A 71830-nucleotide genomic window follows, 5' to 3' on the forward strand; every position below is an offset into this window, starting at 1 on the left:
ATATGCTGAGTGCCGCCCGCCCGGTTTGTTAATACAGTCGGAAGCCTGACGCTGGCGTGTGCGGGTCCGCGTGCGAGAGCCGAGCTACCGAGGGTAGCAGCGAACAGAATATCAGCTATTACCACATACATATGATCATATTCATGGTCCTCTTATGATTTGATAGGCAGATACCTATTCCTTTGCATCAATGCCTTGTATGACGTGTGTTCGGGCCTTGGCAAAATTATACAAATGGGAAGTATTCGAATGCGACATTGTCGGATCCGAATGCGAATTACACGTATGCATTTGCGACACATACAGTGCATAAATCAGGACCATTTGGCCTCAAATCGCCAAATGCAGCACTGTAGTTTAGATGAACTACCACGAAGCCACCCATTTTATGCTGACACTACCCTCAAGATGATTAAATGGGTCGAACTTATTCCAACTTCCATGGCCATATACTTAATTAGCACTGACGCCGCCCCTCACGAAATGCCATTGGACGAGCGAGCGGCGGCGCGGCCCGGTGGAACGGTGTTTGTGGCCTCACCGGTGGGTTTTGTGTATGTAGGGCCAGACTCGGCCTGCATGGCATCTCATCCCGTCTCTGTCCCGTCTCCGTCCCGTCTCCGTCCCGTCTCCGTCCCGTCTCCGTCCCGTCTCCGTCCCGTCTCCGTCCCGTCCCAGTCCCGTCCCAGTCCCGTCCCTGTCCGTCTCCCTCCCACCCCCTTTCCATCCCATCCCGTCTCCGTCCCGTCTCCGTCCCGTATCCATCCCACCTCTTTTCCCATTTCGTCTCCGTCCCGTCTCCGTCCCGTCTCCGTCCTGTCTCTATCCCTTTACCGTCTCCGTCCCGTCCCGTCTCTGTCTGACTTCGCCTCGCCTCCGTCCCGTCCCCATCCCACCTCCTTTCCATCCCATTTCGTTTCCGTCCCATCTCCGTCCCGTCTCCGTCCCACCCCATTTCGTCTCCGTCCCGTCTCCGTCCCGTATCCGTCCCTTCTCCCTCCCGTCTCCGTCCCGTCTCCGTCCCGTCTCCATCCCACCCCTGACGCCGCGCTGACTCGGCTATAGGCGCGTCTCCGATGGTCAGTGCCGCCGGAACTGGCGATATATGACCGAGACCGGCGTGACAGCCTAATGACGTGTCGTAATGGGCGGCGGCGCCGGCCCCGCGGCGGTCACTGATTGATGCGTGTCAATGGGCGCCGGCGGCTGTGATACCGTGGACACCGCGGACAGGGCGAGGGGGAGGGAGGGAGGGGAGAGAGAGGGAGAGACGTGCACGCATGCACGCTGATGCAGTCTGTATATGACCGTCTTACACGATCAAAACCAAGCGCACATGTGGATGCACGTCCATCCGTCATCGCTCTTATTACATTGTGAACGTCACTCATTCAGAAAATGCCTTCCCTGATCCCTGTTACACTTCTTGAGTAGGTATCCTATTTCGTCATCCTATTTTGTTTCGTCATTGAGTGTTTCGTGAGATTTTTTTTTTAATTTAGTCCGAACCTTTTGATAGGAAGGATTCACAAGGACAGAGCCACCGCTAAGCGAAGCGATCGCGCAATTCCAGTTCTATGGCAGAATTTAGAGTCCAAAGTTTAACGTGCGCACATAGCCGCGCACGGCCGGTCCCCTCACTGACTTCGCCTGGCTACGGCCTGCCACCAACCGCAGCCATACCTGTCAGGAGGCCCATAAATGTCGAGCGCCCGTCGCGCTTCGAACCTGGACTGTTATAACCGGGAACGCGTGCTCTCACCACGCGGAGTCCAACGCTTTACCAACTGAGCTACGGGAGATTTGGTCTGAACGTTGGTCTCGTCAGATCAGCCTGTCCGCTGGTTCTGTGAAATCGTCAGTTATGTGGTGACTGTGTTAGCTTCGAGGGGGGGGGGGAGAGGCGGAGATCGGTGATCCGCCCCGTCCCCTCCCCTCCCTCTTTCCCCTCTGTCGTAAAGACTCCGACAACAAGAACTCATAATTCGGATCAGGTTTCCTACACCGGACGGGGCAGTGTGGCTTGGTGTCAGACCCGCCCACTCGCTGCCAGAGCGAAGAACGGCGAAAGGGAAGGAGAGAGAGAGAGAGAGAGAGAGAGAGAGAGAGAGAGAGAGAGAGAGAGAGAGAGAGAGAGAGAGAGAGAGAGAGAGAGAGAGAGGGAGAGAGAGAGAGGGAGGGAGAGGGAGAGGGAGAGAGGGGGAGGGAGCTGGGGAAATGATGAGAGAAATAGTTATTGATCAGCATTTATAAAGCAGAGACAGTGACGCGCAGGGATGAAGGAAACTATCAGACTAACAGACGGATATACCTTAAAAGATTATTTGCAGAACAGAGCGCAATCTGCGCATTGTAATCCGCAACGTAGGCCGTGGATCTATTCAGTCGTTATGGTAAAGGCGATACAAATGCCCAACAAGAATAGGGGGTTAATACCAGGACAGGATCTGTCATCTCTGGTATCTCAGCAACGTACAACGTACTCGTACACTGTACAGCCAAAGAAAAGCCGCTCAAACTAGACTGCAAGAGGGCTGGTAATATGCCGTAAGTAATGGGTATCCTTCGTCAATAGCTTCGCTCAGTATATTTCCATACATTACTCACATCCTGCAGATAAGCATGAGATGAAGTATAGGTCAAACCATGGATAAGCGATTCTAGTTACTTACCAAAGCATGTAAAGCACATCACATTGGTATCTAAGGGCGCATGGCCTTACGGTACAGTCAGCAGTTAAAGCTCTAGTTGCGAGAGTTCAGCTGTAACATCGATTCGACATCCATTGATATAAAGCACTGTTAGCCAAAATATACACTTTTCACATCAGTAAACGTACTATACCCCTGACATCAAACATACACGTAAAGCACATGCACATCGAGCTTTACTGGCCGCGCGCATTCATATAAACCACCCTGAATATTGCACCCACCCCCCCCCCCATTTAAAATACAACAGTCTGACTAGCTATTTGTCAGAAAATATTATCTCCTACCTATGAAACATCTGCGTTTGTGGACTCCACTGCCAAATACAATTTATTTTGGTTGCACTACATCACCTTCCTTGCGCCCCTTTATTCTGTTCACCATAGTCAACCCCGCGCGCCTAGACGCGCAGATGTTCACATTCGCGTAGAATTACGCGCATATGCATTATGCAGTGGCATCGGAAGCCGAAGAGAGGTACGCAGGTGCTATCATACGGAGCTCTGCAGTGCAGCCCCTGCTATGGCGCGCACAGGGGGTGTCGGGACGTGTAAGCTACCTAAAGGGTGAGCGAGTGTAGTGTGCACTGTGATAGCTGCGCGCTATATGTGTTACTGAAAACACCCCCGCACATGGAGCAAATGTTGACGTGCCTCTGTTGGATACCGGTACGGGATATTTACGGATTCGTATGCGACTGTTTTGATCTGTCTTTATGGAAACCACTGACCACTGGTAAAAACTGTAACTTTCATGAGAGGATCGCACTGTTGGCTATTTTCAAATAGTTATTGTTAGGTTAGCCGACCCGCAGTATGAGTGATGTATACCCATAAGTAATAAGTGGTAATGCCCACGTTAGTGTGTGCTTTCATATTAATCTCGTTGCAGACGTTATTCCCCGTGTCATCATTTGTGAAAAGTAAATAAAAAGCGGCGATTATGTATGCTGCCAATTGCCGCTTCTGGCAAAAGCTTCGCCGGTAAGTATCTGATATCTCACAATTCTTCCCATCCGTTGTCATTATCAGTTATCACCGCCAGTGGGTACATTCCTATACTGCCGCGGAGCGTTCTGAAATCAGACACTGTAGCCCGTACACGGCTCACTGAGCCGCCAGTAGGTACAGCCGACTACCATTTACATTCTACAACACCGACCGGCACACGAAAACGTACAGCCCAGCTGACTAGAAAACGGTCATCAGTCGCCGGCTGTAGGCAGCCGCCGCCGCCGCCCGTCTAATGTGGCGTCTGTCTACGGCGGGCTGCCTGTCAGCAGCGACTCTGAGTTCAAACCGAGGTCAACTTGCACGACTCGCATCGTGTTTGACGCCCCTGCCTCACTTGTGAGAGTCCAAAATCGGTAGCCATTTAAAAATCCTCCGGTAAAAGTCCTCCGCATTTGATCGTGTCTCAACCCTCAGGTGATTTCATTGTCCAATGTCCCGTCTCGTGCGGATGGCGATCACGCTACGGCTGTCATCAGCTGGCACTGCTCGTCGGTGACGTCACGGCCACGTGACCCGGTGTGCGCGGGCTCCTCCTCCTCCTCCTCCTCCTCCTCCTCTGCCTCGGACTCCTGCAGCAGCAGCTGGGAGTAGGTCAGGCAGACCGACTCGTCTATTGGCGGAGACAGCGGCCCGCCAGACGGCGCTGATTGGTGCGCCGCGCGCGGCGAGGCCGCTGATTGGCCGCCGGCCCGGTCGATGGGCGGGGCCGCGGGTCGCGGGGCGGGTTTATCGCTCGGCGCCAGATATGAACTCTCGAGGAGGTGCATGTTGCCGTAATCCACCGAGCCATCCGTGTCGTCTGAAAACGAAACGAAAATCATCAGCCATTAGCCAATATTACTCTGCCGCTGTCAACCTTACCTTCGCTTCTACCCCTTACAACTCCGTCAATTAATCTCTCCTTCTCTATTCTTCTTTCTCTTTTTCTTTCCCTTTCACCCTCACTGGCCTAGAAACGTGTATCATTTCCTCCTTTCCGCTTTTAAACAGTGCAGTATCTACTCATAGCTCAGCACCCTTCCTCAGCAGGTCAGACAACTCGCCATCTTCTCCCAGCAGGTCAAAGTACTCCGTTTGACTCAGCGCGCACCTCCCTCGCCGAGCAGGTCAAAGTACTCCCCTCCCTTCCCTCAGGAGGTCAAAGTACACCCTGATTGGCTCAGTACCCACCTTCCTCCCCGAGGAGGTCGAATGACTCCCTGTTTGACTCAGTACTCACCTCCCTCGCCGAGCAGGTCAAAGTACTCCCCTCCCTTCCCTTAGGAGGTCGAAGGACTCCCTGTTTGACTCAGTACCCACCTCCCTCCTCGAGGAGGTCGAATGATTCCCTGTTTGACTCAGTGCTCACCTCCTTCTCCGAGCAGGTCAAAGTACTCCGTTTGACTCAGTACTCACCTCCTTCTCCCAGCAGGTCAAAGTACTCCGTTTGACTCGGCGCGCACCTCCCTCGCCGAGCAGGTCAAAGTACTCCCCTCCCTTCCCTCAGGAGGTCAAAGTACACCCTGATTGGCTCAGTACCCACCTCCCTCTCCGAGCAGGTCAAAGTACTCCGTTTGACTCAGTAGTCAGTACTCACCTCCTTCTCCGAGCAGGTCAAAGTACTCCCTATTGATGACCACGGGCGTGCTGAGGTCGAGGTACTCGGAGCCCGACTGGAGCATCTTGTCGAACCACATGGTGAGCTCGGAGAATGTCGGCCTCGAGGAGGGCAGCTCCTCCCAGCACTGGCGCATGATGCTGTACCTGGACACACGGAGTGTGGGAAGGCGGGTCAGGGCCTGGTGGGACCAGTTTGTCAGAGACTCAGAGCCTGGTGGGACCAGTGGGAAGGGACTCAGAGCCTGAGTGGGACCAGCGGGACGGGAGTGGGACTCAGGGTCTGAGTGTGACCAGCGGGACGGGACTCAGGGTCTGAGTGGGACCAGCGGGAAGGGACTCAGAGCCTGAGTGGGACCAGCAGGACAGGACTCATGTCCTGAGTGGGACCCGCGGGACAGGACTCAGGGTCTCCGTGGGACCAACGGGACGGGATGGCTCACAAGACTGCTCACAGAGACAGGTGATTTTACAAAGTTTTTATTTTACGAGGGTTACAGAGGTTTAGGCATGGGACCAGCGCGGCCGATCTTAGACGAATTCTTGAGTTCCGTTAAACAGGCAGTGCAGGCTGTGCAGCCTTTTCAAGCACCCATCACTGCTGCTATCCTGCCGTGCCGGCATAACGTTATGAAGAGTCTGACTGCCCCTCCAGTGCCGTCCCCGTCAGTTCCTCACATGTCCTGTGTACAGCTGGGCGGTCGGTCCATCCTGTATCCGGACTTCAGCAGGTGGCAGAGCCGCTCCGGCGTCACGCCGGGATACGGGGTGGCTCCTGCAGACAGAGAGGGAGGGACACTTACACTCACACCAGGGTACGGGGTGGCTCCTAAAGGCAGAGAGGGGAATTTATAATCACACCGGGGTACGGGGTGGCTCCTAGAGGCCCACACGGGCATACATCAGTATACGAGGGGGTATCGAAAAGTTCTGATCATCACCATGAATTAGATGTGATAGAAATTTGATTTTTTTACATGATGTTCATTACTCCTTTACAAGTCACCACACACGACCGCAAACTTATTGCATCGTTTCTTGAGATGCCTCAGGCGGTCATTGTAGGACCTTCGCCTTGTCCCGTAAATCACTGCTCCACCTCATCAATGACGTCATTTCTGGGCCTTTAATCACCGGCCATATTGTGGATTCTTCATCTCCTGTAACAATCAAGAGTCAGTTAATACCCGGTCAGGTGAATTTCTTAGATGCGGTAGGATTTAATGTCCACATCATGTTGATTCTTAAATCGCAGCTCAGGACGAATGGGCGGGGGCGCTGTCGGTGCGGATAAAACATCTTTCTTGGGCTTTTTTTGCGGCGATTCTGCTTGAGGCCATCTCGCAACTTCTTCAAAAGTGTGCAGTAGTGCTTGCTTATCATTATCCGACCATCATCAAGACAGTCGGTAATGACTATCCTACGCCAGATCCAGAACACTGATAGCATTGACCTTCCATATCGGCTTCTGCATCTTCGCCTTTTATGAAGAACAGATGTGCCGTGCTTAAACTTCTTGATCATCTTTTTGTCTCTGGATCATACACATAGACCCAGCATTCGTCACAAGTCATTAAATGATCGAAGATGTCTTCAATTTCCTAAAAAAAAACCTAGTTTTCATTCCGAAAGGCCAAGACGCATTTTTCTCTTGAACAAAGTAGACACACGAACTTCTAAGCGGGCTGACTCCTTTATCGTCTGTCGTTCTTCGCCGATAATATTTTCAGGCACTGCCAGCATTGAGACCTTTCTGTTGCACAATCATTTGAAAGGTCACACGACGATCTGTAAGGATGAGGTCCTCCACTTCCTTCACAGTCACCACCTTGTCAGTCACTGGTAATCACTCACTTCTTGACTCCCCTGCAAGGGTCATGCAACCAAGTTGAAAATTATTTCTTCATTTTCGGTAAGTGCATTAGATGGGCTTTCCTAGCTATGAACTAATTTCACGTTCTTGATGTATTTTCTCAGTGTGATACCGTTTCAAATGCATTAGTTGGATGACGGTTCGGTCCTCAATGGGCCCAATACTCATCTTTTTTACTTCAAAGTCTCTCCTACATAAGATAAAACCACTTCTCAGGATTCTCTTTGCGGGAACATTGTTCTTAAGAACCAAATATAATACCAACCAAAAATCATCAAAATCGGTCTAAATCTTCTATGTGATGATCAGAACTTTTCGATACCCCCTCGTACATAGTCAGTACACTCTACATACAGGGTGTCCCATAAGTTCGTTCTCACATTATATTTGCATGTGAAACAGAGTACATTGCGTTTTGATATACTTGTGACCCCTCAATGTGCTCCCCATTTAATAGGCAAACACATGAACACATGCTGCGGCATGCCAGCCGGCATGTTTGGCTACATAGCAGGCTTAAAGTTAACCCAGACTGACTTGACATGCGCCGTGAGCTCCTCGAGGCTGGAACAGCGCTACGCTTCGACGAGCCTAATTTTCAGCATAACCAACAAATTTTTATGAAATTTTGATCCGATGAGGTGCCTGGCATGTGGTCTTGCCACAAACGCCTGTCACAGTCTCCTTGCACCGCTTTTAAGCTTGGCTTGACCTGTGCACTGATGCACTGTCTTGCCTGAAGATGGGCCTACGACCTCTCGGATGCCATTTTCTCCTCTATAAATGTGTTCATACTCGCGGTTCGAGTTCAGCTTGAGGGTTGAAACTCCTCCTAGATGTTCTTGGAAAAACATTATGCTTCCCAAAGCTGTTTCTGGGACATCATCATCATCATCATTCTTTATTATGCACCGCTTTTACAGCGACAAATACAAATATATACATGTTTGTGGTCACAAATGATGGGAGCCTGAAAAGCTGGTATCTCAGGTATAGGTGCTCAATGTGAGCACGTGAGGAGCCTCAATAGGCGCCTGGAGGCCTCACATGTTCCTTGAAGGACCAGCCGAATGCTATCCGCCAAGCCGTCCTCCAACCGCGGAGCCCGCACACGGTCAGGGTCCACCGGCCCACCAGCCGCCAGCTCCATTACTGCTCGAAAGTCCCTGTTGTACATTTCAAACACTTGTAGGAGGAATGAGCCCTCAAGTTCTCTGGGGCACATGGCCAGCTTCGCTAGGGAGGTGATCATGGTCTGTTTTAAGCGGTGCTCCGCTACCATCGCTGACCTGAGAGCAGAGAATATTGCGCCTCTCAACAACTCTCGAACCGGCGCCAAACCAGCGGCCGTCAGGAGGGTAGAGTGATGTGCGAAGCGGGGCAGCCCGAATGCCACCTTCACACATCCGGCTTGAAGGGCATCCAGGCGGTCCACCTCGGATGGACGAAGAGGAGCTGTGCTACACCCGTACATCAAAGTAGGGAGGACAACAGCCTTCCATAGGTAAGCTTTGTCAGCCGGACTTAAGCTTTTGGCCAGTATGCCAGCTGGTGCTAGGCCATAAAAGGCAGCTCGAGCCCTTTTGACACGCTGGTCGACGTGTCGGGAAGCCGTGGAGCGGGCGTCGAGCGTCACGCCGAGGTGCTCGGAATAAGGCCGTGTTTGGAGCGGTTGGCCAGCTAGCTTCCACGTTGGTGACTGCGCCAGAAGCTCGCCACCGAAGACGATGCAGTGGCTTTTTGTCTTCTGATGGTCTGGATGGACGAATTCTAGTCGCCAGTCCCGCGCAAAGTCACCGACCTGGACCAATAGTGCACTGAGATGAGCTGCGTTCGTTGACAGTAGGAGCAGGTCATCAGCATAACACACTCCCGGCACGTGGTGCTGATGAAGGTAAGCGCCGTCGCCGCTGCGGTCCAGCGTCGCCAATAATGGACGCAAGAACACATTTGCAAAGGTCGGCGAGAGGATAGCGCCTTGCCTGGTTCCTCGTAAAACCTCAAAAGTTTCGGAGCTGGTGCCACCAAATGTAACTCTGGCGGATAGATGCCGATACCAGTAGACGATCAGGAGCCAGCAGTTGACGCTCATATGTTCTGTGAGTCGGTAAAACAGTCCGTCATGCCAAATCTTGTCAAAACATTTGCGTGCGTCCAGGTTGGCAGCGAACACAGGGAGACCAGCGCGCCGGTTATAATGTACGGTCTCTTCGACGAGCATAGAAGCTTCCGCTGTGCCACGATTAGGGATGAAGCCAAACTGCAGGTCGTGCGGGTGAAAAGAAGACTGCAGTTCCTCCAAAATCAGCAGTTCCAGGAGCTTTGAAGCACACGTTGTGATTGAGATGGGCCGGTAGTTATCAAGACAACTGGGATCGAGACGACTATTCTTCAGAAGCGGCACCACTATACTCTCGGTGAAAGAAGCCGGGACAGTGCAGGAAGATAGGCAGCCAGTCAATAGGCGAGCCAGCGCGTCTCGAAGAGGGGGAGAAGAGCCGAACATTAAGTGCTCGGCTGACACTCCATCCACACCAGGTGCCTTGCCAGAATGAAGGCGGTTCAGCAGATTGGTGATATTGGACGCAAAGCAATAGCTTGATCCGTATCGGAAACACATTCAAAGAACTGCGGCCATTGCATTTCGAGGTAGGTAGGTAGTTAAATGTTTTTAGCGGCTGATCGAAAAACTTCATCCAGCACACCTACTTCCTCTCTCTCCCTCTCTCTCTCCCTCCATCTCTCTCTCTCTTTCTTTCTCTCTCTCTCTCTTTCTCTCTATCTCTCTCTCTCTCTCTCTCTCTCTCTCTCTCTCTCTCTCTCTCTCTCTCTCTCTCTCTCTCTCTCTCTCTCTCTCTCTCTCTCTCTCTCTCTCTCTCTCTCTTTCTTTATCCCTTTCTCACCGAGTGTGACCAGCTCCCAGAGGAGGACTCCGAAACTCCAGACGTCCGATTTGGAGGTGTAGATGTGCTCCTCCAGAGACTCAATGGCCATCCACTTCACGGGCACTGCCGGAGGCGCACACCAGAGGTCACCGGTCGCGTGTATCTACCGGTCACTGGTCAGTGGTCAGCCATCGGTCAGGGGTCAAATACTGGTCACTGGTCAGTCAGCTGCTAGTGGTCTGTATAGTCAGTGTTCAGAGGCCTGTCGCACTGGTCGCTGTTCAGTGGTCAGAAGTCAGTGGTCAGTGGTCGGTGGTCACTGGTCACTGGTCACTGGCCAGAGGTCAGTGGTCAGAGGTCAGACGTCAGACGTCAGAGGTCAGAGGTAAGTGGTTAGAGGTCAGAGGTCAGGGGCAGGGTTGTGCTTGACTCATGAGTCGAGTCAGAAATTTGACTCAACTCTGACTCAAATGAGTCAGATTTGAGTCGAGTCGGATAAAATGTTGAGCTGTTGAGTTGAGTCAGAGTTGAGTCGGACAAAAATATTAAGGCGTTGAGTTGAGTCAGAGTTGAGTCAGTAAAATAACTTTTGACATTGAGATGAGTCAAACATTTAGGAACATGAGTCAGCTGACTCAACTTTCCAGAAACTATATATATATAAGCTTTTCATTCCCCCCCCCCCCCGCTTAACAACTTAGCCCTGGCTATGCTGCCGGATTTTTTCACCCCCCCCCCGCTCAACAACTTTTTTATCTGAGTCAATTTTGAGTCAAGTAACTTGACTCAACGAAAAATTTGAGTCAAGTTTGAGTCGACTCATATTTTCATCGAGCCGCTTGAGTCATGAGTCGAGTCAAGGGAAAAAATCAGCTCCTTGTTTGAGTCAGAGTTGAGTCAGGGCTTTCTGAAGTTGAATGATGAGTCGAGTCGGCAAATTTTTTTGAGTCGAGCACAACCCTGGTCAGGGGTCAGGGGTCAGAGGTCAGAGGTCAGAGGTCAGAGGTCAGAGGTCAGAGGTCAGGGGTCAGAGGTCAGTGGTCGGTGGTCAGTTGCACTGGTCGGAACTCATTGGTCATTTAACGGTCGGTAGTCGGTAGTCATCAACGGTCAGTGGTCAGAGGTCAGTGGTCGGTGGTCAGTTGCACTGGTCGGAACTCATTGGTCATTTAACGGTCGGTAGTCAGTAGTCATCAACGGTCAGTGCTCAGAGGTCAGTGGTCGGTGGTCAGTGGTTAGTGTTTAGTGGTCGGTGCTCAGTGGTGGTCAGTGGTCAGTGGTCAGTGGTCGGTGGTCAGCGATGGTCAGTGGTCAGTGGTCGGTGGTCACTGGCCAGAGGTTAGTGGTCAGATGTCAGAGGTCAGCGATGGTCACTGGTCAGTGGTCAGAGGTCAGTGGTCAGAGGTCAGAGGTCAGAGGTCAGTGGTCAGTGGTCAGTGGTCAGTGGTCAGAGGTCAGTGGTCGGGAGTCAATGAATCAGTGAGCAGTTGAAGCAGGCATAAACCATTGCTGATAAAAAGTGGATAAAAGATCGCTTCGCTCCATACATTTTCCTTCTTGTGTAGCTAATTTTCTATTCAAGTTCATCGCTTTCCATGTCATAATCTGTACCACGAAAACCTATAAATTATAACGAAAGCCGACCACACAAATAGCAGCATTCTCAATTGGTTATTGACCTTTACAGAAGCCCCGAAAGATACTTCTTCAGCCGCCCACAACCTCAGCCTGTGCCCCTCTGCTCCTCTCTATCGGAGGCGATCAGACTGGGTCAGAGTCTGAGAGACCTTCAGAGTCGCTCTGCCCCCTCTCCCTCCCTCTGCCGGAGGAGGTCAGACTGGGTCAGAGTCTGAGAGACCTTCAGCGCCGCTCTGCCCCCTCTCCCTCCCTCTGCCGGAGCAGGTCAGACCGGTCGAGGAGGGTCCGAGACCTTCAGAGTCGCTCTGTCTCCTCCCTCCCTCTGCCGGAGCAGGTCAGACCGGTCGAGGAGGGTCCGAGACCTTCAGAGTCGCTCTGTCTCCTCCCTCCCTCTGCCGGAGCAGGTCAGACCGGTCGAGGAGGGTCCGAGACCTTCAGAGTCGCTCTGTCTCCTCCCTCCCTCTGCCGGAGCAGGTCAGACCGGTCGAGGAGGGTCCGAGACCTTCAGAGTCGCTCTGTCTCCTCCCTCCCTCTGCCGGAGGTCAGACCGGTCGAGGAGGGTCCGAGACCTTCAGCGCCGCTCTGCCCCCTCTCCCGGAGCAGGTCAGACCGGTCGAGGAGGGTCCAAGACCTTCAGCCCGCTCCCAGTGGGCCCCGCTGCCCCCTCTGTCTCCCTCTGCCGGAGGAGGTCAGACGGGTCGAGGAGGGTCCGAGACCTTCAGCGCCGCTCTGTCTCCTCCCTCCCTCTGCCGGAGCAGGTCAGACCGGTCGAGGAGGGTCCGAGACCTTCAGAGTCGCTCTGTCTCCTCCCTCCCTCTGCCGGAGGAGGTCAGACCGGTCGAGGAGGGTCCAAGACCTTCAGCCCGCTCCCAGTGGGCCCCGCTGCCCCCTCTGTCTCCCTCTGCCGGAGGAGGTCAGACTGGTCGAGGAGGGTCCGAGACCTTCAGCGCCGCTCTGTCTCCTCCCTCCCTCTGCCGGAGAAGGTCAGACCGGTCGAGGAGGGTCCGAGACCTTCAGCGCCACTCCCAGGAGAGCTCGCAGCCGATGAGCTGTATTAACGTTTCATGAGGTGACCGTCGGCGGCAGAGGCTGGCAGCCGGGCCGGTCCGGGTCAGACTGATTCAGAGGGACGGGGAGAGGTGGGCGGGGATGGTGGAGATGTGGGACGGCGCTGGGGGCGGTGGGAGTGGTGGGAACTGGTGGATATGTGGGACAGAGGACGGACAGGGCAGTGGGGCTGGTGTGGGTGTGGGACGGCGATGGGGGTGATAGGGGCTGATGCTAATGTGGGGCAGAGGACGGACGGGATGGGGCGGTGGGTGTAGGTGGGGGTGGTGTAATGTTGCGGTACGACGGAGGTGAGTGTGGCACAGTGTGGTGGGAGTGGCGTCGGTGTGGGACGGCGGGGAGGCGTGTCACGGTGCGACACTGAACACTGGACAGCGCTGCAGGACGACGGGTCAGCGGCGGTGGTGGCCAGTGTCACCAGGGACTGGTGCAGAGCAGATGGCTGACACTGGCCACCAGCACCAGTCCGCTAATTGGCAGAGTGTCCGTCCACCCACGCCCCACGTTCCCACCCCTCCCCTCCCTCTTACGTAAGCACACGTGAGTACCACGTCAGAGGGAGGGCGGGAGTCTGAGCACCAGCTGGCAGCTCAGAGACAGGAGACGGGAGCAGCCCTCCAATGCCAGGCAGGTGGAGCTAATCCAACTCATTAAAACGAATCAGTCCTATACAATACATACGTCATACATACCTTTGAAGATATGGCGAGTGGATATCGCGCTAAAAGAAACTGTTAAAACAATAAATAAGCAACAAACACGCCACTTGCAACAAAGCTCAACTTCTCAACTCACGCAAAGAAATACGCGCTCAAAAGCTAGCCTCGACCATGAGACTTCTCTAAAGAGAAGTCTGTGCTCAATAGATTATTCAAGGACAGGTAACCAATTTTGGGGAAGAGCTTTATTAACTTTCAACTAAAGCGGAAACTTTCCGAATTACTTACTCTCAGGAACTTTCTAATGCATCGAAGAATGACAAAAATAACAAATCTCGAGCCGGAACAAAGCTCCATTCACCTCCCACCTTAACTACATCAAACGGAAGGCTGAGTTTCGAACTCGGCATAATGTGATTACATCGGGCGACTTTTTAGCCATCATCTGATTGTGCCGTGCCCCGGCGGACCTCAGTGCCGGCCAGCCTGGGTTTGACGGCGGCACCTAGCAGCAGCGACCCGCCGTGAGTACACCTAGCTCCGGGCCCGGTCAAAGTTACAGCCCCTGACAGGGCGACCTGCCGCCGTGAGGAGACGCCCACCTCTGGGCACAGGTCAAAGTTAGCGGTGTCGGGCCGCGCGCGCGCTGAGCGCAGTTCGGCTTATCGAGAGCTGAGATTGGAAACATACGGCTGCTCAGCCAGCGACAATTGGTGTCCCACAAGTGGAACTTCTGGCCATTTCTTTCATTCCTCCCCTCCCTTTAGCTTATTCACTGTCATGGTTGTTTAGTGTTCCCAGTTCCCACTTTACATTTCCATATCGTTTCTCCCCTGTTTCTTTCTTGCCCTCTGGCCCCAGTCCTGCCGTTCGCGGTTACCGCCCTTCCTCTTCCTTGGTTATCCATTATTTACATCTGTATGAACCCTTCCTCGACTTTTTCTCTGTTCCTTTCCATCCCTCCCTTCTATCGACCTTCCAGTCTATCAACCTCTCCCCTTTCCTCCGTCCTCCCTCCCCACTCACCGCGACCCTTGCTGGTCTTCTGGTAGAGGACCAGCAAGGAACTCCTCCCTCCGTCCTCCCTCCCGACTCACCGCGACCCTTGCTGGTCTTTTGGTAGAGGACCAGCAAGGAACTCCTCCCTCCGTCCTCCCTCCCGACTCACCGCGACCCTTGCTGGTCTTTTGGTAGAGGACCAGCAAGGAACTCCTCCCTCCGTCCTCCCTCCCGACTCACCGCGTCCCTTGCTGGTCTTCTGGTAGAGGACCAGCAAGGAACTCCTCCCTCCGTCCTCCCTCCCGACTCACCGCGTCCCTTGCTGGTCTTCTGGTAGAGGACCAGCAAGGAACTCCTCCCTCCGTCCTCCCTCCCCACTCACCGCGACCCTTGCTGGTCTTCTGGTAGAGGCTACCCTCGTAGACGTCCCGCGTGAGGCCAAAGTCGGAGATCTTACACACGCCACCGGCCGCCAGCAGCACGTTACGGGCCGCCAGGTCACGGTGGACCATCTGAGGACAGCGGTAACGTTAACAAGGTGCACAGAACACCGCTAACGACAACAGGGTGCACGGAACAGAAACACCGGGTCACGGCGAACCATCTGCGGACGGCGGCTAGCGTGAACACGGTGCATAGAACACCGTAACATCAATGCATTTGCATGTAAGGCAAATGGTAAATCCCTCTCAGCCCCTCTCAATCCGAAGTGCCACAGCTTTGAAATTAAATATTTCCGAATTAAAGCCTTTCTTGATGTTGTGAGTGCCCAAACCGGTAAGTGCAAGCCAGCGACCCCAATTTGGCTATCACACATCCAAACTAATGTTAAGGTGGGATAGTCACTTTAACCCTCGCACGACCAGGCCATTTCTCATAACACGAACGACCAGGGGGGGTTGTTATGACCCCCCCCTGGCGTTTCGAAACGGAAGGTCGTAGAGCTTAGCGGAAAAAACCAACGGATTGCTCTCAACGAGATCTCGCGATTGGTGGAATATTTTTTTGGTCCTAGGTCAACATTTGACCTACTTATGACCGGTCAAAGGTCAAATTTTCCGAAAAAATCAAACTTTTTCAACTTTCCGCGGCGATTGCGGCAAAACGGTGGGAGATATCGACTTGAAACCTTCACTATCGTGTTCCTTGATAAATTTTCTATCGTTTGGTATGTATTTCGTTTCCCTAGCTCTAAAAATGGCGCGTTGGGAGCGCCGGAAGTCGGCAAAATCACAGTCGGCGGCAGAAATTCGAAAAATCAAAATTTAAATTTTTGAAATCTGATTGTATTTTTGGATTTGGGAGGTCCATTTGCCCCCTATAGAAGCTAATATTGCTGCATATTCCCATTGAGGTGACAAGAATTAGCAAAATAGTGGTTCGGGCGCTTTTCAAAAATAGTACCGGACGCTGTTCCTCTTGTGACGTCATAGCTCCGTGACCTGACCTGACCCGGTCATTTTTCTTGCACCACACGATAGCCAATGCTTGCCCCAACATGCATGGGAAGTTTCATCATGATCCATCAAACAATGTGGGTATCACCGGCAGAAAACCTAGGGATTCGGCGCACACGTTTGGTAACTGTCGACCGGAGGCTGTACCTCTTATGACGTCATAACTCCGTGACCTGACATGACCCGATCAATTTTTTTTCGACAAAAGATGCGCAAAGGTTGCCCCAGAGGGTATTGAAAACTTCAGCCCGTTACGACAAGCCGTTTAGCGTGCACTTCGAAAAAACCTCAGGGGGGGGGGGGTTGATACACCCCCCCCTAGGCGTTCTAGGGTTAAACGCCGTCCGTTACAATGACTTCATGGCAACACAAAAAGAAAACACACACACATTTACATAATGGCACTTTATGTAGATGGAGCGCAACCCACTTCAGACATGATCAGAGCTTGCGTAAACACGTTTAAAAAGTACTTAAACTGAACTGACAGTTTGTTTCAAATACGATTTACCTGCTGTGCGTCCCTAAGTATTTTGCAAGATGTGTTTTTCGCTCTTGGAGCTGAGATGAGCTCTGCTTCTTGAAACACTTTACAGGTTAAGCATAGTCTACCAAACAAACAGGCTTTATTGCTCCTTCAAAGCAGACACTTCGTAAGCAAGTAAAGTTATGCGGAGCGTGCAAGACCCCAGCGAGTGACAGGGTAAACTAATAAACCCGGTGGAGGGGAACTCCAGTCGTTAGCTCCTGGTGCGCACACGGACGGCCATTTACAAAGTCAGAGCGGTCATCTAACTTCTGTCGCCGAGAAATGGCCGATCGTTCGGCCACCTCCGTCCGGCCCATGCATGTGCCATTGGTAGTGCCGGCGAAGTTGGGCTATAAGGCGCACCGTGGTTGTGACGTGTGCCGTGGTGGCGGTGTAGAGTGAAGTAAAGGTGTGGTATGTACGACTAGCACAGTAAAAGTAGCACAGTAAAACTGTGCTCTGAAGCCGTGCCTTGTGCGCCGCTGGTGAATGCACAGGTGCTGTATTGGTATTGGTATTGTATTGGCGGTGCTGCGCCTGGTGGTATGGTGGTATTGGCTGGCGGTATGACATTGACTGTTTACTGATGGCCATGATGTGCAGCGTTGACTGATGCCCGAAACGACGCAGCTGACATGCACACGGATGGTCACTGAGCTCAGACGCAAAAGCCGCGTGATTGCGTCGGAAAAGCAGATAGGATGAATCGGATGAATGCATTGTGCTGATTGAAGCAGTTGACTGCGCTCCGTTCAGTCCGTTGTACCCCAAAGGTACCGTTGTCAGGTGGATGGTGCCATAGACAGACAAGATCATGCAGTACCTAAACAAATATGGATCCAAGGGCGTCGAGTTCATTTTTTGACAAGGCAATGTGCATAATTCAAATGACGATTGCACGCTATTTAGTCGAGTTTGGATTACTTTTTTTAAACAATACAAAACATTTCATTTTGTGAGCATCAATCGAAAGTTTACTCAGCGGGAAGGGACGACACGCTAACCACTTCGACATTTTCCTTTCCCATTCGCCGCAGAGCAGACAATTGACCCGCCGATCGACTGACCTTCATTTCGACGAGGTAGGACATGCCGCGGGCGATCTGCCACGCGTAGCCAATCAGCTCCTTGGTGGTGATGGGGCTCCTCTTTTCCGCCGCCTTCTGATCGGGCTGACCCCCGGCTGGCCCGTCCGTGCCGAGCTGCTCTTTTCCCGCCGAGTCCGCCTCGGGCGCAGACTTCCTGGGAGATTTTTCTGTAGACTTTTCCACATTTGTCTCTTTCTCGGATATATTTTCTGAGCATTGTTTGTCCAGACATTTTTGGTCGGCGTTCAAGAAGCTCAGAGACACCTTGCGGCTTTTGTACAGGTAAGTCCTGCGGAGATACGGAAATCAGCTGGTAGAAAGCGAATAGTGTTGCAAGTGAAAACGAAAGCATTTTGTAATTAGTTCCGAAACTTGCCATATTGTTTGACCTAGCCATGTTTTGGACATCGAACAAGACTACAGCTTCTCAAAGCTTGAGTCGCGATTGTTTGTCCCTGCCTATGTATAACCTGCCCTAAATTTCTACCCCCGCCGTGATTCGAACTGACACCTATTGCTGATTGCGCCCCTAGCAGACACGACAGCCTAAAATCTGCGCCCGCCGGGATTCGATCCCCCGCCCGCCGCTCACCGCAGGCAGCCGAGCTCGGCGTACTCGATGATGACACAGAGTGGTCCTCCGGGCGCCGTGCAGGCCCCCAGCAGGCGGATCACGTTCGGGTGGTCGACCTCCTTGAGCAGACTGTACTCGGAGAGCAGGTCCTGCAGCTCAGACGCCGTGCTGGCCGGCTTCAGCATCTTGACCGCCACAGAGGTGTAGCCTGAGGTCAGGTCAGCGGGTCAGAGGTGTAGCCTGAGGTCAGGTCAGCGGGTCAGGTCAGCATCTTCACCGCCAAAGAGGTGTAGCCTGCGCCCTGAGGCTAGGTCAGCGGGTCAGGTCAGCGGGTCAGTCGGTCAGGTCAGCGTCTTCACCGCCAAAGAGGTGTAACCTGTCAGAGAGGGGCAGCCTCAGGTCAGCTGGTCAGGTGAGCAGGCCAGCAGAGAAGTGGGTGTAACCTGAGAGCAGCGGGTCTGGTAGCGTCTTCATCGCCATGGAGGTGCAACCTGAAGTCTGCGGGTTGGTGGCAACAAGCTGAGTTTAACAGGTAAAAATATAAAACATATTTCTCTGGATTTCTGACAGTTGGTAACGTCCTAATGAAAGTTCTTCCCACTGCGCAAACCTGACTGAGCTAGCAAACCTGGTTATAATGTCTCAAATCGGTTCAGTATTCAGAGGGGCGCAAACGCTCTCAAGAAAGCTCTGTGTTTTGCAAACACTAGCCCGCGCACCGACGGGGGTCTGCGCCAACTTAGAACCGACGGGAGGGGGGGGGCGGATGACCGCCCCCCTGAGATCTCGAGAACGAAGCAAGATAGCGACAAGCGGTAAACGGCATGGGATACGCACGGACAAGTTCTACAATTTTTACACAGGTCATTTTCAGGTCAGGTCAAAGATGACGTCACAGGGGTCAAAAAAGTAAAAATGGCGGCGCTAGATATGGAGAGTTTTTCCCGAATAACTTACGAATTGGTCAAGCTAGGAACAAGCTAAGGAAACCATCGTGATCCTCTCGTCATTCCGCATCGAACCATATATATGTTGAACTCGAAAGGAAAGGTCAAAGGTTGACCTCAGGTCACGTGACCTCGAGGTCATCATGTATATCATTCGATGCGCCTTGACGATCTGAACACAATGAGACCGCGCGGCTGTATCTTGTTCCTGTAAGGAGTTATTGGCAAAAACCCTTTGGTGACCTTTGATGACGTCACATGACCTTACAGCTGCCCAACAGCAAAACAGGCCTCAAGGTAGTGAAGGTTAATCGTATATGCAGTCATGTATGGTATATGGGCCATTCTGACGCATTTTAGTGAAAAAAAAACAACAGGGAGTTGATTTTCCCCCCTTGGCTGATAATGGGGAGGTCGAGAATTTTGACCTGACCTTTGGTCATCCATTTCAAAATTCCAAGATAATCAAATTGTAGCTAGCGATGACTTAATAACATCTTGCGACTTTCAAAGGATTCCGTCATCTACTGTAGCTCTGACACGGTGACAAAGTTGCAAAAAAGTGACTTCAGGTTGGGTCATTCAAAGTGACCTGGTGACCTGACCTTGAAAGTAAGGAGGTTCAACCTTGCACAACATGTGTAAAACTGATGATAGAATAGTCATACTAAATTTCGTGGCGCTACGCGCCGCAGTTTTCCCGCTATTCGCGAAAAACCTCAGGGGGGGATAACTGCCCCTTCCCGTCGGTGCGCGGGCTAGCCCGCGTCCCGTTGGGGTCTGCCGAGCAACGCGCCCTGCTGGGGGAGGGCCAATTTGCCCCCCCCCCCTAAGATCTCGAGAACCACGCAATATAATGACAAGCAGCAAACGGCGTTGGATAGCCCCAACAGGCAACTACCTTGTGACTTACTTTCATTGACCTAGGTCAAACCGATGACGTCACAGGTCAGGTCAAATGTCGAATTTTCACCGTTTACAGGCATTTCAAGAAATGCGTTGTAAAATCGAGTTAAATGCATTTCATTGAAAATCATCGATGGGGTATTGTTTTTCAAACACATATTTTGCTATTTGAGGTCACTGATACCAGGTCAGGTCACAGAGGTCAGGTCACTGAGGGTCACAATATGAAAATATCATGTGATACATGTTTTATGGTCCATTTTATATGTCAAATGGGATTATGTGGGTCAGGCAGCCTTTGGGGTCAGTTTAGATTATGTTCTGGTCAAGGTCAGGTCAAATTAGGTCAAATTTCAAAGTTGATATTTTTGCAAAAATATGGGTTTCGATTCGATGCAGCTTGTCACGGGGAGTTCAATGGTGGTCTCTGTTTTGCGCTACGTGCTCTAGAATTGCCAAAAATTGAGTTGAAAAATTTGACGTCATCAACTTTGAGCAGGTTTTTCGCTATACCTTGGCAAAAAAGAGGTATCGATCTAGAAATTGGTCGGTAGAAAGAAGAGCACAGAAACTATCACATATGTTCCGTTTTATTTCGAAATTCAAAAAACTTTTGCTTTTTTGCGTTTTTTTTTTAAATTCAATTGTTTGAATTTTGGGGGAACAATTGCAAAAATTTTGAAAATCCGAGATAGGAGTTTTGTAGCGCCGTCTTTTTCTACATGGCCATTTAAAGAACATTGAAATTGCTCAGTAACTGTAGCTTTGGTGAGCGTTTCAAGATTTCATGTTTTTTGCTCATTTTTGCTCGAACATGACCTCAGTTTGACCTCAATAACTCCTGACATAAGGTGACCTAAGACTTGAAATTTTGTGTGGATGTGTCTAATTGATGCTCGGTAAGGTACTTAAAATTTGGTGGCGCTGCGCGCTGCCGTTTTCTTCCTATTCAGGAAAAACCACAGTGGGGGGCAAATTGCCCCCCCCCCTCCCAGCGGGGCGAGGGCTAGGATACGGTATCATATCAGACTTTCGCCAGATTTCTAAGGAACATTTTCAGAATCTGCCGGTGCCATATCCAGTCTCCTCCTCCATATCAACATGTCGTCATATTTTCTGACATAATACCGCAGTCCACTTGGCACTTAGCGGAGTTTTCGTCCATTTGCCGACTATCGATACCAGGCCGGTCGGCCGGTAAACGTATGGCCTCGATCCGTTCAGACTCAGGCGGGCCGCCGCGACGGGCGAGCGGCTGTTCTCTGAGACGCAGGGATCCGGGGAGCTATTCAAATGCATAAAGCCGGGACACTGATATTGGACGTCGGCTCAGAGGCCGCGTTGAGAGCTGAAGACTCCAAGTCGGCGGCTAAAGGGCAGGATGCAGTGGGGTCTGGCTCGTGGGATTTGACTGACGGTAGGGTGCGCGCGCAATACTGTGTGTGAGAAGACTTGTACTTTGACAAAAACTGCATACAAAGCATTTACTATATTAGCAGTCAAGCTGCTATCGGCTGGCCGCATACTACTATGGTATCTGACATTCGTGCGTCGGTTCGCTGTTGTCATAGTTATAGTTACCTGATGCTCCGTTGATGCCGAGAGCCCTTCCCAGCACGACCTTTCCGAACTCTCCCTCTCCGAGTAGTTCGCCCAGCACCAGTCGCTGCCGTGGGAACTCCCACTTAGCGTCTACCTGAGGGGAGGAGGGGGAGGAGTGACGTCACGACTAACGGACAGAGCACCCTGGCCCTGTTTCACCAGTGATAGCAGCACGCTGCTATTACACGTGTCAAATTGGGTTTACATGGAAACATCAACAATAGCGTGCTGCTATCACCGGTGAAACAGGGCCCCTGTGAGCGGAGGACCGGTCTGTGACGTCACACACAGAACTGCAGTCTGCTCACATGGATGGCGTGGATTGATAGAAACGACCATTCAGACACTATAAAGTAGAACGACTTATCGATTTTTTTTCTTCACATTTTACCAAACACAAAGCGAGTCATACATCAGACCACTATGGTAGGTGGACGCCCAACTAGCATGGACGGCGACACAAGTATGGCGCTAGATCGGGGTCAGACATGATATAGCGATCTTCGGTAACCGTATATTTTATTTTCATTTCCTTGAATATTTGCCTATATCTTTGCAACGTATTGGACAATGATATTCCTTTTCTCTCTGGGGACTGGGCCTTTCCTACCTCCGTCACATTATAGAAAGCAATTCTAACAACAGATCAGAGCTATGCGATTGAGGCGATTCGGGAGATATGTACTGCTCTGGTCCACAGTCTACGTCTGGGGCTTGCTGTTCAAAACTATAAACATACACATCACCATCACCACAATCGATTAACCACCAATCGATTAAATATCGAAAATGTATATGGGATAATAGTTAGCATAACAATAGTTTCAATATCACAACTAATCCAAGAATCTATAAATCTTTTCAACTGACTGATGATTGATAGTTATGTCAAGCTTAAAAATAATACGAACTCCAGTGGCTTTAACCCGCGCCCCGTTGGGCTCTGCCGAGCAACGCGCCCGGTTGGGGGGGGGGCCATTTTGGCCCCCCCCTAAGATCTCGAGAACCACGCAACATAGCGACAAGCGGTAAACGGCGTTGGATAGCCCCAACGGGGAACTACCTTGTGACCCAATTTATTGACCTAGGTCAAACCGATGACGTCACAGGTCAGGTCAAAGGTCCAATTTTCACCGTTTACAGGCACTTCAAGAAATGCGTTGTAAAATCGAGTAAAATGCATTTCATTGAAAATCATCGATGGGGAAATGTTCTTCAAACACATATTTTGCTATTTGAGGTCACTGATACCAGGTCAGGTCACAGAGGTCAGGTCACGGGGGGGGGGTCACAATATGAAAGTGTCGTGTGATACATGTTTTATGGTCCATTTTACATGACAAATGCGATTATATGGGTCAGGCAGCCTTTGGGGCCAGCTTAGATCACGTTTTGGTCAAGGTCAGGTCAAGGTCAGGTCAAGGTCAGGTCAAATTAGGTCAAATTTCAAAGTTAATATTTTTGCATAAAATGGGTATCGAATCGATGCAGCTCGTCACGGGGAGTTCAATGGTGGTCTTGTTTTGCCCGTACGTGGTCTAGAATTGCTAAAATTGAGTTCAAAAATTTGACGTCATCATTTTTGAACAGTTTTTTCGCTATAACTTGGCCAAAAAACGAGATATCGATCTGAAATTGGTATGTATATAGAAGAGCGCTGGGACTATCACATATATTCCGGTTTTTTCGAAATTCGGAAAATTTTTGGATTTTTTTCGAAGTTTTTCCTAAAAAAATCAATTTTTTGATATTTTTCGGTCAAAAACCAAAAATTTTGAAAATCCGAGATAGCAGTTTTGTAGCGCCGCTTTTTGTCTACTAGACCATATAAAGAACTTTGAAATTGCTTGATAACTGTAGATTTGGTGAGCGTTTCAAGATTGCATGTTTTTTGCTCATTTTTGCTCGAACATGACCTCAGTTTGACCTCAATAACTCCTGACCTAAGGTGACCTAAGACTTGAAATTTGGTGTGAAGGTGTCAAATTGATGCCCGGGAAGGTACTGAAAATTTGGCGGCGCTGCGCGCCGCCGTTTTCCTGCTATTCAGGAAAAACCACAGGGGGGGGGGCCAAAATGGCCCCCCCCCCCCAACGGGGCGAGGGTTAAGCCAAATCACACTGAGGATCACACAACTTCTCCCATCAGTCCAGCTGATGAAGCTCTCTAAAGCTGCGTCTGAGACGCCGCTGTTCGAAAATTGTCTCTCCGGCGGAACCGCCCAGTCCCGGCGCTTCTCTCGCTGCTGTCGGGCTGAGAGGGTTCGCCTTGTTCCCCAGAGGAATATCGGGGGACAGAGCGGGACAGGGCAGAGAAAAACAGATGAGCTGCTACCTTTGTAAAATCTTAACCCTATTCCTGGCGGGCTCCGCCGGGACAAGAAACTGGCGGGGGGGGGGGGCGATTCGGCCCCCCCCCTGAGATCTCGAAAACGAAGCAAGATAGCGACAAGCGGTAAACGGCATCGGATACGCATGGACAAGGTCTACAATTTTTACTAAGGTCATTTTCAGGTCAGGTCAAAGATGACGTCACAGGGGTCGAAAAAGTCAAAATGGCGGCGCTAGATATGGAGAGAGTTTTTCTCGAATAACTTTCGAATTAGTCAAGATAGGAACAAACTAAGGGCATCATCGTGATCCTATCGTCAATCCGCATCGAATGATATATATGTTGACCTCGAAAGGTCAAGGTCAAAGGTTGACCTCAGGTCACGTGACCTCGAGGTCATCATGTATATCATTCGATGCGTCTTGACGAGCTGAACACAATGAGACCATCCACGCGTCTGTATCTTGTTCCTGTACGGAGTTATTGGCCAAAAACCTTTGGTGACCTTTGATGACGTCACATGACCTCACAGCTGTCCAACAGCAAAACAGACCTCAAGGTAGTGAAGGTTGATCGTATATGAAGTCATGTATGGTATATGGGGCCATTCCGACCCGTTTTAGTGGTAAAAACAGGGAGTTGATTTTTCCCCCATTGACTTATAATGGGGAGGTCGCGAAACTGACCTGACCTTAGGTCACCGATATCAAAATTCACAGATATACAAATTGCACATACTGGTACCCTAACTAAAGCCTGAAGAGAAGAAGTTGATCGGTCAAAAACTCTAGCTCTGGCGTGATTGCAAACTTTTCTGAGGTAGGGTCACCAAACCGCCTTTGGTGACCTGACCTGAGGTCAGATCAACTCAAAATTTTCAGACATGTTGCGTAGAAGCCTTTTAGGAAAAGTCAGAAAATTTGAGCTTCCTAGCTCAACGCGTTTGGGAGAAATAACCAAAAAACCTCAGGGGGGGGCTCCTGAGGCCCCCCCCCCCCGCCAGGAATAGGGTTAAACGTCTCAAATATCAATAATAGAGTAGATAAGCCGCCCCAAAAGGGGGCCACGTGGTACCTATGAAAGCATGGCAATTATAAAAAATAATCAACAATATTAACCCGCGCCCCAGTGGCGGTCTCAGCCAGCTTCGCCCTAGTGTGGGGGGGGGGAGGCATATGTTACCATCCACCTCTAACTCAAAAACGAAGAGGGCTAGAAAAACGCGGTAAAAATCAGTCGATAGCTCTCAATACGTACGTTTGAAAGTATTTCGGTCATTTTTCATCTTAGAGAAATATTGGGGTCACTAGAGGTCATCAAAAGTCAAAATTTGCCAAATGTCATAGTATTTTTCAGAAAAATGCATTTATCTCAGGAATTATGATAGCTAGAAAAACGCATGGAAATACAATCGATAGCTTTTGAACTGTTCTTGCGATAAGGTCATAATCAAAATTGACCTCAGGTCAACGGTTTAGCCTCCAGAGGCAAAAACTCCAAAAATAGCTGTTTTTACGAAAAGTGTTTTTCGACAATAACTTTTGACTAAAAAAAGTCACGACATTTCTATTGCCAGAATCGTGTTTCTCTTGCCGAGACGCGTCGAATGAACTATAAATTGACCTTGAAAGGTCAACTTCAAAATTTGACCTCGGGTCAAGGTCATGTTTTGACCGGAAAAGGTCATGTTGCATATCAGTCGATGCGTTCCAACAAGACAAACACAGTGAGACCATCCCCAGCGTTCTATCCCTTTCCAATCGCGAGTTATTGGCAAAAATCTGTTTGTAGTCTCAAATGACCTCGGATGACCTTTCTAGAGGCTATCAGCAAAAATGACACCTTGGTCATCACGGGTGGTCCAAATCATTGTGATTCTGAAATATTTGGACTGTTCCTATAAGTACACACGGATCTAGAGGCATTTTCATTTTTCTCCATTGACTTGTAATGGAAAGGTCACGCCACTGACCTGACCTTAGGTCACGGAAATAAAAAATCCGAGATATACAAATTGTAGGCATCCATAACGTCATGCATTCCACCAAGTTTGAAACCTTTCTGACAAACACTGCAGGCTGGACATGATTGCAAACTTTTTTTAGGCTTGGTCAGTTAACTTGACCTAGTGAACTGACCTGACGTGACCTGGGGTCAAAAATTTCACACATTGTCCAAAATTGATGTACCAAAAGCTACCCCGAGCGGCGCGTAGCTACGCGCCGCGGTTTTTTATTTATACGAGAAAAAAACCGACAGGGTGGTAACATATGGCCCCCCCACTGCACTGGGGCGAAGGTTAAAGAAAAGTACCATCCACTAAAAGTATGATAGGTATGGGAGAATGAGAACTATAGAAGAAGGTTCCATGGCGTAGAAGTAAGAGTTGTAACAGTATAGTACTTTATGACGTTTACATCCGGCCATTCCTTAGGTTTTAACCCGCGCACCGACGGGGGTCTGCGCCAACTTAGTACCGACGGGGGGGGGGGGGGCGGATGACCGCCCCCCCCCTGAGATCTCGAGAACGAAGCAAGATAGCGACAAGCGGTAAACGGCATCGGATACGCACGGACAAGGTCTACAATTTTTACTAAGGTCATTTTCAGGTCAGGTCAAAGATGACGTCACAGGGGTCGAAAAAGTCAAAATGGCGGCGCTAGATATGGAGAGGGTTTTTCTCGAATAACTTTCGAAGTAGTCAAGATAGGAACAAACTAAGGGCATCATCGTGATCCTCTCGTCAATCCGCATCGAATGATATATATATGTTGACCTCGAAAGGTCAAGGTCAAAGGTTGACCTCAGGTCACGTGACCTCGAGGTCATCATGTATATCATTCGATGCGTCTTGACGAGCTGAACACAATGAGACCATCCGCGCGGCTGTATCTTGTTCCTGTAAGGAGTTATTGGCAAAAAACCTTTGGTGACCTTTGATGACGTCACATGACCTTACAGCTGCCCAACAGCAAAACAGACCTCAAGGTAGTGAAGGTTGATCGTATGTGAAGTCATGTATGGTATATGGGGCCATTCCGACCCGTTTTAGTGGTAAAAACAGGGAGTTGATTTTCCCCCATTGACTTATAATGGGGAGGGAGATCGCGAAATTGACCTGACCTTAGGTCACCGACATCAAAATTCCGAGATATACAAATTGTAGCTACTAATGACCTAATAACATCCTGCGACTTTCAAAGGCCTCCGACATCTACTGTAGCTCTGGCACGGTGACAAAGTTGCAAAAAAGTGACTTGAGGTTGGGTCATTCAAAGTGACCTGGTGACCTGACCTTAAAAGTTAGGAGGTTCAAACTTGCACACCATGTGTAAAATTGATGAGAGAATAGTCATACCAAATTTCGCGGCGCTACGCGCCGCGGTTTTCCCGCTATCCGCGAAAAACCTCAGGGGGGGCGGATATCCGCCCCCCGTCGGTGCGCGGGTTAATCATGCATTTACTATCCGATGCATCCTGCACACTGCACACCCGAAGATTCATTTCCCTACTCGTTGATCGCTGGCCCGAGGCCGACACATTTCAATGTCGGCAGCCGGTCTCTATTCCGGTAACGTGGGGGACATTATTGCGGGCGGTGCTCCCAAGCTGGGAGGGGCGGCCGAGGCTTGGCTCTTATTACTGCGCCTGAGGCGCCCAGCTGAACGGAAGGGGGTGCTGCAGGTTCCCCGGGGCTAAACTGGGGGAATAAGAGCTGTCGGGCGCCGTGCAGGTCCTTCGGCTGAACCTTTGGAGTGGGGATTGGGGGACAGGACCCACACACCAAACAGAAGGCCCCTTGGCTGAGGCATCTCCAGGGCTGTCTCATAAATGCCGTAAAATGGAATCATTGCCGTATAATGGATTAGGTAGCACTGGCTGAAGTTCAGCTGTAGAAAGTCACTTATAAAATGCAAAACATTTTTTACGCATTTCATGCAATCGTAATTATTGACCTTCCCAGGAATTCCGGCCTTTATGAGATTGGTCCCAGATCTAGCGTACCGGTGCGTTGAAGCCCCACATCCCCAGCTTGGAGCGCAGGTGCGGGTGAGCTCATCTGGAAACTCACGGCGCCGTATTGATTCACTGCAGAGCGTCAAGTAATTCCATAATTTAATTCGCAGACAAGAAATTAAACATTTATGATATAAGGAAGTGTGTCCTCAACGCTCACATACATACCTCCCCTCCATTATGAAAAGCGCGCAACCGCTCAAGTTGAAACAATACAAATACTATTCAGAGTTTAAAAGGCCAGTCAGGAAAAGGCAATAGCCGTTTTCACGACGGGCTATCCGGCGAATGTACCTGATTTGACCAAATCTGCACCTAATTTACGGAAGAAGAAGAAGTTACGGAAGAAGAAAAGGATCTGGGTGTTATAATGGACAAAGAATTGAAATTTCACTCTCACACTGCAAAAGTGGCGAAGAAGGCCAATCAAGTTCTGGGGTTGATAAAAAAGGCATTTTCAGCCAGAAATAAAACAATGATTTTGCCACTATATAAAACATTGGTGCGGCCGCTCCTAGAATACGGAAATGTGATCTGGGGCCCTATATATGAAACCGACAAAGCAAAAATAGAGAAAGTGCAAAGAAGGGCAACCCGCCTGGTTACTGAGGTGAAACATCTGTCGTATGAAGAAAGACTGCGTGCGCTAAATATTCCGTCATTGAGTCATCGGCGGTACCGGGGGGATATGATACAGGTGTTCAAAATTATGAAAGGAATGGAACGGGTGAGAGTCGAACACTTCTTCCAGATGACTACAGATACACGAACCCGCGGCCATAGTCATAAAGTGAAGAAACCAAGGGCAAGACTAGCAACCAGACAGCACTTTTTCTCATGCAGGACGGTCAACAGTTGGAATGCCCTGTCACAATCCTTGGTAGACTCTCAAAGTGTAAACCAATTTAAGAATAGGTTTGACGAAATTCAAACAAACAGCTCACTGTACTCAACTAGTAGCCAGTAAAGTTATGGCACGAGAGTGGACCAGTTGGGTTCACTTATAAAGTCAAGAGCAGGACCAACAGGGCTTATTAGTCCTCTTTACCTGAACATCAAGTACATCAAGTACATCAAGTACAATTTCTTTTGCAGCAAATATCTTCATTTTATGAATTTATTTCAGTGTTTTAATCGGTGATGCTCTCTGAAAATATGACAAAGCAGGCAAATAAGCAATTAGTGCAACCCTAGCTGATAGCTGCTAAGAGACACACTGAACCTGATTTGACCAAATCTGCACCTGATCTGTGCCAGATGTGCACCAAATGTGTTGTACCAGATGGCCGTCGTGAAAACGGCTAATAACACCCGGGTCATGACACAGTCGCCACTAGGACAGGTCACACCAGGCCCACCCGGGCTAGGTCACAGTGGGCGGTGTTCCGGGTCGGGTCGTACTCGCCGACTGACCGGCTGACCGGCCTCATCAGGCAAAGAACCGCCGTCGACGGGAGCAAAACAGCGCCGCATCTGTACGGGCCGCCCAACGACTGGGGATGGGCGGGCGCTGCAGGCGCCAGGTCCCGGCGGGCGCGATGGATGGTCAGTGGCGGCGGCCAGGACACGTTTCCAATTAGGAGAGCACCGCGAGCAGAACGCAGGGCACTTCCAGGGTGACAGGGTCTCAGAGGGTTACCCTGAGCTATCAGAGTAACCCATAGGCGGTTTGGAATGGTCCAATAACCCTCGCCCGCACATGGGGGGGGGGGTGGTTGCCACCCCCCCCCCAGGTAGTCTTTCTGCTCTGCACTCAACATTTTTAGAGCTAGAAGGCTGATTTTTCGTATAGCTGCTCCTCTATCCTCTCTTGATGTCCACTGAAAATTTCAAGTTTCTGTGATTTTTGGTTTCGGAGATACTCGTATGACCTTGTTTGTCAGGTCATGTCATAACCCAAATGGCCAATTCTCAACATATTGCGTTTGCCATGGGCCTTATGAGCTTTTGACGCCCTGATTTCGGCCTTTTTTGCCAGTCTTACCTCCCACCTATCATGGAACATGTTGTTCAACGATGTACAGGGGTCAAGGTCAGGGTCAAGGTCAACCTAGGTCATCTAAGATAATTGCGTTTTAGGCAAGCTGAATTTACTTTTTTTTGAAGTTTTTTGACTACATTTTTGGTAAAAGCTTCTCAGATCATGATTTCATGTAATATGGACCCAAAAACAATCGGTGCACACATCAGTATACACACAGACACACACAGACATACAAACACATATAATTGACCTTGACCTAACTTGACCTGAAATGACCTCAGCAGCAAAATTCTGGTCGGGTAGTGTGACAAAGAGGTTCTAGCTGGCTTGGTACCAGAAAACAGCATCGTCATCGGTATTTGATAAGCAGCACACTTGATATCCAACGGTGACCCAAAACAGCAACATTTTTTAGTTTGACCTGACCTGGAAGGTCAATGACTGACCTGAGAAGGTAAAACTGGGTATCATTGGATTCGTCTTTTCCCAAAGAATCTTTTTAGTCTTTACCGCTAAGCTCTATCTCCAACAGGAACGAAATGGCGCGGGGGGGTGGCAACCACCCCCCCCCCATGTGCGTTCTAGGATGGGAAAATGGCATGTGCGGGCGAGGGATAAACATGCACTCTGAGGCGTTAGCATTTTGCTGATGTTTTATTGTCACCGAGACGAAATAAAATGGATAAATCGATATATAATAAATTAGGTGTACTTTGCAAAATAAGGTTAGAGTAACGCAGTGGCCTTTGGGAATCACTTGCAATGCACACAAAAGAAGTACATCTTCTCTGTTGTTACCTGCTTGGTGGTCTGGAAGATACCGTTAAGCAAAGAATTGAGTACATCTAAACGAAGGAGAGCAGGTTCTAAACAGCTTTGCGATCCTGTTTCTGAGGTTTCAGGTCTACATGTTACTACGTAATTCTTTATTTATGGGTCAGTAACCCTTTATTATCAATCAGCAAAACAATCGAAAAAAGAACAAATTAATTGTGCAATATCAGCTTGTGTTGTGGATAAACTAGATCATATCGGGCTACCTGCATTTTCTACACGGGCTCAGTCAAGCCAGTTAATGGCAACGTGTTCAAATGTTTTTTTTATTAACCTTTCGTAAGCCTGGCATGAAAAGATTTCCTAAGTCACTAAACTAGAAAACAAATACCATCTAAGAAATTCGCCGTGGAAGCCGAATTTCCAACAAGACGTCATCACGTCTGAGTGTGGGCAGCCCGTCATTTCCGACTGACTTTGCGCCACTCATAACCCAGTCATAACTCGATCATAACTCGGCGCCCCACAGCGCCACCAGCGGCAGCAGCGCGCGTGGCAGCGGCCGGAGCACAGCTGCGAGTCAGGTCTGACACCCCAATGGCACAGCTCTGAAATAGGCCCTCCCCCGCACCCCTGATCCATTTCGCGTCAGTTGGAACGGCTTAATTTCGGGCGCGTTGGCGCGCGGCGGAAACGCTGATCGATACATCTTCTTCGGCAAGGAACGACTCTGACCTGTCCCTGACTCTGACCTGGCTCTGACCTGACCACGATTCTGACTACGACCATGAACCTGAACCCGACCCTGACCCTAACCCTGACCCTGACCCTACTTCTGCACGGCGGTTATGTAGTCCGTCCCGGCCCGACCAGTCTCCCTACATGGGTCGCGTGGCGGATCACTCCGCAATCACGTCACGATCACGACTCACGACTCACGACTCACCCGCCTGTCCTCAGAGCTGACCTTCTAACACCCTGTGCGGCATCCCCAGAGACCGGCGGCCGTGGCGGCGGGGGTGATAGGTTGGGGGGGGGGGGGCGGACCACACCCACACAGTCCAGCGACCAGCTCACGGCACCGCGCCATCCGGCAGTAGCGGGGGTTGTCGCGTGTCCGACCGCCCACTAACCGCCCGTTACCCCTCCCGGCCTAATGGAGCGGGCGTCAGCAGCAGGATGGAGACCGACGACAGGACGCAGGACGGGGACGGAAACAGACAGACAGAAACAGAGACAGGGAGAGAGAGGGAGAGGGAGATAGAGGGAGAGAGAGATGGAGAGAGATAGAGAGAGAGAGAGAGAGAGAGAGAGAGAGAGAGAGAGAGAGAGAGAGAGAGAGAGAGAGAGAGAGAGAGAGAGAGAGAGAGAGAGAGAGAGAGAGAGAGAGAGAGAGAGAGAGAGAGAGAGAGAGAGAGAGAGAGAGATGACGCAGAACAGGGACAGAGACAGACTGACAGAGGAAGAGACAGAGACACCCAGACAGAGACAGAGACAGAGATAGAGACAGAGACAGAGACAGAGATAGAGACAGAGACAGAGATAGAGACAGAGAGACACACAGACAGAGACAGAGACAGAGATAGGGCCAGAAACAGAGACAGAGATAGGGGAGAAGGACACAGGAGGGGGCCAGAAAAGGAACCAAACAGAGGCGGGACGCGGGACAGAGCCAATGCGGAGACAGCGGGCAGTCAATCGCGGCAGACTCGAACTGATCGAGGGATAAAAACGGACAATAACCGTTGCACAAAAATAATTGTTGCATGGACGGAAAAGCCAAAACGGGCCGAAATGCGACTCACTAGTGGCTGGGCTCAGAAAAACTTATATTTGTAACTGTGGTTCAATTGCGAATCACAACGATGTTACATCGAACCAACTGAACTTACCTTGCTACTAAGGAGAATGTGAAGCATACATTCATTACCCTTTTGTGATAAGATGCATCGAAGCTTCCATCGTTATTAATATTCAGTGCCTTGACTTCACAAGTTCTCTTTTCCACCAATCCCCCTCACTGGCTGACCGCCAAAATTATGATAAGGAGCTTGATGTCCATTTTTCACATACAGCAGACCCAGTCTGGACAGCTCGGAGCTGAAACACGTAGGTGGTGGGCTGAGACGGAATACAGCAGGAATAGCAAGGAGAGGATGATGGTCGGCGTCGACGCCATGCCGAGCCTGATAACTATTCGCCAGCCAGTGTATTATGTTCACTTTGAATGTCAAGTGACTTTCACAGTAAGCGGGTTGAAGTAATGCCTCTGGTGGAAATGTGTTGTTTAGAAAACTCGTTTCACCGACGGGAAAATTTTACGGCTGGTACTCGTAAAACACGCATGAAACGTGTTGAGACGGAAACCACGGTTGCATGGTTTCTGCGGACAAATAAGCTGAATCGACTCTATTTTGGTGTTAATTTTGTTCTTTCATTATCTGGGCTGTTCTTGTTTACTTTTGTTGGTCTTCTAATCAAAACAGTTCTTGGAATACGGCTTCATCTAATTCCATAAAGAGGCATGTGCTCGGTAAAAGCGGCTATTTTCGAATAGCCTGTGCTCTGACCACGGAAAGTCATGACGAGCTTCCCATTGCGTTTCAAAAATGATCTCATTTTTACGCGTCATGAGGCGCCAAACTAACTAACGGCGCACCCCGGCGCCGACGGTTCCATCCCCTGACGTAGTTCCGGCCGCGGTCGGAGCCGAATTCTAAGCCGGTTCTTTACGTGTGGCAGTGAGTTAGTTTGTGTGACGGCGGGCCTTATCACGCGCCGCGCAGCCGCCGCTACCTTCGTGAGAGGCCATTTTGGACCGGCCGCGGTCGGCAGAGCAGATCGGCCGGCTACAGTTCACCCAGTCTCAGTACCTACTGATCAGACGACAGAATATCGCGCGTAGCAACGTGGTGCTTGATCCAGATGCTTAAAGGGAGATAATGACCTTTTTCCACAAAATCTGAGTTAGGACCATTTTCTGACAAAACACAACAAGTTATAATGTAAATTAAAACCATTTTGCTCAATTCGGTACCTTGCCGCAAATATCTCAACTTGAAGTCACGTTAGCGGGGAGCGCTGAAAATGACCGTTGAATAAGTACTTACATCACTTTTTGGTACTTGCATGTAATTTTGTAAAATGAGCGTATTCCTTACATTTGATCTTCATCACATCTAGTTAGTTAATGGTCGTCTATAGTGCCTTCAAAAGATACTCGAGGGCAGCGCTTTTCGAGGAGCGCTGTGGCCCGAAGGTTTGGACTTTGAATTGTGAAAAACGCCCGCCCGCCGCAAAACGCAAATACCGCAAAACGCGCAAAATGCACGCCCGAAACGCCAACGCAAGCGTCACAAAAAAATAAACAAACGCCCGCCCGCCGCAAACCGCAAATAAAAAAACGCAAAAACGCCGCAAACCAATAAAACCGCCCGCATCGCACGCCCGCTAACCGCCAACCGAAAACGCCTAAAAATCGCCCGCCCGCCGCCAAAAGCAAACACCGCAAAAAAACGAAAAAGCGGCCGCAAACCGCAAACAAATTTAACACCGCAAACGACGCAAAAAAAGAAAACCGCCCGCATCAACCTTCCGCCCGCCCGCCGCCAAAGACAAACACCGCAAAAAAAACGCTTGCCCGCCGCAAAACGTAAACACCGCAAAAAAAAAACACCGCAAAACGTGCAAAACGCACGCCCGAAACGCCAACGCAAACGGCGAAAAAAATCGCCCGACCGCCGCAAACCACACAAATAAAACGCCGAAACGCCGAAAAAATAAAACCGCCCGCACCGCACCGACGCTAACTGCTAACCGAAAACGACTAAAAGTCGCCCGGCAGCCGCCAAACGCAAACACCACAAATAAGCGCCCGGCCGCAGCAAGATAATAATTTATCAACGACTGGCATACCGTTAGGTTGGTCATTTTCGCAAATCAAAAAGATATCTGCAAACATCTCCTAGATGAAAGCGCCCGAGTAAAAAACGGATGGCACGTGCGTGTTCCTCGCAGAGGTGCACAAACCTTCCTACTTGCCTACAATGTAGGAGACAGGAAAGAGCCGAAGAGGGTAGCCGCGAGACAGATTTCAGTTTGTGTTTTCTGTACAAAAATGACTATAAAAACAGCTAACTGGTAGCAATTGGTCGGTACAATCAGCTGTCAACGGCATTTGGTCATTACATTTCTTTACGTGTCTTCAAAAACAGTTCCTACAAATCTCCTCCATGAGACACCCACGAGACAGTTCCCATTGGATTAACATTGTGTCTCATGAGACACCGTGTAGGTAAAATGTAGGATGAAAAACTGCGAAAGTGGTGGGCATGTTCCGAAAAACGGCGCACAAATTCTTGGGGCGCCTATCAGTTAAAACAAAACTCCTGTTCGAAAATGGGTTCTGGTAAAGTTTCGTCAGCTGGTTTCCATAGCAACCGCCATTCGTGGGACAAGCTGACGCCATTTGCTAGCGCGTTGCGTGGTAACCAGCTATCGGTGTCAGTTGAATTTTAAAGATAATTGTAACAGTGAACAGCTCGCTTCAGTTGCTGTACTGTGCTGTTGATGTGTGTCTTGTGCAGTGTAAGCAAAGTGTATAAGGACTTTCACATTATATTTTGTGATGGTGTGGTAATAGAAGGTTTTGAGCTCCAAGTGGAGTTAAGGAATTGCCAAAGAAATGAAAACTCTGCATGGGCCGGAAATCTGCAGCCTGCACTTCTATAAACTCTTCATAAGAGGTTCGTGGCAAGGGGCATTTTGGGGAGCGATTATGGAGGTGCTGGTAAGTAGGTAGGTACCCAACCTAATTGGCTTGATGAGAACTGAAACTGAAAGTCAAATGAATTGTGAAATTGCTTTACCTATCCTATCTGATCACTTCTACTTATTTTTTTTAATTTTCCATTCATTTTGATTGATAAAGAACCACATTGAAAGATGCTAACATGCAGGTAACTACTTACCTAGTTCTAATGTAAATAGGTACCTAATAATTTCCTTCAAAAGAATATATGGCTCTTCAATGTACTGGAGATTTAGTAATTGAAGGCATCTCACTTCATTTTGAACATTACCAAGGTATAACTTCCCTAAACTGCATGACAAATTTTCAATTTCCTTGTTGTAACACCAATAACACAAACATTCATCTGGGCACAAGGCTCACAACATCAAATTATTCATGTTTTATAGACAGGTACCTATACAGCAAAAATGCAACAGAAATATGTGATTATTTTCAACATAGGCTTTGTGTTCAGTTGTGTATATAATAATTTTGTGGGTGGAAAATGTGTCATGAATTGTCTACAGGTCTGTGTAGAATTGTAATTAATATGATTATAGAAAAAGGAATGGTCGGTTAAGTAGTCAACATGTTTACTCAATAACAAGATATGCTGGCATGGAGTTTGCTCATGAGTGCTCAAAAACCTTTCAGTTAGTGTGGGAAGCATAGCAATTTGAAGCATATGCTTATAAAACTGATTTGTAATGGGGTTTGTGAAGTTCTCCATAAATTTCACACCTAGCAATGTACCTACCTAATGCATTGCATTACTTTAAAAAGAGGGAGACCATACAAGTTGTCAGGTAGGTAGGCTTTGACATTGATTTCAAGATTTCAAGGTGATCTGTGCTTTTTGCTTATAACTTGTCATTCTCTGACTAAAGGAGTGGCAATACAATCTGACTTGTTCTATTTTCCTCTTGCCTTGCCATTTTTGACATAATCCTTGCCCAGGCTATATGTTGGTATGATGAAGGTCAATCAGATGACATATTTCAAATATTACAGTCATGATTTCAGTTACAGTCATGATTTCAGTTGAATTTGCCTAACTTTATTTAAGCAATATAAGATTACACATTGCATAGCTATAACAGCAATATTTGAGCCACCACTGGCATAGAAATTAATAGGTTGCAAAACATTACTCAGCAAGAAGAAAGCAGTCATTGACAGTGGAGAAAACACATCTAGACTTGACAATAAATTACAATTGATTATTCTTCTACCATTCATGTTGGCATAAGTAATAATTCAAATGGATACTTAATGCATTTTTCTAAAGATTTTAATCACATGAGATCCATCCAAAGGCACAGACTCGGAACAAAGGCTGTGTTATAAACAAGGATATTGCACCTTTTTGGTACTTTAACATGTTGTTATATTCCGACATCCTAAGAAAAATAATATGGTAATCTGCCCTGCTTCATTTGATACGTATCGATGCGATGAGTAATTGGATGTTGCGGGAATGCAGTTAGTTTTCCGGCAGTTGTCTCCAGCAGCGACAAAATGGCCGCTTACTTTCTGTCAAACATTTGCTTTCATATGACTAAGTACATTAATTTCACTTAGTCTAACTTTGTCTAGCAAATCTCCAGTTTTACTTCGGAAAAACCGGCAGCGTGTTCCACATTGGTGACCCCGCCAGGCGAGGCAGTTCCGTCGGCCGCCGTCGATGTCCTTCGGTCATATAACCCCCAATAAAACTAGCGCGTCGAACGATCGGCAGCATGGATGGTCTCACACCATCCATGGCAGGGACCGACCTCACAGAGCCACGCAGAAAACAGGAATATCGGATTTATCTGCCTCTAAACTGTAATGTATGAATGCGTCGTGAAAATTTTACAAGACAGCTGAGGTTTGCTAAGCAAGAAAAAATAGACCAGGATCTGTATTAGCGAAGAGATTAGCGATGCACGTGAAACGTGTATAAATTGCAGTATACCTAGATATAGTCAGCGATGGATTATAAAAGGATTTAAAGCCGCTTCTTAAAGCCTACAGTCAAAACGTTTTCTGAACGTTTGTGGACCTCAATATGATAGGTATTCCATAGCAATTTAATGGGCTTCGTCCCATTAGCAAATATTGCAAAATCGTCCTCAAACAATGTTTTCTTACCTAAATGAAGTAATGTTGATCCAGGAAAAAACTTGTTACACACTCCTTAAAGTTTCATATTCCTAAACAGAAACACTGATGTGCACCGTACACTGCAGCGTTACGTCACTTCACCTTCAGCCCGCCAAGTAGTAACTGCCCCACTAAACGGGAGAGGGACGCTATGGGACGGCAGATGGACGCCCGTCTGGTCCATGTGGAACTGAACCCTCATTGGATGAGAGGAATTAATTGAGCGTCCCGGTGGTTTTATGAGGGTAGTTCTTGACTTTCCAGTGTTTCCAGACACAGTCAACAACCAGACTGCGCATCACTCTAGTCTATTTATACACCACCAGTGTCCAGTATGCATTTCAGGTGGAGGTGTACCAAGTCCTGCCTCGCACTTTGCCCAATTCAGCGCATACTGTATGTCTGTCGGCTTCTTAAAAAATGACGATATATCTGCGGATAGCTTCAGAAATAAGAACACTTCAGGAATAGCGTTTACGTCCTGTAAATATTAATCACTGTAATGTAAATAACCAGCTTTACTTGAAAGTATAGATATGTTGGGATATAACTAAGGATGATCGGTGAGACAAACCGGAGCCATCGGAGACCGTGTAGGAGACAGGCTGGGCTATTTGTGCACCTCTGGTTCCTCGCCCCCAACTTCCTTCAAGTCAATCGTCATTTAGGTCACCTAACGCATTGACGACCGGCTGGGTGGAATGAACATTGCGCCAAGAAACGTTAGTATATTGTCAAAAAGAAACCCCAGAATGGTGGATCCCAAGTTTGAAACTACCACTTTGACCCACTGGACGACACCTTAAACAGTTGCCGACCGGATGACACCCATTGTTTGGTCACCCACGCCATAGTATGCATCATGGGTGCGCCGAAATGACCAAAAGTCCAAATTTCCGGTGTGCAGGGTCATTTTCAACGGCACGTGGCACGTGGTTCTGGACTTTTCCGGCCACTTTGCGACATACCCATGGGTAGTGCGCCGAATGGTGGTTGATCCGCATGGAAGAAAATGGGGGGTCGTTTGGATCGTTTTCGAGCAATCTGCCGTGGAACGACTTTTTTCATTTTGCCCATTGGCTTAACCCTCGCCGGACCTATTGGTTTTCTACATACGCGCCGGCCGAGGGGGGGGGGGGGCGGGTACGACCCCCCCTCCCCGTTTCGCCCCTGGTGGAGCTAGCGCGTCGCGGAAAAAACGAGCGTGTGCGCCGTTACGAGACGCAGAGATTGGTACCCGATTTTAAGGTCCTAGGTCAACCGGTGACCTCTGAGGTCAGGTCAAGTGCCCCAGGGTACGGTTCAGTTTTTGGTGAATAACTTCGCAAAAAACGGCCGCAGAGCCGCGATTTTGGCAGCATCGTGTTCGCCTTGATCAGGCGCGTCGAATTATATACTTTTTGTCCGGGTCAGGTCAACTTGGGGTGTTGACCTCAGGTCAAGGTCAGGTCAGCACCCCCAGGTCACGAAGTTGGTCGAAAGAGGTCATGTCGCATATCATTCGATTCGGCAGGTCTTCCTGAGTCCATTGGTGGCTTTCCCGACTCGCTAGCTCAATTTGATCGGGAGTTATTGACGAAAAACTAATATGACCTTGATGACGTCATAAATGACGTCACGCAAGGTCAACATTGCAAAAGTGACGCATCTAACCTTGCAAGGAGTGCATCAAATCACGATTCTGTGTGCTTGAGATAGTTGGAGATCGTTCCCGGCGCCAGAATAGCAGTTTGAATTTTTCCCCATTGACTTATAATGGTGAGGTCACGAAAATGACCTGACCTCATATGACCTTTAGGAAAAATCCGAGATATACAAGTTGTGAGACTCATAATGGATACTAGATCCTGCAAGTTTCATTTCCCTGTGACATCTCCTCTGGCAGTGAGGGCGTTGCGAAGTTGCGACATCTGAAGACCGTGCAGAGGTTCACTTATGACGTCATAGGTCAGTGACCTGACCTGACCCAAAAATGCGGTTGGTGTCAAAAGATGCGGCTTGGATCAAAGGTCAGGTATGCCAAGTTTCAGCTTTCTATCGCCAGCGTGTTCGGAGCTATTGCGAAAAAACCCTATGGGAGGGGCGGCACCCGCCCGCGAGTTTCCTAAGTGTGGAACTATATTTACTCACCCGTCGATTCTCGGGCTCCGATTGGTGACTTGTCGGGGGCGCTGACGCTTATAGCATGACGTCACTCACGTACTCGGCTGGACCAACGGCGCTGCGCAGACGCGCCGAGCCAATTCAGAGGCTCTCAAACTTAATTGCACAGATCCTGTGCATTGAATCGCGAAACTTCGGCGAGTTCGCCTGAGTTTGGAAGCCTCTGCCGGATAACTGGAAAAGGCCGGATTATTCGCTGGACAGTGGAAAGCGCAGATGGCGATTGACGGTGCCAAAAAGATGATAGGGAGAAAGAAGTTCAGCAGTGAATTATATGCCTGTGCTTGTGCATAGCTGAGTAATTAATTGTAAAATGATTAGGTAGGCTTGGAAGAAATGCAGCGTAGTTTAGCCGAACCAGGGGTATTCTGCCGAGTGGCGAGTTATGTAAGGCGGAAGGGTCGCAAGTCATTTGTTTCCATGAATGCACGAATGAAAATGTAAAGCGTAATGTTAAGTTGTTTAATTCAGTGTGGTTGGTCATCTGCTCAATCTACTTCTTCTCTGCATAATGCATTCGCCACTATACTCTGTTCCGTTTCAAGCTTGCAGCCGAAGTGCCCTGTTGAAAGCAGTGCATGATTTCTGTATATATAGCTCTTACATTTTAACACGCAAATTCTTGAGCGGAGGAGCGATCTGCCGAAGAAACTCCGACTGCAAACTTGATATGGAACAGACTATAATTCATTTTAAGAGGCACTGGGCTGCGCCGCCTGTTGATTCCGAAACACCAGTGAATTCATTTGCTGTCGTCACAACAATACGAATCGTGCAGTCATGCGCTGGGGGTCCGCCAAGTTTGAGTGTGCTGCAGAGTGCAGACTGGGCCGCCGAGAATATAACATTCCCGTTTCCCTGGGCGAGCGGCGCATTAGAGCCGAAGGAAACTGCTTCAGTTTTGTTGTGGGGAGGATACCCATGTTTGAAAATTATGTTCGGGAATGATGCGATGTGGAAAAGGTTTGTTGAATAGAGGGCTGTCAAGCAGATGCAGATTTTCTCATTTGCTTACCGATACAACGCGAAAAAGACGAAAATGTTGCAATTTTTAAGGGCTTAAGTCTAATTAAAGATTAGGGACTTCGTGAATAATGCGTATTGACCGCGACCCAGTTATTTGCCATTGGGTAGGTAGGTACTAGGTAGGGACCTACTCATTTGTGAACAGAACGTTCCACCACCACTCGCCAGAAATTCAATGAGCAGTTGCTTATCCTTAAACGTTTGAGTGCACCTAACAACCTTTACAAATGACGTCCTCCCTTTTAATGGTTTGCGCGAAGACACAAAGCCATAATCAACCAAGCAATGGCAGAATCCATTGAGCAGTGTATCAGATATGCCCCCCCCCCCCAATTCTCAATCCACTAGCATAGCATACACTAAATGTAGGTACACGCACCTACATATTAGGTATTTGAAGGACTTGATAGCTGATACAACGAAAGAAACGCAATGCGCTAAAATTAAACGCAATTAACTAGCTGCAGCAGAAGTATGGCGTCCGATGCCTCTTCGCCAAGTTAAGACCATGCCAATCTCGGCAAGTCTGCCGCCGCGCCGGCACTGGCCGTGGTGTGACGTCATTCGCTCGGCACGTCGCCTATAGTTCCACACTTGGGTAACTCGCCACCCGCCCCCCCCCCCTCGGCCGGCGAGGGTTAACACGGGAATTTTCAAAGTCACGTGGCACGTGCACCAGATGGTCCGCGGAGGGGAGACCCATACCAGAACGTAGATCACCTGGCCCACTAGAAATCCTGAAAAAATCAGAATTTTTGGAACAGCCGTTTTCAAGAGCATCAAGTTGTACTGATCTCAGGCAGCTTTTGCCAAATTGTCAGGGAACTCAGATTTGTTTTTCAATACAAAAACACAATTCTAAAGAATAGTATTTTAACTATTGACAACAAACCTTCGGTTATTCATGGTTTGGGGGTGGTTTATGTCTAAATTTACGCAACTATTTTTCCTGTTCATCATCTGACGCCATATGCTGCTATTTTAGTAGCAACGACTCAATTTTGAATCGGTCCCGCCGACTGCACAATAAAAGAAGATAGATAGAACACTTTTGCGGCATCACTGAAAAACTTATGCAGTACTGTTATCAAAATTCTCATAACACCCTTCGACAAACCTGAAGTCTTTTTGAAATAAATATGCTTGTATTTTTCGCTTCAGGCTCTGACGCCAAAATAATGAATTTCGTAGTCGCAATCGCAAGATTTGGCTGCGTTTCTGGCGCATGCCGTTCATTTGTGGCGCAAAATAATACTTGGAAACAAAGAAGAGTAGGCACTATGTACCCCCGAATTAGAATCTAATTAATTCTAAACCGAATTAACTCTAATTCAAATTAGAATCCTTACAACCAAGCAACGACAAGGCGATAACATAAACAAAAACCCAAGCGTCGCTGTTTGAAACAAAAGCGCCATATACTGCGACTTTTTTATAGAGAAGGACAACGTATTTCGGTGGGTGTTACAAGTACTGCAAGTACTGCTTCTTTTTTGCAAAAATAAAAACCTTTTTCACATACGGAAATGTGCTAGGAAATTTTCATATTTTATAGAAACTACAGTAGAAATAGTATAGATGTCGAGTAATTTTTATTTAAGAAAAAAGAAAGCTCATTATCTCCCTTTAACGCATGCGGCTAAAAGCGCACTTGCTTATTTAGCGCGATCACTCGTATTTGTGCAATAAAACTTTTGCAGCGCTGGAAATCGATACGCAAGAAAACCACCTATACGGGATCAAACAATCCACGCTTGTAAAAAAACAAAAAAACAAAGAAAACAGCAGACTTGAACAGCGGTCGCATGGGCAATTCTAAAAAAAAGATCGTCTCGTATGCCTTAGACGCATTTCCCTGAATTATTCGACACGTCAAGCGGGTCATTTACCTACTTCATAGCCAGAGGCTCGTGCCGGCGATCATATTACCATATCGTAGTACGCGTTACCTTACTTGGACCAATCACCGAAGTTGGAATAGCTTCACTTCCTTTGCCGAGATTCAGAGTGGGTTCTGACGATTCCCATTCATCGATTCCAGGACGGTTCGGCATGAGAGCTTTCAGGTACCCTCGATTCAAATGTCCCACCGAAGGTTCCGGTGAATCAACGATGAGTGATATATGGTTACAGATCAATCGGAAAGTAAAGCATCAGTCCCGGGAGGGGTAGATAGATTAGAGAGGGAGAGAGAGAGAGAGAGAGAGAGAGAGAGAGAGAGAGAGAGAGAGAGAGAGAGAGAGAGAGAGAGAGAGAGAGAGAGAGAGAGAGAGAGAGAGAGAGAGAGAGAGAGAGAGAGATAGAGACAGAGAGACAGAGAGACAGAGAGACAGACAGACAGACAGACAGACAGACAGACAGACAGACAGACAGACAGACAGACAGACATAGGGAGATAAAAAAGAGGAAGAAAAAAGACGTGGAGAAAGCACTAATATGTAGAATAGCATGGAAAGGGGAGGCATGGGAGATCACGGAGACTGAAGTGGCATAGGTAAAATGAAATAGATGTGAAGGACTTCGTGCAAATGTCGAATGGAAAGGGCTGTAATCATAAAGGGTATGAGGGTGATTACACTTGGAGTGTTTAACATTGAAATATTAACCTTCGCCCCAGTGGGGGGGGGGGGGGGTCAAAAAGCTACCGCTTAGGGTAGCTTTTTGTACATCAATTTTGGACAATGTGTGAAATTTTTGACCCCAGGTCATGTCAGGTCAGGTCACCAGGTCAAGTTAATTGACCATGCCTAAAAAGTTTGCAATCATGTCCAGCCTTCAGTGTTTGTCAGAAAGGTTTTAAACTTGGTGGATTGCATGACGATATGGGCGCCCATAATTTGTATATCTCGGATTTTTTTTATATCCATGACCTAAGTTCAGGCCAGTGGCGTGACCTTACCATTGTAAGTCAATGGAGAAAAATGAAAATGCCTCTAGATCCGTGTGTACGCATAGGAACAGTCAAAATATCTTAGAATCACAATAAGATGGTCCACTCGTGACGACCAAGGTGTCTTTTTTGCTGATAGCCTCTAGAAAGGTCATCCGAGGTCATTTGAGGCTACAAACATATTTTTGCCAATAACTCGATTGGAAAGAGATAGGACGCTGGGGATGGCTTCATTGTGTTTTTATTGTCGAGACGCATCGACTAATATGCGACATGACCTTTTCCGGTCAGGTCATGACCTTGACCTGAAGTCAAATTTTCAAGTTGACCTTTCAAGGTCAAATTATAATTCATTCGACGCGTCTCGGCGAGAGGAACACGATTCTGGCTATAGAAATGTCATGGCTTTTCTTAGTCAAAAGTTATTGTCGAAAAACACTTTTCGTAAAAACAGCTATTTTTGGAGTTTTTGCCCTCTGGAGGCTAAACCGTTGACCTGAGGTCAATTTTGATAATTATCTTATCAAAAGAAGAGTTCAAAAGCTAGCGATTACTTTTCCGTGCGTTTTTCTAGCTATCATAGTTCCTGAGATAAATGCATGTTTTCTGAAAAATACAATGACATTTGGCAAATTTTGACCTTTGATGACCTCCAGTGACCCCAATATTGCTCTAAGATGAAAAATGACTGATATACTTTCAAACGTATGCATTGAGAGCTATCGACTGACTTTTACTGCGTCTTTCTAGCCCTCTTAGTTTTTGAGTTAGAGGTGGTTGGTAATATATGCCCCCCCCCCCCCACCACTAGGGCGAAGTTGGCTGAGACGGGAGACCGCCACTGGGGCGCGGGTTAATAGGGCGAACCAGCCCCATGCAAAAAAATCAGGAAATTGACCTTAGATTTGATCTCACCGATGGTTATCTCGGCTCCAACGGCATCATAGATGATATCTGTCTTCTATTTTGTCCAGGGTGCCTCTGGAATCGTATAATGCTATCGAGAGATGCAGCGAAGTCATGCATCTCATTTATCAACATAGTTTTGTGAAGAGATCAGTGGGGTCATGATTGCAAGCAATTTATCGCGGCCGAAACTTTATTGGCAAAAGAAATATGTGTTGGAACTTGCAATTGTTCTACTTCAGGAATAGATTAGGTGCGTGACGCAAAATGTCATGGGTTAAACAGCGATGATAGTTTTACATGCATCATGTTATCGGTGTTTAAATTATTATAAGTTTCCGCAAAATTGTTTGCTACTTCATAAATAAAGGAATAAAATTGACCCGTATACCACCAAGAGTTCAGTAACAAATAGCTTACAGAAAGGCTCGGTGGGTAGAAACGAACACGGGCTCCCGATATCGCCTGCAGAGCTGTTACCGAGGCACAGCGGGCACACGGCCCAGCCAGTCCTAACCCTGCTCATCCCCGCAGCTACCGCGACCTCAGTGAAGCTGGGATAAACGCGACCGAACCCTTCACAGCCATCCCCCGATCGAGTCGGCTGCGTCGCGAGTATGAGACGTGAAAAGCTGCGTGCAATTCGAGACATACGGGTTACCGAGGAACCTTCGCTCCCAGGTGGGCCGACCTGCCGCACGCTGGCCCCTGAAAAGTAGACTGAACTGTCGCACGCCGGACCTGGTCGGCCGGCGAGACGCAGCGGAGAGAAGGGAGGGGGACCGTGCGCGACATCGCCCACGATCTTTCCCCTCGGATCCACATATAATACATTCTCCACCTTAGTTCGCTGCCAGAAGCTATAGGATAAGAGTCTGCGATAAAATGTCGCGTGTGATCTAATACGACCATTGCTCCTAGTCTGCAGTTTGCTATGGGATCCTGGCTAAGAGTATGCATCCAACTCTCGGAGCAATACACAATGCACTCTGGCACATCCCATGCGCTGTAACGACATCGACTGGTGAAATGAGGAGAAAATGAGATAGACAAATGCAGTTCCTTTGGGTATAAAACAATCCCTAATTCCGTTATCAACAGAGCGTGGTGAATCCTGTAAGACAAAAGGCCGTGCAGTCATTCCGTCACCGGGGAGACGGCCAGACTGGCCAGACTGCAGTGAAGGTAAGGTCCCAGCAGCGTGTTCCACATTTCGCTGTAATCTGTTTCCATCGCCTCCGTTATAGCGTCCGAAATCAGGTTAGGCCGTGCCCGGTCACAAGTGTCAGTCCGATTTGCCCCCTACCCGGAACTGCAGGAGGGGGGCGCCCCGGGGGATTGACCTTATCACCGCCGATTGTCCAGAGGGAGAGGGGCGGAGGGATAGAAGAGGGGATGAGGGTGTAGCTGACAGACGACAGATTTAGCTGAATAAAGGTAACGATAGAGAGGGAAGAAGAAAATAGCACTCACGTTTATAGTTAGGCCATCCAGTTTGGGTCAAGCAATATGTTCACTGCCTGCTAAGGCGTTTCAAGCTAAGGCAAATTCCCCCAAAAAGAGTCGGATCATTCCTGAAATGTGAGGGCAGAGCCGTTTCTTGAGGGCACTGGAAAGGTGACATAATGCGCCATGCTGTCTAATGGAGCTTCGCAGCTTAGCAGCCCAGCGTCAAATGCAACGGAATATCGTTGAATAAGACCGTTGGTTGTAAAGCCAGTCGATGTTCGATCCAGCCTGCTCTGAATGCTGCCAGGATCCGATTCACATTAGAGCAATGAATAATAATGGAGCAGTATAAGGCCATCGTGGCCTTTCTGTCTGCAGATATCTCTCCAGCGATCGTTATGATAATGGATGTTTAGTGGCCCTGACCAGCGTTGGACTTTCTGACCAAGGTCGTCGAGGTATTCTCGCAACTTAGGTAGTTAACCCTTTTATATCCGTGATGGCCAAAGCAAATGCCTAAGTTAGCGACTTTTGCAATAATAATCCCATTTTGAATAGTTGCAGCATGTCATTTCCACGTTGGTCTTTCAAGATACAAAATAAATTCAAGCATGGCGTTCAGCTTTTGTGTTACGCAATGGATGATATGTTTTAAAATGCTTTTCATAACCGTTTTTTCCGCTTGAAAGGGTAATTACAATATTTATTTCGAGATCTCTGTTTAAAGTTAGAAATACAAACGCACAAACCCACGGTGAGAGATACCACAAATGGCTCCGCCTTGTCTGTGGGCTGTTAAACAATTTTGTGAATGGCAGGCCTTGCGGTATTTGTTTTCTGCATTATGAAACGCTACTGCACACAGGCTGCCCAAACACGCTGGGACTGAATACTTTATCGATGACGGTGTAAATGGTAGGTGCCACTGCCACGAAACTTCTACTCATGCAGCAGGAAACACAGCGATCCTCGAAACAACAGCGATGAAATGAATGGCTCCACCGCAGCGTGTGCACTGTGCACGGTTTTTATGCCAGACGACAGTAATGCGGATAAGAACCATTAAAGCACTTTGAGGCTGTAATGCTATGAAAATCTGAAATTACCACTCGCCGTGAAACCAAATCAACTCTAGGAGTCTTCATAATGTCCATCATAATCACCTCGTAAAGCCTACTTAGCACGTCAACACTTCGCGTGAAACGCTGACAGAGACTACATCCGACTAAACAGCCGCATTTTCTGATTCCGGTCTGACTGCTGAATAAATGACGATAAGCAGCTGAGACCACGTGTGGATCATTGGTCTGTCTGTGACGGTTCCATAACGCTGATTGGAGGGCTCCTCGCCAGCTCAGCCGGGCCGCCGCGGAAAGCTCCAGGTCGTCGACAGTGTAGTTAGAAGGGTAGGAGCGTGCCGGCGCGGGTCGATTCGTTGGTCGGAATACAGCGGTGAGCGTCCCTCTGTCTGACTAGGCGCCCGCAACAGGCCGCAGCTCTGGGTCTGTTGGGGTGATTAAACATGCCAGCCAAACAGTGCCGGGGAATCGGCGACGACTAACAGTTAGGCGGGCGAACCCCATGGGAAATGCCGGATCATTGGTCCGAGGAAACACCAACAAACCCAAAAGGGATTCATAAACACAGGATTTTTAGAATTGAAAGGTTATGATCTGTCACGCAGAACCTACCTACCCCATGGACTTAAGCAATCAAGAGCAATGCAACTCTGATTTGGTGAAACGGCGTTGACTACAGACACAACCGGCCATTGTGAGTCTCAGTGCCTGGGAGTGGGTGTCCCGTGCGGTGTGATCCAGTGTCGCTGCCCTCTGTCCGCGCCCGGGGACACAGAGGCAGATTGGCGCCGTGCTGGCTGTGCACACAACACGCGAGTGGCCGACTGGCGCCAACGTTTGCAGCGTCAACACCGTCTGAACAGAATGGGCGGTCACAATCGAGGGACCGACAACCAAACAGACACTCACGGGTAAAAGAAAAATGGATGGCAAAAAGCAGAAAAAAGAGAAGCAGACCCAAGGCAAAAGAGAAAGAAAATGGGAAAAATAAAGGAAAAGCAAAGACAGAAAAAAAAGAGAAAGAAAAAGACGGGAAAGAGGAGGGAAAAATCACGGCACGTCCAATGTATACTAAAATGTTGCTCTATTCCATCGGATAAGGCCAACCGTATTTAGCGAGCAAGGCGGACCAAAATGGAAGCCCGTGTGACAGAGAAACTCCTCCCCCTCCCTCGGGTCGGCGCAGCCGCGCCGGTGACAGTCCGGGCCGCCGCCGGCGGTACGGCGCTCTGACAGATATATCAGATGATTGCCGTTTCCGACCCCCGATTATCCAGTGACCTTCTCGGTCCGACCACCATCGCCGTTCGCGGCGACGGCGGCGGTGGTAGTGGCATAAACGGCTACAGAGACGGCACCAGCCAGCCGCAGATCTTGCCACCTTTCTAAGTTTCTCTATGCTCCTCTACTTGTCTGCATTATATGTTTTGATTTTTCGCTACATTATCATTAGCTTTCCCTTTCCCTGCTTATCTCTCTCTCTCCCCCTCTCTCTCTCTCTCTCTCTCTCTCTCTCTCTCTCTCTCTCTCTCTCTCTCTCTCTCTCTCTCGCTCTCTCCCTTTTTCTCACTCTTATTTTTCTCCCTCGTCTTCTTCCATTTTTTTTTCTTTCAGACGACCCTGGCCCAAGGTATCAATCACCAACATCGGCATCAGTCATCCCTGGGAAGTCAGAGTACAGCTTCCCCACTTGCCCGCAAAGCCACCGACAAATGAGCGCGCCGCCAGCGCCGGCCGCTGACGGCTCCATTCGTTCATCTAGTTCTGTTTTCACATTACGGCTCGCCATCGATCACAGGGACGATATTCGCTCCCGCTGCGACCCGCTCCGACTCGGCGATACCCAGGCTGGCTGCGCAGCGGCCGCCTGGGAGGCAGGCAGACCCGGCGGCTGCCCTGTCCTGCGGCACAGTCTACCCTGCAGGCAGCCGAGCCGGCAGGGAAGCCGGGGAGGCGCGGACGCCGCGGAACATCGAAATCCGCGCACAGTCTGGACTTTTGGACTTTTGGAGGCCTACTAGTCACGGAACTTCGCGTTTCCAAGAACTGTTGATAAAATCAGATAAAATTAGAAGCTGCAATAACGTTCACATGGACTACTGAGCAGCAACGATCCCAGACATCTTTCAGAGCTGTCTCATTCATGTGACTGTTCAACGAATTTGGTTGTCCGTTGTTCAGCTTTATTCAGTTTCCAGAGAGTTGGATGTAGCACAAACATGGCGCTTGGTGAATATTTACGGTGGCAGAAGGGCTCGATGATTTCCCAAAGCGGGCCTTTCTAGAGCTACAGGGGAGCAGAAAACTGAATGTGCTGCAGACATCATTGTTCATAGACGGCATAGCAAATCTTCAGCATCTGAGATCAGTGTTTTTCCTAAAAAAAAACACGGCTGCTACTGAAAACGTGGAGGGGGGGGGGGAGATATCGACACATCAAGTACCGCAATGTCAAAAAAGAGACAGTGGCACTCAAAATGTCACTACCTAAAAGAAGCTGGGGAGTAAATCACACCCGATAATCGACTACCGATGATACTCGACATTTATATCTAACCAAAATCCCAATAGTGCGTATCGTACTTTCTGCACCTTCATCTACACTGCGCCAAGGGACAGTCATTAGCCGTTTTCACGACGGCCATCTGGTACACGTTTGGTGCATAGTGGGTGCAGATTTGGTGTAGATTTGGCCAAACCAGGCTCAGTGTGTTTCTTAAAATCTGTCAGTTTGGGTTGCACAGATACTTATTGACCTCATTTTTTTTGCAAATTATCAGACGTTATTTTATATTAAAGATTGAAATAAATATATGATATGAAGATATTTGTTGTAAAAGAGATTTGATGCAGATTTGGTATAATTAGGTGAATTCGCAAGCCAGCCCGTCGAGAAAACGGCTATGAACTAGTTGATACTAAAGCAATAGATGCGAGCCGTGAATGAACTAACTCGAGCAGCCAAACAGAGACTATCAACCATGGAAGACGATAACCCAGACAAATGTAACAGACCCGGAGGACAGAATGGCAGGTCAAATAACAGACACGGCCGGCCGCAGTAACAGACTGACACCGGCCGCGGCTGTCTGTCGGGAACCAGCTCCATTTGGGGCCGGGATCGACGCCAGGCAGCCCGAGCGGCATCGCCACCGTCGTAACACGCCCACCGCGGCCGACCGGGGGGGGGGGGGGGTGGAGGGGGGTGGCGAAATGAGAGAGGCAGGCGGGGCGGGACCGTAAATGTCATCGTCACGCTTATCGAGGAGGCGCGAGACACTGCCAGCCAGTGCTGTCAGAAACCGGCCGTCGGATGCTTCTATGTTCCTAGTATCTTTCAAAGATGAAATGTGTCTGTCGATGCAAATCAAAGCTAATTGAAAGCAGCTCGTCAGCGGCGAATGTCGGTAAAGTCGTAGTTTGGAGGAAACGCGCCTCTGAGAAACCGGCTTCCACGGCAGATGCGTGTAGTCTTTGTGCAATGCAATTTCTCGGAATAGTTGGCACAATATGCCAATCAAATGTCTAAAGACCAGCCAACATGTCGATAACTAAAACCGCTTTCTGAATAGATAATATAACTATCCAGCCTCTTCTTACAAATTGCCATATGAGAGCATTTGCACTTTTTGAAATTGGGCTCAGGGCTCCTATTCCAACAGCCTTCAAATGCACTAGCAGATAACAAAATTACCTACCAGATGGAAAAAAAGAATGAACGACACTTTAACAGCCTCATACTGTTCATCACCACACGAATATCATTAGAAAGCATCCATGATATCGACGTAATACCTTTTCAGGCGGACACACATCAGGGGCGGATCCAGAAAATCTCCAAGGGAGGGGCCATTAGAAACCAGGAGGCCCCCCCCCATAATCCCACCTGTTGGAGGCCCCATCTTCCCACTTGTTGGGCCCCCCCAAAAAAACTGCGTCTATTGAGCTTATCTAGCTGTTCAGGCAACATCTCAACATCTGTGCAGGCTTGGAGGCCCTCTGTGCAGGTTAGGAGGCCCTGTAAAAGTGGTCATCTCTGTGAGTATAAGAGACCTCCAAGTTATGAAAAGCTTTACCAATCTTCTAACAAAGAAGTCTTCTCAGCTAGTCTTCTAAGAAATAACTAAGTGGGTAGGTTAAAAAAAAAACTCATCGGATTTCGGCCACTTTATTTTCAGGAGGCCCCCTTTTCAGCTTTTTAACTTTTTAACTTTTTATTTTATTTTTGAAAAAAATCGGCCAAGGGGGGGGGGGCCATGGCCCCCATGGCCCCCCCTTGTATCCGCGCCTGACACACATTAAAGCCTCCAAAACTCAGCGGAACCCACTGTGTGTGCACACAGACTGGGTACCGATAAGTGGATGTTCAAAATCGCACCATCGCAGGACACACACGAGTCAGTGACGCAGCACCCGCTCATCACATCGGCGGGAATCTCGTCCGTCCGTCCGTCCAGCGGCTGTGTGCCGGCGCCATGTAATCTAGGACAGGCTGGAACGAACGGCTGACCAAAATGGACGGCCACCCCGACTGACCTGACCTTTGACACGGCATGTCCGGCGTGACATTTGCGTCCCGCCTCTCCGCGGTGCTATGCCAGCCCTGGTCATCACCAGCTGATATCCCAGAATCCCATTTACGCCCTCATCTCGCCACATCTTTCAATAAGTCAGCACGGTATCAATGCAGAGGAGCTCCTATAGCCGTGCTGCCGATCACGACTTGTTTAGCAGCTGGGCTATCTTTCAATAGGGTGGTAGTAGGGGGAGAAGGTAGGTGCAGATCTGATCTATTGAAGACGGATGGGGTACACGAACCTGGGAGGCCTGTGTCTCTGGTTGTACAGTCTCGGTCAGGTGGCTCGTACAGTCTCCGAAATGCAGCTGGTTGATGCCAGATGTATTGGATAGGTCGGCCATCTATTCGGCCACCAATGGCCTCCCGCCAATATGGCGTGACCATCCACGTGCACTATTGAGACAAATGGCGAATTATCTGGCACGTTATTTCTCACCAGTAGGACCTTTGGTCACTAGTATGTAGGTACGTAATTCTTACATTAATCACTTAGTATTGGGCGAAGGAAATGAATGAATGAATGAGGTAATAGCCGTTTTCACGACGGGCTATCCGGCGAGTGCACCTAATTTGACCAAATCTGCACCTAACCTCTTTTACAGCAAATATCTTTATTTTATGAATTTATTTCAGTGTTTTAATCGATGATACTCTCTGATAATATGACAAAGCAGGCATATAAGCAATTAGTGCAACCCTAGCTGATAGCTACTAAGAGACACAATGAACCTGATTTGACCAAATCTGCACCTGATCTGCACCAGATGTGCACCAAATGTGTACCAGATGGCCGTCGTGAAAACGGCTAATACAATCTCAATCCATTATTTGATGCAGCCCGAAAGTCTTTTGCTAGTAGTAGTTTGCTTTTGTAAACGATTTGATGCGATCGAATATATTTTAAGATACGATTGCTTAAGAAGATATGTACGTTAATAGATATCCGAAACTCCAGCGAACTAAATTACTTTGTGGAGAAAGTCCATTTGCTTTTCTAAATATCAATTGCTTGTAGGACAACGTTACACATTTTCATAAGAATAACTATGCGGCATTCAGTCGTGCGCAAAACTAAAATAGATTCCTCCGCAATCAGCGGCTCCTAAAAAGGACTCATATCAATTACGGTAATAATCGCAGGTCTCTGGATAGTCTTCAGTGACGTTTCATGGCCGGAATAGGAATGCAGCCTTATACTACCTGAAAAGACTGGCACAGACCGCGACCAAACAGATGGAGGGATTAGAACGGTTCTGAAGAGCACTCGAGAGCACTCGGACAGGCGTAGTCCCTGGCAAGAACACAAAAATAGAATGTACAGCCTCTAGCAGTGACTCACGGTTCAGTGACTCTACCAGTGACTGACTGGTACAGTCCCTGACAGTGACTCACCGGCAGTGCCTCCAGCAGGTGAGCGGTGCTGGAGAAGCCTCCGGAGGTCATCAGGTCGCCCCCGGGGTTGGTGTTGATGTGTGACAGCGAAATGCCACCCTCGAACGGGTCCTTCTGAAGCTTCTTCAGGCTGTTACACCTGCACATGCGAAGTAGAACATTTCACCATCTCGGCACAGACACCTTCGTGGCCAGCCGGGGTCACAGCTGGTTGGATAAATTAGAGCAAAGATCAACTGAGGTCACGGTCCCTCGCTGTACTGTCACAACGATCAGTAAATTACAGGTACTATTTAACTGCTTATTATTTATGTCTAGTAGGAAGAGTTCGGCAATCGGCATGCAGCTTCAATGGGTGACCTGACTTTGCGCTGCAGACCACAGAGACGAGAGAGCCTCTTCATCACTTTACGTCGTCAGAATATATGAAGACCGTGAGGAAGCCTGCCACCTCGCACCATCGTAGACTCTCAGAGCGTCTTAAAGGTAGTGTGCCACCTTTGAAAGATTTCCCATTTTATTTTTCCTAGGATAAGAAGCTTATGTTTTTACCTAATATCGCAAAAAAAAAATCAAAAATGGGCCTGGAATAGTGCCTTTTTCGCCTAAAAGTTTATCGGTTTTTCGATATGTATAACAACTGTAGTGGGCTGACCTGCAAACAGGCGTCGGCAACAATCGCGAATGCGGCGCACATGTGACAATAAGCAAAGGTCATTATAGAGTTACGACGTACAGGAATGAGTTATCAGCTGTCTAATCGTAGACAACACAATGTCGAGCCTTAAACTGTAAGCCTGTATTGGTATTGTTTCTTTTATTTGGCTGTCGAACATTAGTTATGGTTTGAAATATGATTTTATGTAAAATAATTGATATGAAAAAGCCGTCTCTTAAGTTATGACCCCATTTCACCACACGCAAGTGGCACTGAAATGACAATGATCAGCTGACGCATTTTTCTTGGACGAAGTCAGAGCGCGCGGCCCGACGCACCACCACCACACCACAAAGTATGAGCAGAAGCCGCGCCCAAAGCCAGGGCCCCGGTAACGTGAGGTAGCCGAGTCGAGGCAGCGTGCGCTGACCCAAGCCGGGGCCGCAGCTTTGGGCGCGGTCTACCGCATCCCCGCGGGCAGCCCCGGGCTATCACATAACACCGGGAGGACGCGCGGCCCCGGCTTGGGTCAGCGCACGCTGCCCCGACTCGGCTACCTCACGTTACCGGGGCCCTGGCTTTGGGCGTGGTCTACCGCACCACCTAACAGGCGTGTTCGAAACCGCAGGAGATGATGATGAACGGGTTTATCGAAACTTGATTGGATGAGCATATCGGTAATAGCGATTTCAGTGTGTGCATTTATTGTTCATAGTGGTGTGAAATGTGGTTGGAATACGACCGACAATCCGTCGGGGCGAATTTCGCACTGGGGTACTCAAAATTTGAAGAATTTAAGACGTTTCCATGAGTTTTGAAGGTATGGATAAGTTCTAAAAATCCGCTTCTCCTTATCTGGGCCATTAACTCCATACGGTCCAGGAAAGCTGGCACACTACCTTTAAGTGGCGTCGTAGACCCTCGGAGACCGCTTACCTGGCGTCGTAGAGTGGAGCCTCAGAGACCTCTCACCTGGCGTCGTAGACCATGAAGGCGAGGAACAGCACAGTGAGGAGCAGCACCAGGCCCAGGGTGATGCCGACGATACAGCTGGCGCCGCAGGAGGGCTCCGAGGGAGACGTCGCTGGAACGACAGAGACAGATTGTAACGACAGGAATACAACGACAGAACTACACACACAACTGGAACGACAGAGACAGAGTGTAACGACAGGAACACAACGACAGAACTACACACAACTGGAACGACAGAGAACAGACTGTAACGACAGGAACACTAACGACAGAACTACGCACAACTGGAACGACAGAGACAGACTGTAACGACAGGAACACTAACGACAGAACTACGCACAACTGGAACGACAGAGACAGACTGTAACGACAGGAACACTAACGACAGAACTACACACAACTGGAACGACAGAGAGCACAGGACGGCTCGGAGAAGCGTAGCTGGGACCGGGAACGACAGGAACGCGGTAACGACAGGGACTTGCGCTGCTGGAAGGACAGAAATACAGGACTGTAACGACGGAGAAACACCGGACTGGAACGACAGAAGCATGAGGTTAGAGTGACTCGAGCGACAGAGACACCGTGACGACGGACGGAACAGACATGTGAACGCTGGAGCGGGGAGCATGAAGACGGAACGGCGTGTAGGGCCGGAGTGGGGAGGGTGGTGAAATGTGGTAGGGGAGTGCCGATCGTGGGAGTACATGAATCACAAGGGAGTAACCGTAACTGCCAATCATGGGTATCCCGACTCACGAGTTTCCGTCCCACTCACGCGGTTGCTCGGGTCGGTCGGTGGTGACGGGCGCCGTCTCGTTCCACACGCTGTAGAGGTGCTCAGCCGGTCCGCAGACACACTGGTGACGCGAGTGGCAGACGCACAGTCCTCGGGCAGAGGCGACGCCGCGCCCGGCCGGCCCCGGCTGCAGGTACAGGCCCGCCGAACTGTACTCTGCAGAGGGAGGGAGAGGGAGGGAGGGAGAGAGAGAGAGAGAGAGAGAGAGAGAGAGAGAGAGAGAGAGAGAGAGAGAGAGAGAGAGAGAGAGAGAGAGAGGGAGAGGTGAGACAGACAGTGACGTAAGATGCCCCATGTTTCAAATATCTAACACCGCTAAAAAGACCACATCGTTTTTGCCATTAGCTTGTTCAGCAGCGTTCAACTTGTCTAAAACAGAACGATAGATATACCTTCATGCAGCATCTCTGTTGTCGATATGCTAACAACACTGCCGAATGTATCGACCTAAGCATGTGCTCTTTTCCAATCCTCCCCACCGCCACCCTCCCCAATCCGGGCTGATGAGTCCACTTACCGGCGCAGTCTTGCGGGCAGATGCGGCCCGAGAGCTGCTCCAGCGGGTCACACGTGCCGTCCGGACACGTGGCCAGGTCGGAGCTGCACGTGCCGTACTCGTGCGTCAGCGTCTTGTTGGCCTCGGGCGGTCGCCACGTACACGTGCCGTTGGCGCCGGCACCACACGTGGTCTCGCAGTCCTCGAGCCGGGAGCTGCGCGCGCACATTGGCTCCGGGTCGTCCGGTGCCGTCCGTGAGCCACTGCCCACGGCCTCCCCTGAACAGGAGCCGTTCTCGGCCAGCCACACGCGGATCGTGACGTTCACTGTGGCGGCTCCCTCGGCGGGGTCGGCCCCGGCGTCTGCCGCAGGGACCGTGCTGGGTTCGGCGGCACTTCCCTCCGTTGTGCTCGGCGAGGAGAAGTCTCCCTCCTCTGACACCAGCGTGATGTTGCGGTCGGTGCTGTTGGATGACGTCACGTCCGTATCGACGCCCGGGGACGCTGATGACGCCACCAGTTTGAGGACTAGCGGTGATTCCGCTCGCGCCAGCCGCTCCGGCCGCCAGACGTATACGATACCACCCGAGGCCGTCACCGACAGCGAGCCGAGGTCTGCGGGCTCGAGGTGCGCTCTCTGGCCGCGGAGGGCGGCCGCCAGCGCCGCCGGTGGCTGGAACACGCGCGCGAACCGCGCCGCCCACCGGCTCACGGTGACCTCATAGACGTCCTGGTGGTCGCCGGGCGGGTCGGCGCCGCCGGCGGGCGGGGGCGGGGGCGGGGGCGGGTCCGTGGGCCGACAGCCGGAGAGCAGGTTTACCGTGATCGTCACCTGCCGCCGGGGGAGAGGGAGGTGCTGGGTTACACGTCTGCCGACACTTCATACATAAAGCACGCAGAATGTAAGGGAAAAACGGAGCTCGTTAGACAGGCTGATTTATGTTTCATTATTGGAGCCACCTATAGTAAGTACCTAACCTAAAATCTAAATGTAGTTAAATGCTGTAGGAACTATCTCAAATGTCCTGCATATATGCTTGATGTTGAAGGAAAATTTGCTAAGTCATTGACCAGAAGCTCCGTCATGGTTTACGGGTTGGGAGATGGGGTCCGACCAAAAAATGCGCATCCTTATACATCAAGCTGCATCACGGAAGTGCAATTATTAGGAGGTCTGGACACCCCGTATCCGACCCACGATGGTGGAGCTCCTGTCATTGACCTACATTTATCTAAATAAATCCATGAAGACAGTGTTGAATAACAAATTCGTCCGTTACTAGGGTATTGTACCTAAATTCATTTGGGTCTGGGAACTCGGCACGCAAGAAAATTATTGCTTTACCGATCTAATATGAGCTTATTTAGAAAGGTTAAACAAAACATTTTGCTTGCACATGTATTAGCCAGGGAAGGGAGTTCGGCTGCATATAAAATTGCTAAGGCTCGTTGTCCATAATGTTGGCGCCATTGGCGTCCTCATCACCTCCGACCGTCTGACTTCCACGCGTGCGTCACAGCACTGGACATTGCTCTCGGTTGATTTATTTTGTCATAGTAGGATACAGACCTTAATGAAAATATCTGAGACTCTCAGAGCCGTCCGTGACGCCGTTTTCCCTGAACACTATATTGAACATGGTGGAAATGGAGAAAAACTATACGTGCATCAAGTGCTATGATATTCAGATTCACTTTCAAATGCACATTCAAAAAAAACCACCAAATGCAAAGTTTTGGCTACCATCGTGTAGCCAGGAAAGCCCTGATTCTGAAAATATATATCCCAATACATGACACTCAATAGTTTACGAGATATACCTGTTTTCCTTTTGAAGGTCATTCAAGGTCATATAGTGGCAGGTCATCAAAAAAACTCACCAATATACACCAAAATTACAGGATATATAGTACAAAGCAGCCTCCATCGAATGGTGGTAGTCGCTATTCATGACACTTCTTCGTTTTTGGTACAGGGGCCATTTTTATTTTCAAATGCCTATCTCGCTTATGTTAACACTGCCTGACTTAAAGGCCAATAACTCCCAAAGTACATCACCGTTCTCTTTCATCTTTTGGTGACACGTTTGCAAGGCCCTGGGGCAGTTTTTGGTCAAGTGCCTACCCATGACGCCTTCTCAAATCGTTTGTACGCGGGTTTGAAAATTTGATATTTTTGGTCATACGGCCAAAGTCAACAAAAAAGAACTCACCAATATGCACAAAAATTACAGGATATATAGTCCAAAGTGACCTCCATCGAATGGTGGTAGTCTCTATTCATGACACTTCTGCGTTTTTGGTACAGCGGCCACATTGATATTCAAATGCCTATCTCGCTAATGTTAACACTGCCTGACTTAAAGGCCAATAACTCCCAAAGTACATCACCGTTCTCTTTTATCTTTTGATGACACGTTTGCAAGACCCTAAGGCAGTTTTTGATCAAGTGCCTACCCATGACGCCTTCTCAAATCGTTTGTACGCGGGTTTGAAAATTTGATATTTTTGGTCATATTGCCAAAGTCAACAAAAAAGAACTCACCAATATGCACAAAAATTACGGCATATATAGTCCAAAGTGACCTCCATCGAATGGTGGTAGTCGCTATTCATGACACTTCTGCGTTTTTGGTACAGCGGCCACATTGATATTCAAATGCCTATCTCGCTAATGTTAACGCTGACTGACTTGGATGGGTATAACTCCAAAAGTAAATATCCGATCTTGTTAAACTTTTAGTGGCACGTTAGCAAGGCCCTGGGGCAGTTTTTGGTCAAGTGCCCACCTATGACGCCTTCTCAAAACTTTCGTACGCGGGTTTGAAAATTTGATTTTTTTGGTGATACGGCCAAAGTCAACAAAAAAGAACTCACCAATATGCACAAAAATTACGGCATATATAGTCCAAAGTGACCTCCATCGAATGGTGGTAGTCCCTACTCATGACACTCCTGCGTTTTTGGTACAGCGGCTACATTGATATTCAAATGCCTATCTCGCTAATGTTAACACTGACTGACTTGGATGGGTATAACTCCAAAAGTACATCTCCGATCTTGTTAAACTTTTAGTGGCACGTTAGCAAGGCCCTGGAGCAGTTTTTGGTCAAGTGCCTACCCATGACGCCTTCTCAATACTTTTGTATGCGGGTTTGAAAATTTGATATCTTTGGTGATACGGCCAAAGTCAACAAAAAACAACTCACCAATTTGCACAAAAATTACGGCATATGTTAGGCACGGGCCTTGAAATGTAAACAAAAGGGTAACCAATGAGGAGGCGTGAGACAGCCGAAACGGTTATTAGCGCAATGATGATTGGTGCGGCAGTTAAACCAATGAGCGAGTGCGATGCATCTGAGGCGGCTGTGAGGAAGGCGGTCATTGGCGGTTGCGTACGGCTGGCCATAATGCGTGAACGCAGAAAATTGGCGCCAGATTGTTGAGAGCCGCGTGTTGAGGCGGGTTGCGCGAGGGTGGGCTCGCGGGGTATACCGACAGGTGTTGAGAGAAATAGAGTTAAGAAGAGAAAAAGGTTTGTTTACGCTCGGCCAAGGAGGAATGAAGGTTAGCACACACTAACATCAGCGGTGGGATATAACTTATTGCCTTTTTTATTGTGTAAAGTGTTGCAAGGCTGCGAATGAAGAAAAGTCAAGATGGCGCTGGACCGGAACAAAGGTGAGACGGCGGTTAGTAAAGAAAGTGCAAATGCTGTAACGGCGACTGCCGGAGGTCTCGGTGGTTGGAGTGGGTTCGCTGGAGTGCCACCACCCACATGCACTGACGCAGACGATGCCGAGGAATTTCTGCGGAAACTACGTAGGTCCGCGCGCGCTAATGGCTGGAGTGAGCAGAGACAGCTGGATCTTCTTCCGGCACTGCTACTGGACGGGACAAGCTGGGTGGCAGATGAGTTGGAAAATAACCCACCAAAAGACATGCAAGAGGCCACGGAAATGATCAGAAACCTGCTCTGCCCAAAAGAGAAAAGAAAAGTGTTACTACACATGTTTTATGAAGAAAGAATGAAGGCTGATGACAATCCTCGTTTGTTTGTGCTGAAGCTGCAGCAGTTGTTGCGTGGAGGCATGCCAGAGTTGTCCAAGGAGGCACAAGACAGCTTGCTGTTGGAGCAACTGCCTCGAGTGGTACCAAGTAAGTGGACCATGAAGCTGCTGGATGCTGATGCCAGCTCTGTGGAAGCCGTCATTCGGAAGCTGGAGCGACTGCAGACGATGGAGCAGCTGCACAAGGAGATGACTGCTCAAGAACGTCAGGAACCACCACTGGTACGAACTGTTGTAACCGAAAGACGGTGCTACAACTGTGGCCAGTTAGGTCACATCAAGAGGTTCTGCCCTCGCACAGTGCAACAAGGATACGGCAGGGAGAACAGAGGCTTCACACAGGGAGTTACACGCACAAGACCACCAGCGAAGTATCAACAACACCGACAAGAAGGACCGCGACCGCCAGCCCGACAGACCGGTGAAGCTGGAGGAAGTGATCAGCCTCAGCCACCAACAGGTAGGGCCGAAATAAAATGTTTTCAGTGTGGAGGTGTGGGCCATGTCAGATCAGTGTGTCCAAGTGTGCCCCAACATGATGTGCGCCGGCTTGGCACAGCTCCAACTGGTGAAATGAGGGTTAACATGCTGCTGAATGGGGTGAAAATGGAAGGTGTCCTTGACACGGGGAGCGCCATAAGCCTGCTCAACATGACTGTGGTGGAGGAGCTTGGTTTGACTGTAACCGCGATGCCAGAAGTGAAATGTTTGGCTGCTAATGGATCTGAGGTATCTCTGATGGGTCAAGTGGAGGTGGAGGTAGAACTGGGCCCAGCCAGAGTGGTTCACCAGCTGTGTGTGTCTGCGGGGCTCACGGACCCTCTGCTCATTGGACTGGATCTCCTGAACAAGTTGGATGTGGTCATCCACTGCGGCACAGGTCAACTGCGGGTCGGAGATGAACCCGTGGAGAGATGTGAGTCTCAAGAAGTTTCAACCAGATGTCCGGTGGTCTGTGCTGCACGGTCTCAGACCTTCATCCGTGTCAGTCGACTGGTACAACCACAGACACAGCTGTTCCAGCCATCAGATGTTTCGGGGGTGACGATCGCGCCGGCAGTTCACCTCAAGCACCAAGGAACACCGGTTCGGATCCTGAACATGGGGGATGAAGATGTCACCATTCCAGCAGGCACAGTGCTCGGAGTCCATGAGTCTGTTCATGTTGCTGAGCTGCATCAGGGACAGAAGAGAAAGGAAGAACGTGTGATGCAGAGTCAACCAGAGGGACCACAGCTGCCATCGTTGGATCACCTGAACATGCCAGAGAAGAAGCCGTTCAAGGATCTTCTGGAGGAGTATCAAGATGTATTCTCGAAGTCACCGTCAGGAAGATTGTTTCGATGGCTTGAGCAACTGCAACAGTTTGACCACGCCGTTGAGCACGTGGCGGGTCGCCTGATCCCTCAAGCAGACGCTCTGTCTCGCAAGTTTGAGATGAACAACATGAAGCACGAACTACGACCGACCGCACCAGAATTCGTACCCAGAGGAGTGGGAGTGGTGGACAATGTGACACTGCGGCGCTCTACAGTCGTGGACGCGCAAGAGCCATCCACGGAAGGCGAAAACGACGGAGAGACACCAGAAGCTGAAAACCGTGGCGAGAGAGTGGAAGTTGAAAATGATGGAGAGGTAAGGGAAGAAGGAAATGACGAAGAAGCCGGAGAAGGAGGAAACGTCGGCGACAGTCCATGTGACGTCGTAGACGTCGAGCACCTAGGCGATCTGGTTACAGAGACACGGACAGATCCTGTACTGTGCCAGCTCACTCGACACCTGAAAAAGCAGTCAGTGAAGACGGACAAGTTGACGCACAGCCAGCAATCAGAACTGGACTTCTACACTGGACTTTCAGGCTTGCAGCTACACAACGGCATAGTTCAGCGGATTTCGGAGGGACACCAGAGAGCGCAAGTGATCCTGCCGACAAGCGTCAGACAGAGAGCACTGCGTCTGGCTCACGACGTTCCGATGTCAGGGCACGGTGGCGTGAGGCGAACACTCCATCGTCTGACAACAGGCTTTTTCTGGTATAACATACAGCGCGAAGTACGACGTTACTGCGGAAGCTGCACGTCGTGTTTGAAGACGAAGCCGAAGTACACAAGCTGCAAAGAGGGAAGAGGAACAATTTCGGTAGAAGGCGAGCCGTTCCTGCACTGGTCAGCAGATATCCTCGAGCTTCCGGAAAGTGACGCTGGTCACAAGTACGTACTGGTCATGACGGACCTCTTCAGCAAGTGGGTGGAAGTGTTTCCGTTGAAACGGCAGACTGCGGAAGAAATCGTGCACTGTGTGATGCAGGTGATCGGCCGCTTCGGGGTAATGAAGACCCTGTTGACCGATCAGGGCCGCAATTTTGAAGGAGCCCTCATGAAAGGAGTCTGTCACCTGTTGGGTGTCGAGAAGCTGAGAACAACTATATACCACCCATGCTGTAACGGACAAGCGGAGCGACTAAATCGGACACTGATGGAACTACTCACCCACTACGTGGCAGAAAACAGGCGCGACTGGGACCTGTGGCTACCTGTGGTAGCATCGGCGTACAACTCGGGATGTCACAGCGCGACGGGATTCTCACCAGGGGAGCTGGTGTACGGGAGACCAATGCGAACTGTTCTGGAAGACGAATTCGACGTGGAGAACATCAAGAACCAATCTCATCGTCAGTTTCTGGGAGAGCTGAAGAAGCGCCTGAAACACACGCATCAGAAAGCACTGGAACTGATCAGACAGAAGCAGAGTCTTCGCACCGACACGAGACCAGCAACGTTTCAGCCAGGAGATGCCGTGTGGTGTCGCAATTTCACAGCCGGAAAAGGAGTGCATGGGAAACTGAGACCGAAGTTTGAAGGACCCTACACAGTGGTGGAGGCACGACCACCAGACTACGTGATAAGGAAAGGTCGGAAACGCAGACTGATACACGGTTGTCACCTGAAGAAGGGGGACAGTACAGCAGGCGAGCGAGAAATGACAGTGCTGGAGATCGAGGAGAGACACGGCACTGGAAGGGACGACTATGCTGAAGCAAACGGACCAGAGGTCGTCAGCGGAGAGACTGAGCTGGCGGCAACGACAGTGACTGGTGGAAGAGAAGAAGGTGTGGCTGAAGATGTTCAGTTGGATGGACTGAATATCGATGATCAGATACCGAAGAGCGCGGTACAGCCGTCACGAGAAACGGATGACGCAGGGCTCAATCCGACGGAGCTGTTGGAACCAGTGGCGAGAGCAGCGCAAGACACGACGGTCGACGGGAAGACGTCAGCGCCAGACGAAACGCCGGACGAGGGAGCCGCTGACAATGTGAAGACCGTCGAGACCAGTTCGACACAGGACGATTCGCTGGAGCCAGATGATCTCGCGAGGACGAGAGATGACCTGAACGAGACGGACATCAGCATGATGACCTCAGCTGATGAGACGGTTCCGGAGGCTGCCGGGACAACGCGAACGAGGTATGGTCGTGAGGTGAGGAAACCATCGCGCTACCTCTAGCAAGAACCGTTAATGAGCTTAGTACTTGGTTTTGAGTTAGGTATGTTTTAGTGTAAGTTGTGACTGAGGATGCTCGTGTTCCTGTGACGCGGTATTGTGGAATCGCTAGTTGTGCGGTACAGCTTCAATTATTTGATGTTCGCCCTATGTTTCTAGTTTAAGGGGAGGGGGATGTTAGGCACGGGCCTTGAAATGTAAACAAAAGGGTAACCAATGAGGAGGCGTGAGACAGCCGAAACGGTTATTAGCGCAATGATGATTGGTGCGGCAGTTAAACCAATGAGCGAGTGCGATGCATCTGAGGCGGCTGTGAGGAAGGCGGTCATTGGCGGTTGCGTACGGCTGGCCATAATGCGTGAACGCAGAAAATTGGCGCCAGATTGTTGAGAGCCGCGTGTTGAGGCGGGTTGCGCGAGGGTGGGCTCGCGGGGTATACCGACAGGTGTTGAGAGAAATAGAGTTAAGAAGAGAAAAAGGTTTGTTTACGCTCGGCCAAGGAGGAATGAAGGTTAGCACACACTAACACATATATAGTCCAAAGTGACCTCCATCGAATGGTGGTAGTCGCTATTCATGACACTTCTGCGTTTTTGGTACAGCGGCCACATTGATCCCAGTAAACATGCCGACGTCGGCCCGACGTCGGCCGACGTCGGGGTGACGTCGGCAACTCGGCATCGCCATGCCGACGTCGGCCCGACGTCGGTCCAACCTAGGCACGACGTCGGCTGGATGTCGGATATGCCCGCATGTTCCGACGTCCAGCCGAGGTCCAGCCGACGTCGGGCCGACGTCGGACCGAGATCAATTGCTGAGGTCCAGCCGACGTCGGGCCGACGTCGGGCCGACGTCGGGGCGACGTCGGACCGACATCGGCCGCTGTTTTGACCGTTAAAATAATATAAAATACATGTTTCATGTTTCATAAAGAGCTTCTGTATTCAAAATATTCTCAGGAAACTCAAATCTTCCTCCACGCCGCAACCCCCTGATCCGGACTGGACGGGAAACTTTATCCCATTTTGGATTGCCCGTAAGCCGAGCTCGCCCGTAGCCGGGTGCGGTGAGTGCTTGGGGGCTGCTCGGCCTATCCTATGGTCAGGCTCAGCCCCGGCAACTCACCAGGGCCGGGCCCAGTTCATATAGAAAGGCCAGTGGCAAGTGTCACTTTGCCAAAGTGCCACTTATCAAAGGGACACTTTGGGAAACGTTGGTGCAGGTGTGCAAGAGTGGCTATATGAATCCATTGTGGGGTCGCCCTTTCCAATAAGTGTCACGTAACAGCAATGGGACCAGGGACTCATATATGAACTGGACCCAGGGTGCTCGCCAAGAAGACCAATGTCTCCATCCTATGATCCTTCCGGCTCTGAAATGGTCTTGTCAGACCGAAAGGACATAACCCAACAAAACAAACCAAATTTGTTAGCTGGCTGCGTGGTGTAGTAGTTAGCGCACTAACCTCGCTTTCGAATGACACGGGGTTCGAATCCCATCGCCGGCTGATGCTTTTGGCGTGTTGTCCCAGTAAACATGCCGACGTCGGCGACTGGGGGCCTCGAATCCCGCCGCCGGTTGATATTTTTGGCGCGCTGTCCCAATAAACATGCCGACGTCGGCCCCGTCGGTCCAACGAAAAACGATCTCGTCAACCTCGGCAAACGATCTCGGCCCGACGTCGGCTCGACGTCGGCTGGACTTCGGCTGGACGTCGGAACATGCGGGCATATCCGACGTCCAGCCGATGTCGGGCCGAGGTTGAACCGACGTTGGGCCGACGTCGGGCCGAGCCTCGGCCCGACGTCGGGCCGACGTCGTCATGTTTACTGGGATATTCAAATGCCTATCTCGCTAATGTTAACGCTGACTGACTTGGATGGGTATAACTCCAAAAGTGCATCTCTGATCTTGTTAAACTTTTAGTGGCACGTTAGCAAGGCCCTGGGGCAGTTTTTGGTCAAGTGGCTACCCATGACGCCTTCTCAACTCGTTTGTACGCGGGTTTGAAAATTTGATTTTTTTTTTGTCATACGGCCAAAGTCAACAAAAAAGAACTCACCAATATGCACAAAAATTACGGCATATATAGTCCAAAGTGGATTCCATCGAATGGTGGTAGTCCCTATTCATGACACTTCTGCGTTTTTGGTACAGCGGCCACATTGATATTCAAATGCCTATCTCGCTAATGTTAACGCTGACTGACTTGGATGGGTATAACTCCAAAAGTACATCTCCGATCTTGTTAAACTTTTAGTGGCACGTTAGCAAGGCCCTGGGGTAGTTTTTTGGTCAAGTGCCTACCCATCCAAGTCAGTTAGCGTTAACATTAGCGAGATAAGCATTTGAATATCAATGTGGCCGCTGTACCAAAAACGCAGAAGTGTCATGAATAAGGACTACCACCATTCGATGGAGGTCACTTTGGACTATATATGCCGTAATTTTTGTGCATATTGGTGAGTTCTTTTTGTTGACTTTGGCCGTATCACCAAAAAAATCAAATTTTGAAACCCGCGTACAAAAGTATTGAGAAGGCGTCATGGGTAGGCACTTGACCAAAAACTGCCCCAGGGCCTTGCTAACGTGCCACTAAAAGTTTAACAAGATCGGAGATGTACTTTTGGAGTTATACCCATCCAAGTCAGTCAGCGTTAACATTAGCGAGATAGGCATTTGGATATCAATGTGACCGCTGTACCAAAAACGCAGAAGTGTCATGAATAGGGAATACCACCATTCGATGGAGGTCACTTTGGACTATATATGCCGTAATTTTTGTGCATATTGGTGAGTTTTTTTTTTGTTGACTTTGGCCGTATGACCAAAAAAATCAAATTTTCAAACCCGCGTACAAACGAGTTGAGAAGGCGTCATGGGTAGCAACTTGACCAAAAACTGCCCCAGGGCCTGGCTAACGTGCCACTAAAAGTTTAACAAGATCGGAGATGTACTTTTGGAATTATACCCATCCAAGTCAGTCAGCGTTAACATTAGCGAGATAGGCATTTGAATATCAATGTGGCCGCTGTACCAAAAACGCAGAAGTGTCATGAATAGCGACTACCACCATTCGATGGAGGTCACTTTGGACTATATATGCCGTAATTGTTGTGCATATTGGTGAGTTCTTTTTTGTTGACTTTGGCCGTATGACCACAAAAATCAAATTTTCAAACCCGCGTACAAACGATTTGAGAAGGCGTCATGGGTAGCCACTTGACCAAAAACTGCCCCAGGGCCTTGCTAACGTGCCACTAAAAGTTTAACAAGATCAGAGATGTACTTTTGGAGCTATACCCATCCAAGTCAGTCAGTGTTAACATTACCGAGATAGGCATTTGAATATCAATGTGGCCGCTGTACCAGAAACGCAGAAGTGTCATGAGTAGGGACTACCACCATTCGATGGAGGTCACTTTGGACTATATATGCCGTAATTTTTGTGCATATTGGTGAGTTCTTTTTTGTTGACTTTCGTCGTATCACCAAAAAATCAAATTTTCAAACCCGCGTACAAAAGTTTTGAGAAGGCGTCATGGGTAGGCACTTGACCAAAAACTGCCCCAGGGCCTTGCTAACGTGCCACTAAAAGTTTAACAAGATCGGAGATGTACTTTTAGAGTTATGCCCATCCAAGTCAGTCAGCGTTAACATTAGCGAGATAGGCATTTAAATATCAATGTGGCCGCTGTACCAAAAACGCAGAAGTGTCATGAATAGGGACTATCACCATTCGATGGAGGTCACTTTGGACTATATATGCCGTAATTTTTGCGCATATTGGTGAGTTCTTTTTTGTTGACTTTGGCCGTATCACCAAAAAAATCAAATTTTCAAACCCGCGTACAAAAGTATTGAGAAGGCGTCATGGGTAGGCACTTTACCAAAAACTGCCCCAGAGCCTTGCTACCGTGCCACTAAAAGTTTAACAAGATCGGAGATGTACTTTTGGAGTTATACCCATCCAAGTCAGTCAGCAATAACATTAGCGAGATAGGCATTTGAATATCAATGTGGCCGCTGTACCAAAAACGCAGAAGTGTCATGAATAGGGACTACCACCATTCGATGGAGGTCACTTTGGACTATATATGCCGTAATTTTTGTGCAAATTGGTGAGTTTTTATTTTTTGTTGACTTTGGCCGTATCACCAAAGATATCAAATTTTCAAACTCGCATACAAAGGTATTGAGAAGGCGTCATGGGTAGGCACTTGACCAAAAACTGTTCCAGGGCCTTGGTAACGTGCCACTAAAAGTTTAACAAGATCGGAGATGTACTTTTGGAATTAAACCCATCCAAGTCAGTCAGTGTTAACATTAGCGAGATAGGCATTTGAATATCAATGTAGCCGCTGTACCAAAAACGCAGGAGTGTCATGAATAGGGACTACCACCATTCGATGGAGATTACTTTGGACTATATATGCCGTAATTTTTGTGCATATTGGTGAGTTCTTTTTTGCTGACTTTGGCCGTATCACCAAAAAAATCAAATTTTCAAACCCGCGTACGAAAGTTTTGAGAAGGCGTAATAGGTGGGCACTTGACCAAAAACTGCCCCAGGGCCTTGCTAACGTGCCACTAAAAGTTTAATAAGATCAGAGATTTACTTTTGGAGTTATACCCATCCAAGTCAGTCAGCGTTAACATAAGCGAGATAGGCATTTGAATATCAATGTGGCCGCTGTACCAAAAACGCAGAAGTGTCATGAAAAGCGACTACCACCGTTCGATGGAGGTCACTTTGGACTATATATGCCGTAATTTTTGTGCATATTGGTGAGTTCTTTTTTGTTGACTTTGGCAGTATGACCAAAAATATCAAATTTTCAAACCCGCGTACAAACGATTTGAGAAGGCGTCATGGGTAGGCACTTGACCAAAAACTGCTTTAGGGTCTTGCAAACGTGTCATCAAAAGATGAAAGAGAACGGTGATGTGCTTTGGGAGTTATTGGCCTTTAAGTCAGGCAGTGTTAACATTAGCGAGATAGGAATTTGAATATCAATGTGGCCGCTGTACCAAAAACGCAGAAGTGTCATGAATAGAGACTACCACCATTCGATGGAGGTCACTTTGGACTATATATCCTGTAATTTTTGTGCATATTGGTGAGTTCTTTTTTGTTGACTTTGGCCGTATCACCAAAAAAATCAAATTTTCAAACCCGCGTACGAAAGTTTTGAGAAGGCGTAATAGGTGGGCACTTGACCAAAAACTGCGCCATGGCCTTGCTAACGTGCCACTAAAAGTTTAATAAGATCGGAGATTTACTTTTGGAGTTATACCCATCCAAGTCAGTCAGCGTTAACATTAGCGAGATAGGCATTTGAATATCAATGTGGCCGCTGTACCAAAAACGCAGAAGTGTCATGAAAAGCGACTACCACCGTTCGATGGAGGTCACTTTGGACTATATATGCCGTAATTTTTGTGCATATTGGTGAGTTCTTTTTTGTTGACTTTGGCAGTATGACCAAAAATATCAAATTTTCAAACCCGCGTACAAACGATTTGAGAAGGCGTCATGGGTAGGCACTTGACCAAAAACTGCTTTAGGGTCTTGCAAACGTGTCATCAAAAGATGAAAGAGAACGGTGATGTACTTTGGGAGTTATTGGCCTTTAAGTCAGGCAGTGTTAACACTAGCGAGATAGGAATTTGAATATCAATGTGGCCGCTGTACCAAAAACGCAGAAGTGTCATGAATAGAGACTACCACCATTCGATGGAGGTCACTTTGGACTATATATCCTGTAATTTTTGTGCATATTGGTGAGTTCTTTTTTGTTGACTTTGGCCGTATCACCAAAAAAATCAAATTTTCAAACCCGCGTAAGAAAGTTTTGAGAAGGCGTAATAGGTGGGCACTTGACCAAAAACTGCCCCAGGGCCTTGCTAACGTGCCACTAAAAGTTAAATAAGATCGGAGATTTACTTTTGGAGTTATACCTATCCAAGTCAGTCAGCGTTAACATTAGCGAGATAGGCATTTGAATATCAATGTGGCCGCTGTACCAAAAACGCAGAAGTGTCATGAAAAGCGACTACCACCGTTCGATGGAGGTCACTTTGGACTATATATGCCGTAGTTTTTGTGCATATTGGTGAGTTCTTTTTTGTTGACTTTGGCAGTATGACCAAAAATATCAAATTTTCAAACCCGCGTACAAACGATTTGAGAAGGCGTCATGGGTAGGCACTTGACCAAAAACTGCTTTAGGGTCTTGCAAACGTGTCATCAAAAGATGAAAGAGAACGGTGATGTACTTTGGGAGTTATTGGCCTTTAAGTTAGGCAGTGTTAACATTAGCGAGATAGGAATTTGAATATCAATGTGGCCGCTGTACCAAAAACGCAGAAGTGTCATGAATAGAGACTACCACCATTCGATGGAGGTCACTTTGGACTATATATCCTGTAATTTTTGTGCATATTGGTGAGTTCTTTTTTGTTGACTTTGGCCGTGTGACCAAAAATATCAAATTTTCAAACCCGCGTACAAACGATTTGAGAAGGCGTCATGGGTAGGCACTTGACCAAAAACTGCCCCAGGGCCTTGCAAACGTGTCACCAAAAGATGAAAGAGAACGGTGATGTACTTTGGGAGTTATTGGCCTTTAAGTCAGGCAGTGTTAACATTAGCGAGATAGGCATTTGAAAATAAAAATGGCCCCTGTACCAAAAACGAAGAAGTGTCATGAATAGCGACTACCACCATTCGATGGAGGCTTTTTTGTACTATATATCCTGTAATTTTGGTGTATATTGGTGAGTTTTTTTGATGACCTGCCACTATATGACCTTGAATGACCTTCAAAAGGAAAACAGGTATATCTCGTAAACTGTTGAGTGTCATGTATTGGGATATATATTTTCAGAATCAGGGCTTTCCTGGCTACACGATGGTAGCCAAAACTTTGCATTTGGTGAGTTTTTTTGAATGTGCATTTGAAAGTGAATCTGAATATCATAGCACTTGATGCACGTAAAAACCATATCTAATAAACGTTCCGCGGGCACATCAAGCTTCGCTGTTTTCTTTTTATCACCACAGCTTGTGATACCCAGGCACTGGCAATTGATAAGGAACATGACTTGAGACTGCATTAGGCCTCGCTCACTTAATCAGATCTGGCTAATTTTACACATGATTACACCCACGCTAGCCTAAGTGACGTTCGAACGTTCGCGAAATCTCAAAGATTGGCTGGGGAGCCCCAAAGGCACGGGATCGACAGAGCAGGGTCCAGTTCGTATGTCTCGCATGATTGGCGTGGCAGAGGACGAGATTCAGCCGGCCCAGCTGGATCATATACCACATAACTTGAGTGATCAAAGACTCAGCCTGCTACGAATGGTCTCTAGCCACTGACCAGCTAGCAGTTGCATTGACGTTTTCAAATAACTACTGAAATTTCATAGCATTTCAACAGAGATAAAGGTTGACTAGGGATACCAAGAATGAGAGTCTTCCATTCTTATGCTCATGGCTGGCAGGACAAAGTGGCTGGTTTTGACAGCACATAATTATAATAGCACACACTTGTGACAGCACACATTTGTGACAGCGCACAATTGTGATGACACACAGTGGCTGTTGTGTCAGCACACAGTGGCTGACAGCACACAGTGGCGGCTAACAGCACATAGTTGCTGACAGCACACAGGAGCTGACAGCACATAGTTGCTGGTTGTGACAGCACGCGGCGGCTGGTTGTGACACCTGACAGCTCAGCTGGTATGTATATTGTATACCGCCAGCGACTCAGCTCGACTCACCGAGTCCTCTCACTCGACTCACCGAGCCCTCTCCGTAGGCTGGGTGCAGAGTCCGGTCCCTGAAGACGACTCGGACCGAGTAGTTGAACTGCGCGCCCAGCCGCTCCGCCAGGTTTACATGCTGCCGATACTCCAGCGCTGCGGGCACCGTAAGGCGGGCGTCAGGTGGCGCGCCGAAAATAGAGCCGATCGCCCCACCAGGGAACGCTCTTAGTGGAAATAAGTCCAGCCGAACGTACGGCATCCCTCAGGGAGCAAGAGTTCAGACATAGTTTACCGTGGATGCTTTTTCATACTGGCTCACACAGCAAACACGCTACGAAAAAGTTTGTGTGACGAACACCTTCGAGTTTGGAAGCGGGTTTGAAGTTTTTTGTTTCAACCGGCATACAAAAATGATAATAGTTTATTGGACATAGCAATGAATTTAATAACTTGGATTGTGTAAACAATTCAATGCCA

General features: G+C 48.9%; 3 protein-coding genes across 3 annotated transcripts in view; 1 reads left to right on the forward strand and 2 right to left on the reverse strand.

The window, feature by feature from the left end:
* Nucleotides 1–3828: 3828 nt before the first annotated feature.
* LOC122370777 (proto-oncogene tyrosine-protein kinase receptor Ret-like) lies at nt 3829–57086 on the reverse strand. Its single transcript, XM_043346673.1, has 13 exons — nt 57072–57086; nt 56022–56832; nt 55484–55660; nt 54703–54814; nt 53073–53211; nt 21525–21639; nt 18109–18298; nt 17496–17805; nt 14825–14954; nt 10097–10201; nt 5999–6095; nt 5301–5467; nt 3829–4523 (listed from the first exon to the last, which is right to left on the reverse strand). The coding sequence occupies exons 1-13, from the start codon at nt 57084–57086 to the stop codon at nt 4180–4182; spliced, it is 2712 nt and encodes a 903-aa protein (XP_043202608.1). The 3' UTR covers nt 3829–4179.
* A 5401-nt stretch (nt 57087–62487) lies between these two features.
* Nucleotides 62488–64092, forward strand: LOC122370775. The gene has a single exon (XM_043346672.1). It carries the CDS (start codon nt 62549–62551, stop codon nt 63578–63580), a length of 1032 nt encoding a protein of 343 aa, XP_043202607.1. The 5' UTR covers nt 62488–62548; the 3' UTR covers nt 63581–64092.
* A 6981-nt stretch (nt 64093–71073) lies between these two features.
* Nucleotides 71074–71830, reverse strand: part of LOC122370778 — a 79124-nt gene continuing 78367 nt past the window's right edge. The window contains exons 8-9 of the mRNA XM_043346674.1: nt 71391–71506; nt 71074–71079 (exon numbers count right to left, since the gene is read on the reverse strand). Of these exons, the coding sequence (XP_043202609.1) occupies nt 71074–71079; nt 71391–71506 (122 nt within the window). The remainder of the gene's footprint in view (nt 71080–71390; nt 71507–71830) is intronic.

Source organism: Amphibalanus amphitrite, unplaced genomic scaffold (assembly GCF_019059575.1).
Source record: "Amphibalanus amphitrite isolate SeventyFive unplaced genomic scaffold, NRLGWU_Aamphi_draft 001167F_arrow, whole genome shotgun sequence".
Lineage (NCBI taxonomy): Eukaryota > Metazoa > Arthropoda > Thecostraca > Balanomorpha > Balanidae > Amphibalanus > Amphibalanus amphitrite.

Excerpts from the sequence above, each read along its gene's own strand:
- LOC122370775 (XM_043346672.1), top strand. The coding sequence starts at position 62,549 with ATGGAACTACTCACCCACTACGTGGCAGAAAACAGGCGCGACTGGGAC.
- LOC122370777 (XM_043346673.1), bottom strand. Across the intron at positions 53,212-54,702 it reads TTCATGGTCTACGACGCCAG|GTGTAACAGCCTGAAGAAGC; the intron begins GTGAGAGGTCTC and ends TCGCATGTGCAG. Across the intron at positions 17,806-18,108 it reads GCCGAGCTCGGCTGCCTGCG|GACTTACCTGTACAAAAGCC; the intron begins GTGAGCGGCGGG and ends GTATCTCCGCAG.